The sequence below is a fragment of the Daucus carota genome, chromosome 9 (genome assembly GCF_001625215.2).
Source record: "Daucus carota subsp. sativus chromosome 9, DH1 v3.0, whole genome shotgun sequence".
NCBI lineage: Eukaryota > Viridiplantae > Streptophyta > Magnoliopsida > Apiales > Apiaceae > Daucus > Daucus carota.
The window spans coordinates 15,859,602-15,931,690 of NC_030389.2; the positions used below are offsets into that span (position 1 = coordinate 15,859,602).

The 72,089-nt window shown below is 34.2% G+C and overlaps 6 protein-coding genes across 8 annotated transcripts; 3 read left to right on the forward strand and 3 right to left on the reverse strand.

Moving 5' to 3' along the window:
- Nucleotides 1–15,819: 15,819 nt before the first annotated feature.
- Nucleotides 15,820–17,364, reverse strand: LOC135149436 (uncharacterized). Its single transcript, XM_064085161.1, has one exon. The coding sequence runs from the start codon at nucleotides 17,362–17,364 to the stop codon at nucleotides 15,820–15,822; it is 1,545 nt and encodes a 514-aa protein (XP_063941231.1).
- Nucleotides 17,365–19,826: 2,462 nt separating this feature from the next.
- Nucleotides 19,827–21,128, forward strand: LOC108202035 (cyclin-U2-1). 2 transcript variants are annotated; one of them, XM_017370402.2, is made up of 3 exons: nucleotides 19,827–20,279; nucleotides 20,385–20,432; nucleotides 20,773–21,128. In XM_017370402.2, the coding sequence occupies exons 1-3, from the start codon at nucleotides 20,041–20,043 to the stop codon at nucleotides 21,035–21,037; spliced, it is 552 nt and encodes a 183-aa protein (XP_017225891.1). In that variant the 5' UTR covers nucleotides 19,827–20,040; the 3' UTR covers nucleotides 21,038–21,128. The 2 variants fall into 2 exon arrangements, with proteins under 2 accessions (XP_017225891.1, XP_017225890.1); XM_017370401.2 differs by having other exon boundaries at nucleotides 19,835–20,432.
- A 4,531-nt stretch (nucleotides 21,129–25,659) lies between these two features.
- On the forward strand, nucleotides 25,660–27,155 carry LOC108202322 (zinc finger protein ZAT9). Its single transcript, XM_064084934.1, has one exon. The coding sequence runs from the start codon at nucleotides 25,683–25,685 to the stop codon at nucleotides 27,102–27,104; it is 1,422 nt and encodes a 473-aa protein (XP_063941004.1). The 5' UTR covers nucleotides 25,660–25,682; the 3' UTR covers nucleotides 27,105–27,155.
- A 5,380-nt stretch (nucleotides 27,156–32,535) lies between these two features.
- LOC108200433 (uncharacterized) lies at nucleotides 32,536–35,693 on the forward strand. Of its 2 annotated transcripts, XM_017368579.2 has the most exons (6): nucleotides 32,540–32,791; nucleotides 32,870–32,929; nucleotides 33,061–33,173; nucleotides 33,959–34,027; nucleotides 35,182–35,233; nucleotides 35,408–35,693. In XM_017368579.2, the coding sequence occupies exons 1-6, from the start codon at nucleotides 32,579–32,581 to the stop codon at nucleotides 35,561–35,563; spliced, it is 663 nt and encodes a 220-aa protein (XP_017224068.1). In that variant the 5' UTR covers nucleotides 32,540–32,578; the 3' UTR covers nucleotides 35,564–35,693. The 2 variants fall into 2 exon arrangements, with proteins under 2 accessions (XP_017224069.1, XP_017224068.1); XM_017368580.2 differs by lacking the exon at nucleotides 33,959–34,027 and having other exon boundaries at nucleotides 32,536–32,791.
- A 7,314-nt stretch (nucleotides 35,694–43,007) lies between these two features.
- LOC135149437 (uncharacterized) lies at nucleotides 43,008–45,783 on the reverse strand. Its single transcript, XM_064085162.1, has 4 exons — nucleotides 45,756–45,783; nucleotides 44,581–44,765; nucleotides 44,057–44,409; nucleotides 43,008–43,068 (listed from the first exon to the last, which is right to left on the reverse strand). Exons 1-4 carry the CDS (start codon nucleotides 45,781–45,783, stop codon nucleotides 43,008–43,010), a joined length of 627 nt encoding a protein of 208 aa, XP_063941232.1.
- A 19,102-nt stretch (nucleotides 45,784–64,885) lies between these two features.
- Nucleotides 64,886–66,490, reverse strand: LOC135149438 (uncharacterized). Its single transcript, XM_064085163.1, has one exon. The coding sequence runs from the start codon at nucleotides 66,488–66,490 to the stop codon at nucleotides 64,886–64,888; it is 1,605 nt and encodes a 534-aa protein (XP_063941233.1).
- Nucleotides 66,491–72,089: the final 5,599 nt, after the last annotated feature.

Sequence of the window (72,089 nt, forward strand, 5' to 3'; positions counted from 1 at the left end):
TGTGACTCCATGTGTGACACTTGTGTTCTTTAGTGGAAATGAGGCATCTCCACTTAGGGTATTGACTCCAAACCAATTTCTAAAGGTTGACACAATCTTAAACTAATATTATGAAGTGGTGTGACTCAAAGGCTTTGCTTATATAGGTCCTTAAAAACTAGTGTACCTAAAGTGACCATTCTGCCTTGGCAGTTTGGCACCTCTTGGGGGTTTTGACAAAAACAAGTGTTTCCACTATGTGCCTTGGTGAAATTGTGACTCTACTGGATACTTAAGACTTAAATCTAAGTTGTGCACTTGGAATGACACTAAGGCCTTGCTCAGGCCTCCTTGGGCCTCTAAACAAAGTTGGCACAGAGCACCCTGCCCTGCTGTGGGGACTGCCATGAACTTACCAACTTGAGACTCACTAATCTCACTCACTACACCAATAAAATGACTCAAATAGCTTCCTAATACTTCCCTAAGCTCATCTAAATCAAGGCCCCATGAGGGCCTCATCATTGACAAGGTTTTTAACACTCAAAAGTGCAAATGACACAATTGTGCCCTGTTCTGGGGTGTACTCTGAAATGTGTGTGTGCATCTATGTAAATGATGGTTTTTGTGACTTCTAAAGCTACTGGAGACTTGTATACATCAAGTCCTACCTCCAGGAGACTTGGGCCTATGAGGGCCTAAGCATGACACCTCCATTTCACTAGTTTTCTAGGGTGTAAAAATCTGCCATGGTGTGTGTGTGACTCCTTCCACCTTAACACCCTCCAAAACTCCATGAACCAACAAACCAAGCCACAAATCCTACTCTACCATGTACATATACCTACTGACTAGTCACCCAAGGCAAGATATCTCAACATTTAACCATTTAAAAGCACAAAACCGAGGCATTTATAGAGGTAAAACAGAGCAGAATTTCAGGGGCATATATATATGCATAATTTCGAATGTAACATCATGGTATCCACACAATGGCTACTGATTACTACTAGATATCATCATACACACCATAAACTATCATTTTAACACTTAGAACATGGCATGCATCACTCAAAAATCACATACAAAACTCAAATTCATAGCTTTATATTCGGTTTTTACATAACTCAACATGCATTACTATAATCTCTCAAATATAGCTCTAAATCACATTGTAATATCAAGAGAATAGACATGCAAGGGCTGATTATTCACCAAAATCTCATCCCAACCAAATACCCTTCGAAAATTCAAGAAACAACTCCCAAAACCATGAAATTTTCGAGTGACCACATACATACATTCGGCTCTTCCTTAGAGTCATGGCCGAATGTGATGAAACATGAGTATGACTTGGTCAAATAGAGGTGTAAACCCATCCAAAATCATCTCAAGTTCATCTTTAGGAGCCACCAAAATAGAGACCCTAAGCTCATAGGAACCAAGGCCCTATTTCGGCTCCAAACTCAACATGCAAAGCTAAACTAACCTTGAACTTGAAAGTGCTCACAAGATATTGCTAGAGGAGAGTGATCCTTGCTTGGTTTTGTGAAGAAATGAAGAAAAAATGGTGGAAGGGGGATGGGGGTGAGCTTCGGCCGAATAGAAAGAGAGGGAGAGAAGAGAGGAGAGTGGAGAGAGTTTGTGTGGGTTTGTGTGTGTTAAAGTGTGAGTTTTGTTTGGTTTATGTGGCTTGACTTGACCAAAAGAGTGAGTGGGTTTGAGAGATTACAAGACTATCCTTTTGACAAGTATAGGTGGATTTGCATGCAAGGGTTTATTGGTAACTTATATGGTCAAGTGAGGTGATTGTACGGTCTTACCCTTGGTCATAATGCTAGTCAAAGTTGCATGCAAGGTCACACTAGTCATTTGCTAATTAATAAAAGTGTGATTAAAAGAGTATTAAAAGAAAGAGTTTTAATAAATAAAGTACAAGTCTATAAATCATGAAATTAATATCACAAATAATATGAGATTTTAGAAGTTTAGTAAAATAGTTTTCACAAATTTTGGACAAGAAATGAATTTTAAAAGAAATATTACAAGTAGAGCTCTAATAGTCACATTTCACATAAATATAAAACACAAATATAATTCACGTAAAATCTCGAGAAGAATATATATACTAAACGCTATTTTACAAGTTAAAGTTTATCGGCTACTCGCAATTTATCAAATATCACTGAGTCGCATATATCTTTACTATTATTTAATCGGGTAACGGCAACGATCGCATTTATTAATATAAAGTCAAAACCGTCGCAACTAGCAATATTATTTAATCGCGTAGCGAGAATTATCCACCAAAAGTCGTACAAGTACATTTAAACGATATACGAAAGTCACGTAACGACAAAAGAGTCAAATTCACATAATTTGGCAATTAAAACACGAAATTTCATATATCACCAAAATGAAATACTGTAATATATATATGAGTCAAATATTACAGGCGTTACAGATACCATTTTTCCGTATCAGATCCTATACACACTCTATAACGTTCAAATATTTTTTATTCGAATTAATTTTATTCCAAAAATTAATTCTGATTTAAAATATTTTTCTTTTAAAAATCCAAATCTCATCCAAACACTATTCACTTTAAATCCTTAAACATGAGTACACAAAAGATCAGTAGCATCAAAATCCCACCGTTCAGCAAGGAACACTTTAGCCTATGGAAGAGGCACATGTTATTATTCCTCCGCACAGCCAACAGAAAATATATCGGGATATTAAACAAGGGTGTTTCTATTCCGATGAAAGTCATATTAGCACACGAAGAAGAAGGTGTGTTAATACCTCATCAGACCATTCTGAAAGAACTTCATGAGTACACAGATGAAGAGGGTGAACAGATGAACTTAGATGACGCTCTTCAACTGATTTTGGTAGAATCTCTAGATCCAGTAATGTACAATGCTGTTGTTAATTGTACGAACGCCAAGCAAATCTGGGATACGTTAGAGATTATCAATGAAGGCTCAGATGAAGTCAGAGAAAACAAGAAAGAGATACTGATGGCTCAGTATGAACAGTTTGGTTCCAATCCCGGAGAAGGGATTTCAGAAGTGTTTATCAGACTTAATAATCTGATTAATAATCTAAATTTAAATGGGAAATACTACGACAAGAAAGAGGTCAACATGAAATTTCCCTTAACACTTCCTGAACATCTGGAACACAGAATCACTGCCATCAGGGAAAGCAGAGATCTGAATGAGATATCTATGGAGAGACTCTACGGAGTGTTGAAAACTTATGAACTTGAACAAGTTCAAAGTAAACAGATATATGGCTGGGGTAAAACACTGAACCATTCGAGAGCTCTAGTTGTTGAGTAACCTGTATCGGAAGAGAAGAAGGATGTTGTTGTTCCTTCTAAAACCACTCAGGAATTTGTTGTAACTGAGATGGGTCAGACTGCTTCTTCCAGTGGTGACGAAGAGTTCTATACAATGGAAGAGCTAGAACAATTAGAAGATCAATCTTTATCTCTGTTTGCCAAGAAGTTTGGAAACATGAGATTCAGAAAGAACCCCTCCTACAAGTACAAACCTACTGTCAACAGGTTTCAAAAAGGAGGTTATTCATCTTCTACGACCAAAGGAGGATACAAGACTGGGATGGTGGATCGAAGAAAGTTCAAATGCTTTAACTGTGGTGAACCAGGACACTTTGCAACTGAATGCAAACAGCCCAAGGTTCAAGGAAAGAGAAAAGATTCCTACGACGAGCTGAAGCAGAAGTATGATGCACTAGTGAGAAAGCATCAGGGTACTTCTGGAAATCAAAATTTCAAAAGCAAGTCTTATCTGGCAGAAGGGAAAAGCTGGGATTATATAGATAGTGATGAAGAGGAGCAGCTAGGGAATGTTGCTCTTATGGCTAATGCTGGATCATCTTCACCTCCTCATGCTGGAAGCTTTCAGGTAGATCCTACATGCCCTAAACTTTTTATGCAATTAGGACTTGAAAGAGATGATGCTATTAAAAAGTTGAAAGCTGCCAATCTTAAAATTGATACACTAGTCTTAGATATTCATGCTTACAAAATGAATGAGATGAACGTATTAAAACCTAAAACTGAACAACTGACATTGGATTTAGGATTACAATGTGCTAAAGTCAGAGTTCTAGAGAAAGGTGAGATTGCTTTAAGACTTCAGCTAGACGAAGAGAAAGTGAAATGTAAAGCCTTTAAGGATGCCTCCACTATAGTCAAAGAGCTTAATGATAAACAAGAGATCAAGAGAACTGTTGGAATAGGTTTTGACTATAACAAATCTGTAGGTAAGGCTAGTAACATTACTCCCTTTAAGAAGAGTGCTAAGGAGAGAGGAATTCCTTTTGTTTTGAAGGATTCCCCTCAACCCTTGTTCAAATCCTCAGAAGCTGAACCTCTTTTAGAAACTCCTGTTGTCATTAAATATGAACTCAAACAGGAAGACCTTAAAATGAAAGAGAGTAATGAGAAGAGAGATGAGATCCTGACATCACTGAAACCAATCAAAGTGAAAGGCAATGTTAGGTTGCCTAAAGCTGGTTTAGGTGTCAACTCTGAGAGAACTAAATTCAACAAGCCTAATAATTTTGTGAATAGTAAGAACAAGGACAATAGATGTCATTCTACTGAGAACTTTAAATCTGTTAACAAGGTTAGAGTAGAATCTATTGATGTTCCTACTTCTGTGACTGATATTCCTGTTGTTCCTGTTTTTGATGCATGTCATAAATGTTATGGTGTTGATAATTGCATGACTTGTGCTTTCAATATGATGTCTGCTTATTTTAGAAATTTGCATGCTAAAAATGAAAACACATCTCCTAGACAACACACAAACAATAAGCATGCTAGATCAAAGACTGCTAGTCCTCCTCGTGTTAGGAAGGAGACTTATGTTCCAAAGCCTAAAACCAAGGTTTATAAGGCTGTTGTTAAGGAAGTAAGTTCAGTCAAGTCAGAGCCAAGTATCAGTCCAAGAGGCTCTGTTGTATTACCTGATAGAAATCAATTCTTTAACTTTGCTGGACCCAATCAAGTGTGGGTCCCAAAGAAGGTTTAATCAAGTTGTCTTTTGCAGGGTGCCAGTGGAATTGTACGAGTTACCTGGGTGCTTGACAGTGGAGCGTCAATGCACATGACTGGCAATAGATCCCTGCTGGAAGACATAAGAGAAGGAGCTGGCCCAACAGTCAGTTTTGCTGATAATAGCAAAGGTCGTACTGTGGGATATGTCAAGTACAAAATTGGAAGAATCATCATAGAAGATATTGCAGTAGTTGAAGGACTTCAACATAATCTCCTGAGTGTCAGTCAATTCTGTGACAAAGGATATTATGTTCATTTTGAAAAGGAGATATGTATCATTAAACATATCAAGGATAAGCGTCCTTCACTATGTGGCATAAGGAAAGGCAATATATTCGTAGCTGATTTGTCTTCAGGACCAGGAAACGAAGTTCACTGTTTCTACGCCAAAGCGTCTGCTGAAGATAGTTGGTTATGGCATAAGAAGCTCTCACACCTCAACTTCAAAACCATGAACTCTCTAGTCAAGAGAGATCTAGTGAAAGGGTTGCCTTCCCTGGAATTCTCAACTGATGATCTCTGTGAAGCTTGTCAGAAAGGAAAAGCGAAGAGAGCATCTCACAAAGGCAAGACCATCAATACCATTACAAATCCACTTCACTTACTGTATATGGATTTGTTTGGCCCCGTGAATGTTGCATCAATTGATGGAGGAAGATATGCCTTAGTCATTGTGGATGACTTCTCGAAATTTACTTGGGTTTACTTCCTGGCCTCTAAGGATGAAACCCCGATGACAGTTATTGATCATATAAAGTTAGTTGAATTGTATAAAGGTGTGCCAGTGAAAGCTGTAAGATCAGACAATGGCACGGAATTCAAGAATCAAACTTTAACCAACTTTTACTCTGAAAAGGGAATTAGAAGGCAGTATTCAGCACCAAGGACTCCTCAGCAGAATGGAGTCGTCGAAAGAAAGAATCGAACACTGATTGAAGCTTCCACTGTACTTTTGGGCTGAAGCTGTGTCTACTGCCTGCTATACCCAGAATAGAACTTTGATCAATAAGGATCATATGAAAACTCCATTTCATCTGTATGACAACAAGAAACCTTATGTCAAACATCTTCATGTCTTTGGAGCCAAGTGTTATGTTCTCAAGGATGGAGAAGAGAACTTGAACAAGTTTGAGCCAAAGGCATCTGAAGGAATTTTTGTTGGTTATACTAATAATGCTTATAGAGTTTTTGTAATTGATACTCTGTCAGTGAAAGTTAGTGTCAATGTTACATTTGATGACACTAAACTCCCAAGTTTACAATCTGCTGATCCATCTGAATCTCTGAAGTTTGACAACTATCCAGATTCTGATTCAGATGATGATGTGCCACCTGAGGTTGCAACAGGTGATGACAACAATGATAATGATCCAGGCAATGGTGGAGGAAATGGCAATAATGCTGGAGATTCCACTGATGCTAGTGGTGGATCATCAAGTCAACCGGGCAACAGCTCAGGGGGAGCTGGTGGATCAACTAGTCATACACATCAGCCTAATGATAATACTGCTGAATCATCAAGGACACAACTTCCAAGGGAAAGGATTTGGAGCAGAGATCATCCCTTTGATCTGATTATTGGTGATCCTGATGTTGGTGTAAGGACTAGAAGTGCTACATCTAACGAATGTTTATTTTCTGGATTTCTATCTCAACTACAACCAAAGAAAATAGATGAAGCACTTGCTGATCCTGATTGGGTTCTTGCCATGCAAGAAGAACTCAATCAATTTGAGAGACAAGAAGTCTGGGCCCTGGTTCCAAGACCAAAAGGAAAATCTACAATTGGACCTAGATGGGTCTTCCGTAACAAGTTAGATGGTGATGGCATTGTTGTGAGAAACAAAGCCAGACTGGTTGCAAAAGGTTATTCTCAGGAAGAAGGAATTGATTATGATGAAACCTATGCTCCAGTTGCTCGTCTTGAAGCCATCAGAATATTTCTTGCATTTGCTGCACACTCCAACTTCAAAGTTTATCAGATGGATGTGAAAAGTGCATTTCTGAATGGAAAGTTGGAAGAAGAAGTATATCTGGAACAGCCCCTGGCTTTGAAAATCCAGAATTTGCTGATTTTGTGGACTTCCGATTCAAAGCTGTCTATGGGCTCAAGTAGTCACCAAGGACATGGTATGACACCCTCTCTGAATTTTTAATTGAAAATAAATTTACTAGAGGTGTCATAGACAAAACTCTCTTTTACAAATTGCATGATAATGATATGATATTTGTTCAAATATATGTTGATGATATTATATTTGGTTCTACTAACGATAACTTGTGCAAGAGATTTGCTAAGTTAATGCAGAGTAATTATGAAATGAGTATGATGGGTGAGCTATCCTACTTTCTTGGTCTTCAAGTAAGCCAAAAGGAAGATGGGATCTTTATTTGCCAGTCTAAGTATGTCAGAGATCTTCTAAGAAAGTACAATCTAGAAGACTGTTCACCGGCAAAGACACCCATGGCCACTGCCACTAAGCTTGACCAGGATAAATCTGGTAATAAAGTTGATATCTCAAGCTATCGAGGTATGATTGGCTCATTACTCTATATCACTGCTAGTAGACCAGATATTATGATTGGAACATGTTTGTGTGCTAGGTTTCAGGCTGATCCTAAAGAATCACATCTTATAGCCGTCAAAAGAATCTTTAGATATCTTAAGGGTACACCTGGTTTAGGTATTTGGTACCCTAAGAATACTGGTTTTGACTTAACCAGCTATACAGATTCTGATTATGCAGGTTGCAGGATTGATAGAAAGAGTACGCCTGCAAGCTGTCAATTTCTAGGACGTCGGTTGGTTTCCTGGTACAGCAAGAAGCAACACTCAGTGTCCACTTCTACTGCTGAAGCTGAGTACATAGCTGCTGGAAGTTGCTGTGCTCAGATTCTCTGGATCAGGAATCAATTAAATGATTATGGTATTTTTGTCGACAAAATTCCAATATTTTGTGACAACACCAGTGCCATAGCCATTTCAAACAATCCAGTGCAACACTCCAGGACCAAGCACATAGATATCAGGTATCATTTCATTCGAGAACATGTCATGAATGGTACTGTGGTGTTACATTTCGTACCCACGGCTGATCAGATTGCAGACATCTTCACGAAACCACTTGATGAATCCACTTTCTCTAAGTTGGTTTGTGAGCTAGGGATGTTAAATATGTCATGATTCTCTTTGTATATATTTAATATGTATTTTACATATTATTATATATTTTTGTGAATTTTCTGTGTAATTATATCTATGTTATTAGATTTTATATAATTGTTTGTATATTATCTGATAATTTTTGTATAATTATGCATGTTCATATATTTCTCTATAATTTTCTAAGTGCTACATACTCCCCTGTAATATTCTCTATGCATTTAGATAATTATATGTATTTATTTTGTATTTTTCAAAATTAATTAAGCATAAATATTTGATTTTAAGTTAATTCATTTTAATGAATTAAAGTTAACTTCATAAGTATTTGTATTTAATTAAAGTTGAATTTTACAAAATATATGTGTAATATAGTATATATTATGTGTATTAGATTTTTGATTAAATGTGCAAAAGGTTTTATTGTTTTTTTTATTTAATCAAAAATCATATAATTATGCTTTATTTTATTAAGAAAAACTGGTTTTGAGCGCGGTATGACTTTATTTGATAAAGTCATACCGACTCTAGCTCGCAGCACACACCTCATTACGGCATGACTTTCCAAAAGAAAGTCATACCGTAGTCTACACCAGCCTCTACTCAAAAACTCGGTATGACATTCATATGAAATGTCATACCGCATCAAATATTAACCCGTTCTCAGCTTCTCGGTATGACTTTCCTTAAGAAAGTCATACCGACCACACATAAGTCCATATGATTTTGTTTTAAAATCTCATACCTGTTTCATTCATCTCCTACACAACACCGACATACACACACACACTGCCATTGTTGCTTGCATTCGGTTTTCAAGTTTTCTCCATAAAACTTGCTGGTTTCGTTTAATCAAGCTGAATGCTTGCTGGTTACTACTATAAATCACGATCTTAGCCGAATTGCTGCCCAATTTTTCACCGATTTCAACCGAGTCGACCGAGTTGCACGAGTCTTCATCGATTCGAAAGAGTATGACAGAGTTCTCACCGGTTCTGTGATCATTTGGCCTTGTTTTATCAGTATAGGACGATTTGTGGTGGTGTTGTTTGAACTGATTTCAAAACCCTTGTTTTTGGATTTCGAATTTAGGGTTTTTAAAGTCTAATTGGGGATTTTTGGACTAAGTGGAGCTTAAGACCGCGTTTGGGACTTTAATTGGGCCATTTTAAGATTAATTAAATTTTAATTCGATTTTATCCAATTAAATCGAATTATTAATTAATTAATTAATTGATATTTGATTATTAATTGAAATTTGTGAGAAATTTGAGAATTAATATTTTATTTGAAAAATTCTCACTTAATTCAATTTTTAATTTTAAAAATGGCCGGTCGCTTTGTTATCGAGGAGACTAACTTGAATGGATTTTTCGACCGGGAAGCTAGTTTGGCACGTTTTAGACCGTGGGTCCATTTTCTGAATGGTTAGTCGCTCGTCAGCACTGCTATTACAGCTTCTGCAGAACTCCAGATTCAATCGATATAGGATTTCTACTCTTCAGCATTAAATACTACGTTGTTGGATAATTATCGAATGTCTGGAGAAGTACATGGAGGACGTACCATTCACATCAACACTGATGATGTGAATAGGGTACTTGGATTTCCGAGGGAGAATTTTGCTGAACTCCCTACTGAAGCTGAACTCACCCAATTCTTTGAGACAATCTTATATCAGGGAGAGATCAATTTGCCTAGGATGTTGAAAGGCAATCTGAAGCCTGAGTGGGACCTCTTCTTCGACACTTTGGCTAAAGTGTTTGCTCCGACCACTCGCAAGAACTTTAATGTCATAACTTCTTTGCTTCAGAAGATTGGGTTCACTATTGTCTATAATCGTCCAATCAACTTTGGTAAGCTTATACTGCAAGCCATTATTTCCAAGTTGGGACCGCTAAGGAACAGATCTGTTGAACAGAACGCGAAGGTTGCATGCTTTTATCCTCGCTTTATCATGTTATTTCTCAATGATAAAATGACTGACGCTGAGAAAGAACACTACTCCAACTCTCCCGTGGCACCAGTTCCTCGTGCCTGCACCAAATTAATGACTCAGTTGGATAACAAGAACAAATTTGCAGCTATTCCCCTTGTCACCACTCTTTACATGCTACAAATGTCCAATGCTCCTCTTCAGTTGTATCAACTTCAAGTGGCTCCTCCACCTCAACCTCAGCAGCAACCTCAAGAACCTCAACCCCTGCAGATTCAACAACCTGCACAACACCATCAACAACAACTTCTACAACAACAACAACAACAGCATTCACCTCAACAATCTCAAGAAGCACAGTTTTCACACCATTCATCCAATCAATCATCATATCACTCCCCTATCCATCAACAACAACAATCTATCCCTTTCATTTGAAGATCAAACTTTGGATTATGATCTCTTTGAGAATCAACCATCTTCATCTGAACCTCTCCCATACCAAACACAATCCCAAATCATACCACAAACACAATCTACCTCACAACCCCTTCACTCTGACTCTCCTATCAACCAGGAGCTGCAATCCTTCCGTCAGGACCTACAGGTAGCTCAGGTACTTTCTAACTTCTCATCTAATTTTAATGTTGATACGTCAGATTATGGTTGTGATCTTGTTTGTGACCTTGATTTTGTTTTCCAGCCTACCAGCAATGAACCTGAAAACACACAGGTTCATAACCTAGCTGATGATTCACTTCAACAAACTCTCGTTTCTCCAAACACATCAACCAACACTTCAATGCAACCTGTTCGTAAAGTTGCAAGGAAACGGAGTACGAGTAATTTAATGAGTCAACCCACAGCTCTGTCTCCCTCCAAGAAGCAAAGGGTGGATGCCATGGAGACACCTGTAGCCTCATCTTTGCCTTCCCAACAAGGCTCAGATTTTGAAATGGCAGATAAACAGTCTCTGGACCCATTCTCTCTACAGGATGAGGCCATTGAAATTGACTGTCCGGCCGCGGTAACTTGTACAGAGTCAAGCACTGTGCTAGCACTCACGCTAGTGCAAGCCCAAACAGATACACAGGTTACTATGTTTACTGAGTGCACAGATTTTCAAAATCAATGTATTATATATGAAAACTTTGCTGATCACACTTTCTTTTCTGATCAGGCGGAACTTGGCAGCGTGCAAGTTAATCTGCCCTCACAGGCGTCCGGAGGACAATTTGTTCCTCCACTACCTTTGAACCCATCTCAGGGGACATTGGTGGTATATACAGGTACAGCAGGCAGAGTGAATGAACAGAGTGATGTAAAGCAAACACCGAGCGATACACATGCACGTGAGGCTAGTGAAACAGCTTTGAGTGTACGTGAGGTGAGTGCACACACTGACCCTGCTCTGTTTGAGGAACAAATGGCAAAGCTAAGAGCTGAGCTTGCCAGAATGATAGCTGAGAATGAAAAGTTGAAGGGTGCACAATTGGTGACCCTATCAGAAAAAGCTGAGGAAAGGCCATCCAGTTCTTACAGGGATGAGCTTAAAGAGGAAATCCATGAGTTAGCTGTTGAGATGAGATCTAATCATGAGCTTTACATGTCTAAATTTGAGACCATCGACAACAAATTAGATCAACTCCTCAGAAACTCCAACAAGTCTGATGATCAACCCTCCGGAGAGGATCCCTCAACTAAGGGGGAGAATAGAGAAGACAAAGGTGACAGGGATGATAGAGGCAATAGCTCAAATCAAAGCAACAAGGGAAATACTACTTCTGGATCTGCCCCTGACAAAGAATCTGATAAATCTAAAGGCAAAGAACCGTTACATCAATCCGACAATGTCTTCAACTCTGATAGTTATGATGACTATCCAAATGATATGGATGATGATGACATCTTCGATGCTACCTATCGTCAAGCAGAAGAAGAAGGTAAATTTGATGAGAGTTATTTGTTTCAGGATTAAGAACCTGTTGACCTAGAGCATGAGGAGAATGTCCGGAAGTTCAAAGCTGAAAATGAAGCTAGGAAGCGTAAGCTTCGTGATTTCCAAAAACTTCTAGAGGACAAGTTGATCACAGAAGAGCAAATCAGGATCGAGAAACAGAAAATCTATGATGCTGCGTGCAAGCAGAAGAATCTTGATATTCAAAAGAAAGTTGGAAAAAGCTGGGACATTGCAAAAAGGATATTCAATGGACCTCAAAGGGAACCTTTCAACGACAAGAAGTTCTTATCTCTGATCTATGATCTTCGAGAGGTAAACCCTGACGAGGATGTCTTTATGCATGCCTTTGCTTTGGAATTGAATTATTTGACTGTGGGAGTCAACAATCTGTTAGAAGAATGGGAGCTAATTGTCTATACACAGAGAAATGGTTCTTTCAGACTATCTGTCGAATCTCTGAAATCATTCTCTGTATCTGAGCTCTGGGTGCTTCGGAATAAGGTAAAGCGCAGCTCCAACCTGAACGAACTCCTTCGTGACAAACTACTGGAATGTGCTGTATTCAACAGTCCTCAGGTTGTCAGGAATCCGTACTGTGTTAAGTTCGTTCACAAGGAGATCTTCAGCACTGTCTATCTCAACGAAGAAGCCTTGCCAAAGTATCCCGCTAAACAACTTGCTCTTGCCTCCACTCTTTTAAGAACCAAGGGCTTCGCTTCTAAAGCTAAGTCTGATGCTGATGATGTGATTCTTGCTCACTGCACTCGAAAGAATGTTGCTCAGTACTTTCGAAGGATGAAAAATGTTACAAAATCTCAGCCATCAGACTTCCGCGAAGACCCTGTGGATTTGGAAGTGCTACATCAACTGGCTCTGGCAAAGGAACGAAAGAAGCGTGGTGAATCCACTACATCTGAAGTGCCAACCAGGGAAGAACCGTCAACTCCTATCCTTCACACTTCTGATATCGAAGAAGGAGAAGTTGATCTTTAGATTCATTAGGGATTTGTAATATATGTTCAATAAGAACATCCTTTTGTAATCTAATGTAATCTTTTGAATTCTGGTGAATGTTTAATGAAATACCAGAAACTTTTTACTATTTACAATTCATGTTTAATCCTTTGTCTTATCAGTTAGTTGAGTTATCCTCTCGATAATTTGCATGTTATGTTAACAAACAAATAGGGGGAGATTGAAAGGCATATGTTTAGCCTATTTGTAATTAAAGAGGTACCAACTCAACTCTGATAAGAAAGCAAGGTAAATAGCAAATACTGTTGAAGGAATCCGTACGAAGAACGTCAAGTGATTTATTGAAATTATATGTCTGAAGAATTTCAGGATGCTGCTGCACACCACTGGAAGAAGTTCATTAATATGTTCAAGCCTCAGTGTACAAATAATCTTTTGTAGCACGTCCAGAAGTCCAGAAGGTATAAAGTTTTAATACTTTATTTATTCAGAAAATTCCATACTATTGTTGCTAATGAAGAAGAACTACGAAGACAAAGAATCGACGAACAAGCCACGACTCAAATGTTTATTTGATAAAGGATATTTAATTCAGCTAGATACAGATGAACCAGACAGTACATTTGTGTGTCAGCTACTCAGATTAAGTGTTCTGCATCAACTATAAGTGGCCGTTCAATCAAGACGAAGATATACAACGTTTAAACATGTCTGGAGTCCCTGCTGCTTGAAGAAAAGAATTATATAAATATTTCTTTAATCACTTCACTTATCAAAATAATTAAATTAGTTGTATAATTTATTTATTAAATTGATTCACCTTCGAATTAATTTAATTTAAGAATTTCTATGATTAATATAATTAATTAAGTGATTATTGAATATTTATTTAATTAAATACAAGTGTTTATATACATATAGAAGTCGGTATGACATTATTCAATAATTTCATACCGTGTCACTCATCATGGCTTTCCTCCCATGTCTTTAAAATGTCATTCTGATGAGCTTAGCATGGTTTAATCAGTTGATATGACTTTCTGATAGAAAGTCATACCGTTTGCTTGCTTCTGACATTCGGTTGTATGACTTAAGAAAGTCATACCGTGTCAATCAGTATGACATTCTTAGTAAATGTGTATGACTTGTGTTGTATGACTTAGAATGTCATACCCTTTGATGCTCTATGTCTTATTAAGTCATACCTCTTGATTCCTTATGACTTTGGCTAGTTATGTCATGCCAAATGACCCTTGAGGGCCAAGGAATTAATATCATACCGTGTATGGCAGTATGACATTCCTTTTAAATGTCATTCCTTCCTTCCTTTTGGCATGGCTTTGCTTTGTAATGTCATTCCTAAGCTACTAAGTCATTTCTTTCAATGTCATACCTAGTTCCAAGTGATTTGCTTATATATATGGCTTCACTTCTTCATTTCAAAGTTGTTCAAGCATTGTAAAAGCTTTCAAGTTGTTTGTAACTTGCAATTGTTATATTCACAGTTTTCTGTGCTTTGATCACTCGATTGTTTTAATCACTAAGTTAGAATACATCATGTCGAATTTATTCTACGAACTTTAGTGGACATTAAAACGAACCTTATTAATTATATAACGACTTAAAACATTGTTATATTAATTAATTAAAATCTGATTAAAAATTTTAATTCAAATCAGATTATTCCGCCGCGATTTTTTAGTGACGATTGTATTCAACCCCCCCCCCCCCTTCTACAATCGTTTCAGGACCTAATAGCCAGCTCTTTCCTCAAACCTGCTGAGAATGGTAGAATCTCTAGTCATGTGCCTTGAACACCCACTATCAAGGTACCAAAGATTCCTTCTTCCTCCCTGCACAGATCAAACATCATTTAAGTTGACTTTGATACCCAAGCCGTCTTGGGTCCATTTTTGTTAGAAGCCACCTTTGGCTTAGAAACATTAACTTCTTTAGACTCAGAGGGTTTTGACACAACCTCATCCTCAGAGTTAAGCTTCTTAGTTTCAGGTAGCACAAAAGAATTAGATGAACCAATATTAGCAGAGTTTACAGAAAATTGATTAGCATAAGCATGATTCATACCAGTGTTATTAAATGGCATAACAGGCATGTTAAATGCACCAAAATATGGATTAGGCATGAATGGCATGTTAGCATATTGAACAGGAGTATTGGAAAACATAGACATGTAAGGCATATGAGCATTCATCATAGGATTAAGCATGCATGGATCAGATAAGACAGTTTTGCAGTTATTAGCAAGATGATTAACACTATCACAGTTAGATCAAGTTTTTCTAACAACATTTTTATCAGGTGTATAGTCATTCTTTTTATTGATCCCAACTTTGCCATTCCTAGAGCTCTTCTTCTTTCCTTTGATAGTCTCTCCAGAATTAGAACTATGACCAATGCCTCCTTTTTAAATCTTTAACAAAATTTTTATTGATGGGCCCAAATTTCTTGTTAAGCTTCTCAAGCTTTTCTTCATCAACTGCTGTCTGATTCTTCGATGGATGATTCCCATCCTTTAATTTAGAGTCTATCAATGGATGATCATTATCCAAGGAATTGTCGGTTCCATCAAGAATCTTTTTGTTCTTCTTCCAAGAGTTCTTGCTATTTTTCTCAAGAGTTTGAGTGGAGCACATATTTTCAAGAACATTCCACGATTCCTTCCACTTAGCAATGATCTCTTGTTCCCTTTACAATTTCTTTTTGAAAATTTTTTCTCTTTTCATAACAGCCAACAACTCATCCTTGGCAAGCTCTGTAGACTTTTTGAATCTATCCATCTGGATTAATTCAGTCTCAAGCTTCCCATTTCTCTCAGTAAGCAAATCATTAGTCCCCTTAATTCTAACATTTTCTTTTGTTAAAGATTTTAGAGAGACTCTAAGATTATAGATTTCATTGGACATGTCATCAATGATTTGTTTGCATTCAGTCTTAGTAAGATCAGTTGTGTTGGTGGTTTTTACCCGTCCATTGCTGGTTGGAATAGAATCAGCTTCATCTCCAATTGCCATCAGGGCCAAGTTGACATGTTCTTCATTATCAGAGTCACCTTCATCAGCAGCCCAGTCACCATCCTCAGTTATGAATGCCCTCGCATTGTTCTGTTTAAGTAGATCAAAATATTTCTTTCTGTAATCTACACTTTCAGATGAAGAACCCTTCTTCTCAGCAGGGGGTCTTCTGCATTCATTATAGAAATGCCCAGGTAGGCCACAGTTGAAGCATTTGAACTTTGATCTATCAACCATACCAGATGGTTTAGATTGATTTCCTCTTTTGAAGGCTTTAAAGCTAACTACATTTCTTTTAAACTTGAGTTTGGAGAATTTTCTAGCAAGAAAAGCTAGATGTTCATCAAGATCATCAAGCTCATCTTGAGTTAGGGATTCCTCATTTTCTTCAATAATTTTGGCTTTGTTCTTTCCAGCTTCATTCTTTCCTTCACAAGCATTGTTACTTGAAGCTTTACCAATAACCACAGATTTTAATGCCTTCTCCTCTTCATCTTCTTTCTCAGCTACAAGAGCCACAATCTTTTCCTTCTTGGAGCTCTTTTCAAGTTCCCCATCTTGTTGAATCTCAAGCTCATAGGTTTTAAGAATACCATAAAGTTTGTCAAGAGAATATTCATTAAAATTTTGAGCTTGCCTTAAAGCAACGGTCATAGGTTTCCAATCCTTAGGCAAGGCTCTTAGAAATTTGAGATTTGAATCTTTAACAAGATATATCCTCCCATAAAGTTTTAATCCATTTAACAGTTTTTGAAATATGTTAAACAAATCATTTAAACATTCACCGGATTTGGAATAAAAACTTTCATATTGTTGCACAAACAACTGCATCTTATTTTCTCTGACTTGGTCAGTGCCTTCACAGAGAGTCTGAATAGTGTCCCATACTTCTTTAGCAGTAGTACAGTTGATAACACTATCAAACATTTCATCATCAATACCATTAAACAGAATGTTCATGGCTTTGTTATCTTTGTGCACTTCCTTTTCATCTTCTTCAGTAAACTCAAAGACAGACTTGGGGACTTCAATGTCTGCAGCTTCATGGCCATCAACTCCAATAGAAGTGTTGATCTTTACTGGTACATGAGGTCCTTTCTCAATGTAGTTGATGTAGCTAGAATCAAGAGGGAGAAGATGCATCCTCATTTTCACTTTCCAGTGAAAGTAGTGTTCCTTAATCAACATTGGAATTTTGACTCCTTCATCTCTTCTTCCCATTGTTGATTGTCTTTTAGATCTTTGACTTCTTGTATGTTAGAAGACCAGCTCTGATACCAATTGTTATTCACACAATGCAAACAATAAGTTAGATTTAGAAGGGGAGTTGAATACAATCTACAAAAATTTCAACCAATTTTTGCTTAACAGATTATATTCAAAGCTACAAGAGAATATTAGAACTAAAGCAGAAATTTAAAGAACAAGGATCTTAAAAATTTCAGGTGGATTGTTTGATCCACCTGAGAGATTTTTATATTAAGAACCTTCCAAGTAAGAATTACTTGGCTGCTTACAAAAGAATGAAGAGCAGAAGTTTACAATTTCTTGCTTGTTATCTCTACTGATTTGCTCTTTAGTTCTTAGTATTTGGATACATTGAAATGAAAATTGCAATGTGAATATATACTACTACAAACAAAACTAGACTGCAAAAGTATTTAAGTACTCAGTTTCTAGTTATTACAAATGTAGAATTTCTTGGACTTAATAGAACATTTGGCAGCTTGAAATTCTTGTTGCTTTGCCAAAAATGGTAGGCTTTGAGTTTCTCAATATTTGACTAAACTGCTTTTGGTTTAGCTTCCAAAACTGGTGAAGTATTTGTCACATCAACCCATGTGCTTTCTGATCTTTACTTGACTTGTTGTTCTCAACTGCTAACCATCAATTTGCTAAAACAATTAGCGATTGATAGCATTCCAGATTTAGCGATTGATGGAATTAATATAACGATTGATAGAATGATAAGTTAGCCATTGATGCTTCTTGACTGGCGATCGATCTTTACTTCACTTGGATAGATTACATGACTTCAAGTATTTACAATTATGTCACCCTATCTACTTATTAATTGATAGATCAACCGCTAATTTTAAAAGTATACAATATTTAACCTATCAATCGCTAAGATGATCCAGCTTTGTTACAGTACCACATCAGTCGTTGATTGGTGAATCTGATCAATTGCTACTGCCTTAACCATTGATCAGCTACATATAATTTTATTCTAGAACAAAATGACTTTGTGTCATCGAGTATCACATATTTCTAACAGTGTCATAAAATAGAATAATGGGACTTTTATCTCTCTAATTTATAAGCCTATATTGTAAAAAAAAAAAAAAAAAAAACTTACTAGATTTTTTTTCCCAGCTCTTTCGACTTTATCCATTTCTTTATCTCTTTCTCACAATTGACATTAACATCATTGTGACTGTATCTGATTTAATAGTTATCGGTTGATTTTATATATATTTTTTTATCTCTGTCACATCGGAGCATCCGACTTATGTCCCAACAGGCATGCTAGTACAATAACTAATCTGAAGTTTGACGGTAGAGGATGTGAGTGCACGTGTAAGTTGCTTCAACCTATCACTGTTAACACAAATCTTCAGGCAGTTACTACTGGGTCTCCTTAAATGCCGTCTGCGATGCGGACCGAATCCATGACCCACCCTCTTTTAATGCATCCCACCTCTCTAGTCTCTTCTTCTGTACATGATTCACCCCATTGTCGGCAGTCAAATAAATACTCTTTATTTTCAGGCACAGTCATAACTCATAAGACACACATGTTCGGTTTCGAAGATACTTTCTTACTCCCTCCGTCCCCTGAGTTGTATATATTGGGGTGACGGAGACGCGAATATAATTTTATAATTTATTTTTAAATTTTTTTTAATAAAGATTTGACTGTTATATTTTTATTAGAAAAAAAAAATTAAATTAAGTTATGGAACTATATTATATTTTATAAGAGCATTGAAGTGCGTGTCGAGAGTGAAAAAAAAATGTATAAAATTAAATGGGATAGAGGAAGTATGTTTTACTAGTAGTTTTCTTTCTAAATTCGACTTAAATAATATTGAATATGTTAATTTAATTTTAATTTTATCTATTATAGCTATATTACCTAGAAAATGATATAATTAAAATTCTTTAGACATTAACTATAAGAATTGGCTTATAATTTATTTATGGTATAATTTACTTTCGCCATAATATAAAGTCATGTGATCCACTAAATTCACTTTACATTCGATTTTTATTTTAAATTTATTTTGAACAATATTGAAATTATAAGTATAAAAATAAAATTCAAAAAATATTACATTGTCCGTAACGTTGATTTTAATTTGTGTAAAAGTTAGAATTACAAAATATATCAAATTTTGTAATAACATATCCATCAACAACCCTCGTTTAATACTCACCACCTCTTTTTATATGATTAAAATTAAATCAAATATTTATTTATTAAAATCATTCTAATCAAAATAGATCATACGAAACGGAGGGGATACTAGTTGGGCTGATATATATAACTTTGTTTATCACTAAAAGTTAAAGTACTAATTGTATAAATACCGCTAATTAATAAGCTAGCACTTCCAAGTATATAATGATCATCTTTTCTATTTTAATGTCACCTTATGATTATTTAATTCAGAACATTAGCTGTCTTTATGTACTTTGGCTTTACATTGAGGAGGCAAATATCTTATAATTTGATTGTTTTCCTCCTTTTCCTCCCACCTTCCAAATGTCTAGTTGAAGAGTTTGTTTAATCACCCTCACTACCAAACCCTTTAATGCCTTTCCATCAATCCTCCAATATATATTAATTACCCTTCTCATCTCATTTTTTCCAAATTAAACCACCGACTTGAGATGGCGATATCTCCCAGAAAGCTTAGAAATGATGTGTATTCTTATTCATACCAACAAGACTCAAACATTCCACTAGTCATTTCTGTTCTCGCATCTTTGATAGAAAGAAGCATGGCAAGAAATGAGAGAATTACTAGAAACTGTACATGGGCATTGTCGAAATGCGCGAAAACTCGCGTTTTCGACTGCCGTGAGATGCCGGACATGACGGTTCAGGCATATCTGGAGAGGATTTTTAGGTATACAAGAGCAGGACCATCAGTATATGTGGTTGCATATGTGTATATTGATAGGTTTTGCAAGAATTATCCGCAGTTTCTAATTAGTGCAAGAAATGTACACAGGCTTCTCATTACAACTATCATGGTGGCTTCCAAATATGTTGAGGATAGGTGAGTTCTTCATCATCTCTGCACTTGTAAAATGCTTAAAACTTGCTAAATATACTCCCTCTGTCATTTTGATTATATACATTTTTTTTCGCTGCTAGATACGCATTTCAATATTCTTAAAAAATATAGTTCTTTAATTAATTATTTTTAAGATTTTTTCTTTTTCTAAATAAAATTTTAGAAGATATTAAATTTCTATTCAGAAAAACATCTTAGAATTAAATTATACGATTAAACTTTAGTGCGCGTCCCGCCCTTTAATATATACTATTCAGGAGGCAGAAAGGGATATGTCTTTCATTTACATCTGCTTTTCCTAATAATCGTAATCATTATGCAGGAATTATAGAAATGCATACTTTGCCAGAGTTGGGGGTTTAACAACGAAAGAAATGAACGACTTGGAATTTGAATTTATATTCTTGATGGGGTTCAAATTCCACGTAAATGTAAGTGTTTTCGAGAGCTATTGTTGCCATTTGGAGAGAGAAGTGAGCATTGGAGGAGGCTACCAAATAGAGAAAACTTTAAGGTGTGCTGAAGATATTAAATCAAGGGAAAGACAAAAGAGATATAACAATCAAAATGCCAGAGTTGCTTTGTAGACTACTGTCTATATAGATTGTAGAGTGCTCTGTAAATGTTGAAATTTTTTGCCTTATAAGCTTACGTGGTAAATACTTTCTTTGACGAGAATCCTGTTTGGCCGAACTCATGACTTAGTGTGATTTATGATTTAACGTAACTTATATGATAAACGGAGATGTTAAAATATCTGTTTGGATAAATTTAACTCATTAATGACTTATGAACTATTAAAATCTAATAATAGAAATAAAAGTGGTTTATAAATTATTTATTTCTTATGAGTAATTTTTTTTTAAAAAAAATTCAAATAAATCAGCTTACTTTAGTGATTATCCAGAGGAATCCTACTCCAACTAAACTGCTTGGAGGCTTCATAATGGATGTATATACGATTATACACATGATATACGTATATATGTAGTAATTTTCCTCAAAATAGGAGTATTTATCCTTTAATTTGTGGATAAAGGATGGCTAGGACACTCCTAATCACTTCCGATCCGTCTTCCTAAAAACAAGAATAGTCCTATTAAGAGTATGTCTGCCAACCTACCCAGGTGGTAGTAACCCCATAATGGAAGCTTTGGCAGTCGTAACCCAGGTTTCACTCAGTGGGAACCCCAATTGAAGGTAGCCCCTACGTATCCAAATAGCCTTCCGCCCCTGTAAAATCATTCCCAGAAGCTTCACAATCAACTCATAACTCCTCATAAGTGACCTTAACAGCCGTAACCTTGTTACATGCTAGCAGCCCTTGTAGAATCCTCAACAGGTATGCAGACCCTTGGAAGCCACCGTGGGGTCCAACCCTTCAAGGTTGAAGCCAGTAACTCTTGCTAAACAGTCCAAATAAGCCCAAGTAACCCAATAGGCTATAAAATAGGTCGGGGGATTTTATTGCACAACAATTTTATATGATAATTTTTAATTGATTTCGTCCCACATATAATAACGAGCCTCCTACATGCACACTAATTTTCTAATTAAAATCAGCCTTTTAATTAAAATCAGCCAATTTTATATTTAATAATAAATTTATAATTTTAAATATTTTTGATATTATTAAAAATATAATAATTAAAATTATAATACAATACATGAGCAAACAAAATAACACTAATATTTAACCTCTAAATCACAAACTACTGACATTAAAAAATAATTATGTTAAAATAAATATTTCATAGGAAATAAATATAACTCACTAGCTATATTTATGAAAATATTTGATACTTTTATATAAATGAATATAAATATGTATATATACAAAAATTAAGTTAGAGACAACAAGCGGCAAGTACAATTTAATATAATAAAAATACTCCAATTAATTATCAGTAAAATAATATTTACCAGTCATCATATATGACACCAAAATATCTCTTAAAGGAACAATTATGCCATCAATTATAGCCCCCAGAATTGGTACTCAAGACTACTAAAAAGTCACTAAACAAGCCCCAAGACTTGACCGTCAAGAAATGGCACACAATTATTCATCAATCTCCACTAAAACAAAACATCTAAAATCATGAATTATATTTATATTAAAATTATTTATGAATAATAAAAGAAAATTATATAGTATTTATAATACATTTGAACTATATAAATTTGTTATAAGATATATAGCTATAAATAATTAACAACATTTATTTAAAAATTTTAAAATTTGAATCTTCAAAACTTAATAAAAGTAATCAATTTTCAGAAAGTAATTGATTATAGTAAATAATCCTAATTTAAGAATAGTTGACCAAGTTCTTTAAAATATAAAGAACACATTTAAAGACAATTAAAGACATCTTTAAGACATATTAATCAAATAATTTCTTGCCTAAAGTATAGTTATTAGCATAAATGGAAAAAAATTCTATTTTTTTTTAAAACATAAAGGTAAGAAAGTTGGAAAAAGATATTCATGAACCTTAATAATCTAATCTGAAAAGTACGATAAACAAAATTCGAATAGAGATACAAATCCGGAAATCATGAAAACACAACAACTAATATATTTTGTGAACTCGATCAATATAAAATACTGTGACTTGTCACAAAAGAACAAGAAATTCAATGTAAATATTCCGAACAAAGACTAAAACGAAATCACGAGCAAAATGATCATACATCTCAAATTCAATAAATTCATAAAAATACACCTCCATACACACCAAATCAAGAAGATATACACCAAAACGAAGAAACGATCCAAAACTAATTTAGCAACAAAACAGATTCACAAGAATTTAAAAAAAAAATGATTCGTAACAAAAATGATACATACTAAATCATGAACAAAGATAAGAAAAACATACAAGTTTGATGATAAACTAATAACAAATTTATCACTAAAATAGATTTTAATATATAAGGATATAAATTTCACGAAGGATAAAACTAACCTGACAAAATTCTCTTGATTTCGTGATTTTACACCTTTTTGAAAAGTAACTTACCAAAGACCGTATATGAAGACGTCGTCTTAATCTCAAATCTGTTGGAATTTGAGAGCCGCCTCTTGTTTGATTACAAATAGAGCAATTACGAACCCAGCCGCTGCTCCCGTTATTTGAATCGCACATAATCTATGATGAAGGAGAAGGTGATCCAGCCTCCTTGATTGGCCATATAATAGTAAAACGAAGTTTTAAACTCAGATCGGGAGAAACAGCAAAGATAGGTGGGAGTTGGGGAGATCCAAATATCAAATTTATTTGATAAATGTAAACATTTGAATTCCGCTGGTAATTAAGGCATTGTCTACGACAATAGTGTATTATCTACCAAAAACTAAATATAGTAAATACTCTTATTAGCTATCAACAATAATCGAGGTGTATTAAATACACGTTGCCCCAGGGCGCATGTTAGCCAACCCGATATTAATATAGATTTTATCACCATTTCTTCTGCAATAATGCTCTCTTGCTCTCTTCGTTTTGGAGTAAAGTTTGGAAGGGAAGGTAAAATACAAGAAATTTAGAGGTGAAAAAAAGGATGAATATGGCAAGGAAGGACTGCAATTTAAACATAATCAAGCTGAGTTCATACATGTCAAGCTCAAGATCGAGCATTTTCTTATCAAATTAGGTAAACTTTCAAAATTGAAAATGAGAAAAAATTTAGCCTAAATATATTAACAAAATCCAGCAAATAGTTTAATTTTCATGTCATTCCCACCTCATTACATTACTTCCAGGGATCAATAATTACGCATTCCCGCTTCATCTACAAAGTATCAAGCGGAAATGCTATAAGAAAATCTTCACTCATTGTGTTTAGTCCTAATATTTATCTTAGGTAAAGACTGATTGTGTACCACGGTCTAGATAGAGAAGAAATAGCTGAATTTATCATAAAAAATAAGTCTAAACTTTAAAAGTTTGCAGCTAATAAAGCATATACCTTGCACCAGCATATTTATAAGCTGTATACCTCCGGAGAGAGACCAAAGTAAAAAAGCACGATGAAGATACAATAGTATGCAACTTTGAAAGTTAGTTAAATGATGTCCTGTCTACAGCAATGTTACCTGTACTTAGCTGGAAACATTTTGTGTTTTGGCCTAAAATAAAATTCAAGTGTCCATGCTATTATTTGAATGTCAAGTGTCCAACACAAAAATGGATGTAAAATCAAAAAGTTGGCTAAAGGAGGTTCACACAAACCTGACTTAAGATGCAGCTACCTTTATCAATATTCAGTGACTAGCTTAAACTAACAACTGAAAGTTGTCATCTTAACCTTCTATCGAAAGGTTGCAGAAGCACCATTTTCGTATCTTTTAGCTTAAAATGATGGGCATGCAAAATATTACGACATTGATGCACAAGGCGCAACAGATTAGACGACCAAATAGAAAATCTCCCGACAAAAATGCAAGCCCATTTCCTAGAAATCATACATTCAACGACTTGGAATTATTGGTCCATTAAACCTTAACCACACAACCATCACAAGTAGAAAGAGATTACCTGAAAGCAGGGAATGATATATCAAATCCCTGAAATAGTCTCAATATTTCAAATCCAATTCTTCCTCTTGTTCTGCCTAGGCCATCTCCTTTTTGCTCCCAATGATTTTAATTTTTGTTTGTAATCTGAGGGGACTAAATTTCTTTAGGGTGTAGTTTCTTTCTGTTAGATGGATCAATCCTTACGGTATAGACTTACATGCATGTGAGTTACATGATGAATCATATAGACTTGGTTCTTAATATCATGACAGTCATATGACGAAATTTCAGTCATAGGATGAGAGCACCCTTGCTCTGGTTTAGTCTGCTGGATGGTCCAACGAAAAAAACTCCTAACTCTTTTACAAATCACTCAGCAAAGATGCGCACACATTTGCATATTTATTTCTAGTGTTGTGTTTATAGTTTATATGTTGATCTTTCTGAGCCGTCCGGTGGGACTAGAAAGAAAAAGTCTCTTAACTTAATTAAGACACTCCTTCCACTTGTCATACACTCATGTCCTTTCTCTTTATCTTTGCAAACCATTACTCCAACTGAAAACTAGGACCAACATTTTGTGCACCATACAAACTTATAACCACTTCCACCTTATAATTCTTCCTCCATTTTTTCTTTCTTTATAAATCTTTTCCCTTTTCTTTTATGTAATATTCATGTATATAATTTACTTGTGTATATAGATCATGGCTGCTTGTACTGAAGACCAACAATCAAATTATAAGCATTTTTGTAGGGTATGTAAGAAAGGTTTTATGTGTGGAAGAGCTCTTGGAGGACACATGCGAGCTCATGGTATAGGAGATGAGATTGGCAACATTGAAGATGAAGATCCTGGAAGCGATTGGGAAGATAAAATAGGGACCAGTGATCGCAATAGTAATAAGAGAATGTACGCATTAAGAACAAATCCTAATCGGTTAAAGAGTTGCAGGGTTTGTGAAAATTGTGGGAAAGAGTTCTTGTCTTGGAAATCATTTCTTGAGCATGGGAAATGTAGCTCAGAAGATGCAGAGTCCCTCGTCTCCTCTCCAAGTTCGGTGAATGAGGAAGATGATGGTGGACAGAGAGGGTGTGGGTGGTCTAAAAGGAAAAGATCATTTCGGGCTAATGTGGGTAGCTATAGTTCAACATACCCATCTAGCGAGGACGAAGATGTTGTACTTGCAAAATGTCTAATGGCATTATCAAATGCTAGGGTTGACCCTGTTGACATGGAGCAAGAGGAATCATGTGAATCAGCAAGTAAAGATGAGGAAAGGAGGAATGCTGTCACTGCATTCTTAGCTCCTCTGACAAAGCCTAATTACGCATCATTTGACAAAGCCAAGGCGGCGTCCAAGGGAATGTTTGAATGTAAAGCGTGCAAGAAAGTATTCACCTCTCACCAAGCACTAGGAGGACACAGAGCAAGTCACAAAAAGGTTAAAGGTTGTTTTGCTGCGCGAGACAATCAATTTGATGATAGTCTAGCCACTGAAGATGTGATCACACATGAAGAATTTTTCTCTCTAAAAGCACCTTCATCGCTACAATATGATCATAGCCCAAGTGCTCCATTAGTCGGAGCTTCCAGAAGGAAATCAGGCGTCCACGAATGCTCGATTTGTCACAGGGTATTTTCCACAGGACAAGCATTAGGAGGGCACAAAAGATGCCATTGGCTCACTTCAAACACACCTGACTCAACTTCTTCACTTAAGTACCATCAACATCCCCATCACTTTCAAGACCATAACACTTACGAAAGACCTCCACTTACACAACATAAAGCTGACCCCCTAGACCTCAACCTTCCGCCAACTGCCCCCGACATCGTTGGAATCAGGCGGGACCCACACAATCCCCTGAGCTTCGAGGTATCCACTGAGATCAACTTACATTCATGGGCAAACAATCAGCAGCATAAGTACGAGAATGAAGACGAAAATGATCACACTAAAAAGACTAGTAATGTCGTGTCACTGCAAAATGTGGATGATGAAGCGGACAGTAAAGGGAAGTTTGCAAAGCTAAGTGAGCTGAATGGCTTGAACGTGACTGGAACTTCTTCCCAATGGTTGCAAGTTGGGATCGGTTCTGCAACTGATGCGGCTGCTAACCCGTAAATACATACTTATATGTTTTCTGTTTTAATTTTTAGAGCAAGCAGTATACATTGAAAACACCCTGAGTATATATTATAATATACAGATTGTAATTAAACAACATCCCAGAGAGGATATGATATAAAATCATCTGCACAGTGGTTGATCATGTTTCCAAGATTACTAACTATTGTATTGTAAATATATTTTCTCCCTACACTTATATGTGACTCTTAATCATATTCAAGAGACTATAATAATAATATTATGCATATTACATGCTTCCTTTTGTTTTGTGTTGTTTCCAATCAAGGATGGCATTCCTTGATAATAATTTATTTGTATATGGATCACTATAATTTCGGTTGTAGTTGTCGAACTTTTTCAAGGTTAATTGATGCATGTAGTATTAAGTTACTCATATTTAATTCTTCAAAACGAAAGTTATAATTTCAGTCTAAGACACAATCTATAATTTCAGTGATTTTTAATATTATATGTTTATTTTAATTTGGTTCAAAATTCATATCTTTGCTTCGCTACTGAATTGTTTTAAAAATCAATGTCTACAATTTCAGAATCAAATTATCAATAAGATTCCTACGAAGACCAGGGCCGTGTCTGGGAAAATATTAATTAAATTAATATTCTCGGATGATAACCTATTGTCAAAGAATCTCTTATACTTGGTGATAAATACATATGATCCTAGTGTTCAAACTATTTCGTAGTCAGGAACATCTGCCGCAGTTTGTTCTACGTCAACCGTCAGGAATGTAAATGAAACGACAAAAGAAATTAAATTAGAAGAAAGTAATGCTTCTTTAATAATTTGTATTCGTATTGCGTCGAAGTCTTGAAATCATTTTTTTTCAAAAAAATTTGATTGATTTGTCAGTTATTCATGACATTCCATGTTCCGCTAATTCCACTGGAAAACATAAAACTGGTTGATCTATAATTAATTCGGTCCATTCTAATCAAATTTTCATTTAATTATTTTTTTGGATATTATTTAATCTTATTTTGATTTCTTTCTAATATTAAATAAGAAAATTGAATCCTTTTCAAAGTTGGTTAAACGACGGTTTTATCACTTTTATAAAGAAATGGATGAAAGTTTTCTCATCTACATATTCAGTTTCATTTCTAATAATTGATGTATCTAGGTATGCACATTTACATGGTTGGCATCGTTATTAATATTCGTCTTATGATGCTCTCGCCTTTGTTTGACATTCGTATAAAATGTTCAATGATTTTTATGACTATAATCTAGTGCATGATGATAACAGACATAAATTTTGCATGTTAATTTTAATAAGTTATATATCATAAAATTTGATCATGGTTTTGTAAACGGAAACTGTACAGGTTAACTCAATAAAAAACAAACAATCACTAACCGTGGGCAAATATAGCTAGTTTAGATTTAAGAACTTATTAACAAGTTAAATAAGAATATTTATTTGTTAGATTTAATAAAATATTAATCAAAATAAATCTATTAATTATTAAAAAGCTATTTTAACAAAAAGATGCATGTTATTTCGACATAAATTTATTTTCCAAATAAAAGTATATATTAAAATATCCAATAAATAATATATATTATAAGTCACCTGTGCTGCTGTGCATGAAATGAGTTATAAGTTAGTTAATATAAAAGTCCAACTGAGCATAAGTTAAATAACTTTAATTTAAAACTAATTTGTTATCAATTTGTTTAGCTATGTCCAAGGCCGTTCCATATCTTTTGAGGGCTCAAGGACGAAACGAAAAAATGGACCCTCATTTTTATAAAAATTAGAAACAAATACTTCGATTATATAATTTTTGGACCCTAAATTTTTTGAGCCCTGGGCAGTCGACCTGGGTGTCCCCCCTCTGGGCCAGGCCTGGCTATGTCTTATGTTTCAGTATTTTTTATTATATGCTACAACAATGACAATAATTGCGATGGTAGTAGTGGTTGACATCATTCTTGGCGGAGTTTGTGTTTCTTTATTAGTGTGTTCTTCGTAGCAATCTTGTGAAGAACAAGGACTAATACAATATGAATTTGGCTAATAATATCAATTGAACTTTTATTTATTGAATTCTAAAATATAATAGATATATTATAAAATTATTTCATAAATTAAACTTAAAAAAAAAATTAAATAGATGATTTGTTGACGATCTAATCTTGTTGGTGGGACAATGATTATATTACAAAATTTGAAATACGGAAGTCTTTTAATAACAATGTAATAATAATCATTATCAAATGATTAAGTTATTTTTTTTTTCAAGTAGCAAATGGGGAGGGGGTCAGGGACAACAATCAGAAGGCTTGATCTTTTAGATAATTGCCATATTAGCTGAATGAAACTGAACTCAGGTACAAGCAAGATGCAACTGCATTCATATATCATGACATGAACCATCTGAGTTTGGGTGGACTATGATTATATAAAATTACTAAATTCATACCTTTAACATCTGAACCCCTTCGTCAAATGTAAGGTAAGGTTTCTAGCATATACTATCGAATTCTTTTATATAATACAATAAATTATGTTATGTAGAATACTCTACCGTAAACTTGGAAATAGCTTATAGAAGACTAGATGGATCAAAAAGCCACATACACTTACCAGAATCAAAATGTATGACAAATTAAGTGTGTTATTGCAAAATTACATCAATCCACAAGTACAATATGCTACCACAAACTCTGAGTTATCGGCAAGTCAAATATATTACGACAAATTGGAGTTGTTAATATCTTATATACATAGTGAAGTAGTTTTCACCATGAGTCCTGAGTATAATATCAAATTCTAATTCAGACAATTATGGAAGAGACAAATCAAACGACCAATACTTTTGTTAGAGATTTGAAGACAGGTTGCAGGCCTAAATTTGAAACTTGGAGTTTTCTCGGAGATCAACAAACATGATGAAAGATATACAAGACAAAATGATAGTGAAGATGTTGTGGTCCATATTGCAAGGATTTCTAAATCAAGTAAGAAACAAAACTGATGTGTATTTTCTGATTAGCTTGTTTAGGAATTTTTTTGACGAGTACATGTGCTAGTCTATAAATCCATCACTCTCATATTTTATCATGTAACTGTTGAAGTATTGTTAAAGAATATGTTTTCTATAATTTCAAGAAAAAGAGTTGTGATTTTCACAAATAAAAAAACTTAAGTTGCGGCAGAATTCATATGAAATAAAATTTAGTTTTGAGTTCATTTGTTGTGCAATTTATTATTATACATTCTTGCATGCCTGTTAACTGCTATATCTTCTAACGATGCCTCACCGATTTACAAGTTCTTATCTTATGATTTTGTTTGCAGAGCTTAAGATCAACAAAAATTTAAAAAGTACTTAAACACACACATTCACCCACCTATATTTGTTCGACTCAAAACTAACAAGTGGTATCAAAGTAGAGGCTGAACATATATAGTGAAAGATCCTAGAAAAATGAGTTCACATAATTTTAGAAGTATCAAAATTCTACCATTTGACAAAGAAAACTACACCCTGTGAAAATAGAAGATGATCTTGTTCATAAAGAAAGCAAAGCCTCTTTATCCTGAAATCTTGAAGAATAGACCCTTCATATTAAGTACACAACATGAGAAAGGACATGACACGAAATTACATGACCGTGATTTGGTGACATGTTTAGATTTATTCTTTGGATATATGACACGATAAAAAAAATACAAGACACATAAATTTATATTTAAATTACATTATTTATAATATATGCATATTTATTTGTATAATTATATATGTTTTTATATTTTTATGTATAAATATAATGTCAGTATGTGTTTAGTGTATATTATTACAAATATACCTCAAGATATAATACTTTACACATATTTTTATTTAATTATTCATTTTTATATAGTGTTAAATGATAACATAACAAGAAAAATACAAAACACAAAAACAGAGAACACAAGAAGTACACGAAAAAGTATAAGAACTCTAAGTGATAGGCTTGTAAACGGATCAGATATATTTGAATCCATATCCTGATTTATTTAATTTTATCGGATTCAGATCAGATCGGATCAAGAGTCGAATAATTTACATGTTGATCCATATCCGGTCCATTCGGATCGTGGATAATCGGATCGGAGATCCGATCCACCAAAAATTACACCAAGATTTGAATTGAGGAAAAAGGATTTGCAGTCCCCCGCCTTACCACTCGGCCATATCGCCTAAGTAGATCAAATCGTGAAAGACCTATTACTGGATAATTCACGGGTAGAGTCAAAGAATGTGAACTATACAAGTTATCAATAACATTGATTGAATGTGTATTAACCTTCAATGAAGAAAAAAAAAGATATTTTTTATCTATATTATTTTTGATCACACATGATTGAAGTTCTTTAAGTGAATTTCGACGAAGAGTGAAAAGAGAATTGTTTATGGAAGAGTGACGGTCATGTCTGGACTTAGAACTTAAAAGTTAGGAGCGGTGGAGCCCGATCAGTCTAGTTATAAGAAATTATCATTTAGGGTTTGTCTTGTATTTAGAAAAAAATTATTTTTTATGTAATATATTAATATAATATAATATATTAGATTCTAATATAATATAATATTAAAATATATAATATAGCTAAGTGTGGATCAGATCGTTAACAGATCGGATTTGACCATCCATATCAATTATTTATCGGACCGGATTATTATCGGATCAGATTATTAGCATATCGTTTTTTTTAATAAATATCGATATCCATTTTTTTAGCCACGGATCGGATCAGATATCCGATCCATTTACAGGCCTACTAAGTGAGTCATATTTATAAATTTCATTTAATACACAAAATATGAAAATATAATACAAATATGAAAAACACAAACCTTAAGAATAGATAACACGATAAGTACACAAACTCTATATGATTCTTATTTGGATTTGTTATTTAATACAACGTTACCCTTCTAATATTGAAATCCGATCAATTCGTAAAAAATTGGTTCCAAATACGATCAATATTGAAATCTAACAACCCTAATATTGTGATAATTAATATTACTTGTAAAAAGATTTAGTATTAAATATGGATCCTAAATATTACATAAAATGATATACATGTTTTTTAAATATATTTTGTGATTATAATTTTTTAATATTAGTTTGCTCAATTTTTTTCTTAGTGGTATCACATGTATTTCCTTTCAAATTATTTTTAATACGTTTTACAAAAAAATTCATCAATTTATTGAATATTATCAAATTTTTATATGCCATTTTGAACTTCAAAATTTTGATACACCTAAATGTGAGCACATTATTTTAAAAATTCAAAACAATATATTTTATATTTAATATGCAGAAAAACAATTTTATACGTATATCTAAATTAATAAATTTCTTCCGTTTAAAATAAACACGAGGCCTAATTAATTGAAAACATATTACACCAATTTAAAGAAAAAGTAAGCAGCAGCGTTGAAACAAAATGTATGGAGTTGCAACCGCAGCTACGAGTCCCCTGCGCTTCTTTTGCAATGCTGATAAAGTGAACAAGCTGAGCTTGCAAGAACTTCCCCCAAATGCCCTCTTGAGGAAACGCAATTCCAGTTGGAGGGGTGGGTTTAGTCTAGGGGTAGATTTGGGAATGTCTCGCACTGGACTTGCTCTCAGTAAAGGCTTCTCTATTCGTCCCCTCAAGGTGTTTGATGAAATTACACGCTGCAATTCTTGCTTATATCTGCTTTTATGTCATGGGCTTTTATACATATGTTATTAGGTGCTGGAGCTGAGGGGTCAAAAACTTGAGCTTCAACTACTTAAAATTGCAGAAAAAGAGGTATATGTCGTGTCACAGATTCTGTTGATTTATTTGTAGGAAGAGTAGGGAATTTGCGTGTAATTATGCAGATTAGATGAGCACCTTTTTTGTATTGTAATTAGGTAATGGATAATTGGGTTTTTGTATAGGAGGTGGATGAGTTTATAATTGGGCTTCCTATATCTTCTGATGGGAAGGAGACCAAGCAGTCCAATATAGTTCGCAGTATTGCTGGAAGGTTTGCAGTCCGTGCTGCTGAGAGGTGAGTTGCCATATTTACTATGGTTTGCTTGTGTGATTTGTCGGGTTTATGGATTTGAAAGGGTTGCTTGTTTTGTAGATATATCCGTAATGGCCTTAGATTTTTGAGTATTTTAGCTTTTCCTGTACCCAAGCTGCACTATGATTATAATGTGTGATTAAGAAAGGAAATGTGGACTACTGAGGGCAACCTAAAAGCTTTAAAGAACAGTGACAACACTGGGATATGATGGGGAAAAAAAAATGATCATTGTGATTATTTTAACATTCCTGAATGTGTAGTTCGGGTTCATTGATCTTTTATTGCTAGAATTTTGGTTTCTTAAACATTCATTTGATTCTTGATATATGATAATAAATCAATATATATTCCACAATCATAAACCTAAAAACAATTTTGAAGTAAATAATATCTGGAGAAAGTCCGCCAAAGAGTTGAGGTATCGTTCATAGAAACATCTCTGATCTCTTCTAATACTATGTACCTCACCAGTTTTCACTCCAAATATTAAATTATGAGCCCATAGATAGCCTTCTAGTTATAGCAAAAACCTTTTTTGGTTTAGGTTGGGTTGAGTTTTACACATTTAAAATTATATATCTGTAACTGAGCTCCCACTATGTTGCTTCTGGTTCCTTTTCAGTCCACATACTATATATGTTCTTTAAATTTATTTATTTGCAAATATATCTTTTTATGGAACCTCATTTACTTAGGCTTAGCTCTCTTACTGTCATTGGAGACACCGTTAAGCTTACATAATTACCGAACATTTCATAGTACAGGGGATGGAGGGTCTACCTACAGGATGAAAATGGGACATCAGCTGATGCCATGGACCTTATGATCGATATGTATTCTTTTTCACTCTTTAATTTGCTTTACTACATTTTGGGCCACTATCCATGTTTGCAAAATCAAGGGCGAGCGTCAAAGTTAGGTTTTTGTTTATATTTTTTTTCTTGACATTGTAGTTTAATGAAATACAATCCTTATATTTTGGACATTTTTTTTGAAAATTAATCTTCAAAACTCTCTTTATCAAGTTAAGGAGAATGGTTGGTAGTGACTAATGAGTAAAATATCAAACACATAATATTGAATTTTGTTGATGTTAAACCTTGGAGAGAGAACGTGGTAACAAAATAAAGTCTCACAAGAAAACATCTAACTCAAGTTAATCTATATCCACTGTAATAAACATTAGGTTGACGTAGGGTGCTGTGAACACGAAGGAGAATGGTTGGTAGTGACTAATGAGTAAAATATCAAACACATAATATTGAATCTCGTTCATGTTAAACCTTGGAGAGAGAACGTGGTAACAAAATAAAGTCTCACAAGTAAACATCTAACTCAAGTTAGTCTATATCCACTGTAATAAACATTACGTTGACGTAGGGTGCTGTGAGCACGAAGGAGAAATCAGGGAGTTGGTGGCTTTCTTTTACTTGTTAGCATAATAATCACATTTGCATGTTTACATGTTTATTGGTCTATACGACTTCCACACAGGGACGGAGCTAGTTCTTAAATAACGAGGGGGAGAATTTTTTTAGCTACATACATAGCATATATATAACTTTTTATGAATATTTTTATATAAATTTATTATTTTAAAAACTTAAAACTCAAAAAAATTGAATATAATCTAATTTTTATAGTTAAATTCACAAAATTGCAAAAAAAATAAAATAACATTGATTTTTAACACTTTTGTTCATAATATATTCATAATAATATGTATTTTTTGAGGGGGCGAAGTTAAAGTATTCGATTAAATTTACTCTTATATTTACTAAATTTTTAATAATAACTATAAATTTATAAAACTAATTTTATGTTAAATTCGGACTTTGGGGTGGTGGCCGCACCTGCCGGCCACCCCCTGCCTCCATCCCTGCTTCCACATCGGTTGTATAGGAAGAGGATTAAGAAGCTTATACATGTATATTTCTGTGTTCATATATATATGTGTGCGCGCGCTAATTTATCACAATCTTTTCAGTGGCCTGAGCAAGACTGCGCGCCAGGATAGTATTGATGCTTATGCAGCCATGGTAGGCTTGCAGAGTCCCAGTTTGAATATAAAGTTGTTCGCTCAATGTTTCTAAGCCATCACATCACATTACTATTTATTACAGTCCTATAAACTTATATTAAGCACAGGTACCAACCTCCGGATAATATTTTTAAAATTTTAAAATCCTTGCACTACTTTCTTTCCATCTCAGATGGTCCTGGAAAGATATTTTTCCTTGTCGGGTGAAGGAATAGAACTTGTTCTTCCCAAGCAGTTGGAACTGCAGGAAAAGCTTCGGAAGGGTCCAACACTTGATTCAGACTTTTTCCCAGAAGAAGATTTTGGATTTTCATCCCTAAATGTGTAATAGAGTTCTCATGTGAACTTTTGGTGTCATACAAACATGGTGTCGCGTGTCGGTACTTCAATTAGGATCGAATGAATTGTTACCAATCGACATTATAAGATAGTAGATAATTTATAAAGTTCTTAATTCACTTCTTGTTTTGCAACCATTGAGCAGGTGCTAGAACTAGAATAAGATGAGATGGTCAGCTGAAATATTCACTTCTTTTAGTACAACGGTGGCGTCTATCTTATCAAGATTCAGTCATTTGTTATTTATCTATTGTATCCGTAATATCACAACTCACAACAGAGTTCCTTGAAACGTGTTATTCAGATTGAAATATCTGTTGTACCCTTTTGTGACCCTATACACACACACACAAATATATATATACTCCCATATATATATATATATATATATATATATATATATATATATATATATATATATATATATATATATATATATATATATATATATATATATATATATATATATATATATATATATATATATGATCAGGTTCCAGACAGAACCACATTATACTTAGAACTTAGAGCATCTCCAAGAGGCTCTTCATTTAGGCTCCTAACTTGAGATTTGAGGAGGGAGAAGCAAAATGTTGCTCCAAGAGACTCTTAAGTGGCTCTTAAATCTTAAGAGCCTCTTGTTTCTCTCTCCTCTCTCCTCAAAGTTAAGAGCCACCACATGGCTCCTAACTTATTTTTTTACAATAAAAAAATCCTTCCCTCCAATCAACCTCCATCTTTCCCTCTCTTTTGTTATAGTGGAGCACAATGTATGAATAAAATATGAAATAGAGAAGAGATGTAGAGAGTATTGTTGGAGTTTACACTCTTAACTTTGTCCTAAATTACTAAGAGCCACATTTTTTATATTATATTTAGGAGCCAACAAGGAGGCTTTTGGAGATGCTCTTAGACCCTGTGAATTACGATTAGATGTAAATAGGATGTGTGGTTAAGATTATCACTAGTATTAATCACATGTCATATATTTATGTGACATTTATGTGTGTGCATATTTAAAACAACAATAAATGAGAGTTAATGATCAGATTTATTACTTTTCATGATTAATACAATTCCCAATTAAATTTCAAGTATATAAATCAGTATAATAAAATAAAAAATATCAAATATTTTGTTTTCATACATGTAAATACATAACCGATTTGCGTGATTTGATTCTATAAATGTAAACGTATAACAAATTTACGTGATACCGTTGCAGCACTTGTACTAATATAAAAGAAGATGGTATTACAATACAATATTTTTTAAAAAAAATAAAAATACTGCTAAAGTACGTCAAATATCATACTTATTATTTAATAAATATACCGATACCATTGCAGTACATATAGTTTTTAAAAAAATTAGAAATACTGCTATAGTAAGTCAAATATCACACTTATATTATTTAATAATTATACTGATACTACTGCAGAACATTGAAAATATTGTATCAATCAATATACCAGCCATTTAATTATAGAAGGTAATTTAAAATTTTTCTATATATAATTATTGAAGTTAATGCATGCATTAATTACCTACAATCATATATATAAATAATAGTAAATAGCCAATTTTAAATGTAATATTTGATCTTGACCATTAGTTTAATCAAAATCTAATGACTTTATATGAGTTCTAAGTTTTAACTTTGGGAAAATAGATTTTTTTGCCACTCAACTTATAGTGTTTTTGGAAACTTGCCACCCAACTAATTTTTTTTTCGTTTTACTCACTTATGTTAGGTTTGGATCTTTTTTTAGCCACCAACTTAGGTTTGGATTTGATCACTAGCATTATGATAATCTTTGTAGCATCATTTATACATAGTGATAGTTTGTAATATTTTGATGATGTGTCGTATGTTTATATCTTTATATATAACAATAATAATATAAAATGAGCCGATGAAAAATTAAAACCAGGAAAAATCGTAATTAGAATTCTAAAAATTCAATAAATCATGAATATGAAATCAATGACTTCAAACAATTCACCCTCCCTGATAAGATAAAGTGTAATTGAGTGATATGATGCATCATCTTTCGCTATTAAAGTTTCAATCGACTAGCTAGTCTAAAATCTCTCTCAAATTTATCTTCATAAATTTTAATAACTTTATCTTATTACAATTTTCAAGATAAATAAATAGAGAGGTTAACTTAATTTTCGATGATTGCCCTATATAATGCATCATTTTATTATTATTACTCCCTCCGTCATTCTCATTAGTTTACAATTTTTTCTACTGCTTAGTACGTATTTTAAGAATCCTATAAAATATAGTTTCATAACTTATTTCTGTGATTTTTTTATGTGTGTAAAAATTCAAACGCTGAATTTTTATTCAGAAGAAAAAAGTAAAATTATTTATGAAAGTAGTCTTTTAAAAGTCATCAAATGCGTGTAAAATTCTTATCGCCCAAGGTAAACGACGTTGGAGACATAAAAAGTACTATATATAAAGATACAGACATATACTAAATCATCAAAGTATTATTACAGACTACCACTGTATTTTAATAATACTAGACAGAATTAATGTAATGCTAATAATCAAATCCAAACCTAACTTCAGTGACAAAAAAAAAAGAACCTAACATTAGTGAGTAAAAAAAAAAAAAAATAGTTGAGTGGTTAATTTCTAAAGAAGCAATAAGTTTAGTGACAAATATAATTAATATAATGCTAGTAATGAAATCCGAACCTAAGCTGGTGGTTAAAAAAAGATCCAAACCTAACATTAGTGAGTAAAAGGAAACAAAATATAGTTGGGTGGCAAGTTTCTAAAAACACTATAAGTTAAGTGGCAAAAAAATATATTTTCCCTTTTAACTTTAAATCTAGTTCTAATTTGAACCTCACCATATATATATATGTATGTAAATATGTATGTAGGCAAGTGATCAAATAGAAACCAATGTTATTCTGGAAACTAGAAACCATTCCTTGAATCACTGTTTATAACCACAAACATCACTAGTTTCTATGCTGTTAATCTCTATTTTATACTGTATATTTATCAATTTTTATTTTTAATAATTAAGAAAATTTACTTATTGTTAGGTCCGATACGAGGTTAATTAAGCTAGAAGGGGGGGTTGAATAGCTTAACCACCAATTTAAAAATTTATGCGGTGTAATAAAAAGTTTATCCCCTTTTTAAAACTTGTATCGAGAGTATGAGCAGTAAATATGTGCGGAAGCAAAGAGCAAAGAAAGTAAAGTACCACACACAAGGATTTATCCTGGTTCGCGGTGGCTAACTCAACCTTTGGAGTCCACTCACCCCTACTCCAGTCCCTGAGCTCCTCCCCGGACTCGAGATTTTCTCTACTATAAAGATACTCCTTTACAGTAGGCGGAGAAGCCTTTACAAATATATATCTTGGAGCGTAACTTCCCGTTACCTCCTCACTATAAATGTAAACTTACAAGACTCGTCTTGGAGCGTAACTCCCCGTCACCTCCTCAAAGTCGTTGTACCCCGGGTGTAGTCTTTGAACTTCTAAACTTTTGCGGGTCTTGGACAAAGGTCTTAGATCTTGGGTCTTTCCTCTTCCTCACGGTGCGAAGACGACTAACTCCCCGTTAGCACGCCTAGGACTTGGGTTTTGAAACGAAGATCACCTCACTTCACTTTTCCTCACTACAAAATTCAGAAAACAATATCTACGACAAATAACTTGGGTTTTATAAAAAGGGTTTTGGACTAGAAATGTCTAGGCCGAGTGTAATAATGTTCAATAAAGAATATTTATAACTTGTATACTTTTCGAATGATTAATATTAAATCGAAGTATACGATATGTCTTACTCCAAATAAATAATATATGGGTGGAGTAAAAGTATTCTTTCTTTGATAAATACGATCTTGAAAAATCAAAGAATACTTGTATTTGTAAACTCCGTGTAGATCGAATAAATTATATTCGGAGTTTTGAGTCTATTTAGGCTCGACGGCACAAGACTTATATTATTACTTTGTTATATGAAAATACGTCTATTTTCAAAGTAATATAATCGAGAAGTCTTTGCTTCTTTTCAATATAACTCTTCTCTTTTATGTAGTCTTTCGAGACTAAATTAAATCAATTAAAGTTCGTAGAGAGAGAGTCGAGAGTTTCTTTAACTTTAGCACAAGCCAATAATATTTCCAATATTTATACACTTATAATAATAACAACTATAAAGTGCAGAAAGTATATAAATACGTATAGTAGGCCTATCCGGTTATTGTTCCCACGGAGCGCTAAAGGGGCTAGTAGGATGTTAACCAGGCAACAATAACAAGTTAAGTTAATCGCGGAAGGTTAGATTAGATTAGTTGGCAAGATAAGTGCTAAATAAATGTTAAAGAAATAAATAACTTTTTAGATCGTTTCCTTCCCAACGGAACACAAGGTGCTAGTAGGGAATTAGATCAAGCTGTACTAAATCGATTTGACCGTCGTCAAATATAATCCTCTTTTTCGAGGTGTATAACGAAACTTTAGTTTGTATACAAAACAGTACGAATCGATGTTCGTTTATATTATATATTTGAGAGAATATTAGATCGTACGATATAAAAGTTGTTCTTGTATAATAAATCTCAAATATATCACGAAACTTTAGTTCGTGTTAGTGTATTTCGAATACAACGAATCTTTAGTTCGTGTATGTAATTTGTTCGAAATAATAAATCTTTTTTTATTAGAGATATGAGATGAAGAGTTTTTGTAGAGAGTAGATCGATGATAATAACGAGCTCTTGTATAAATAAAATGGTCGGTTAAGACACGGATTAATGAAGCTAAAATTATAACCACTTACGAGAACAATCGGAAAGTTCACCGGAAAAATTCGTCGGAGGTTTGGTAGGACTATAAGCACACGGACGAATTTGGGCAGCCCTTCGGGAGGCAAGATGGTAGTGGTTAAAGAGCTAAAGTGGTGAGACAAAGCTTGGTTGGATAAACAAAAGCTTGTATAACTAAAACCTTGTGTATATATGTATATATATATATATATATATATATATAAGAATGGAGGTTTTAGAGAAGAAGTATTGGTAGAGAGTGTTTGTAGATGAAAGAGAGAGTGTATACTTCAAAAATCTCAGCACTTCTATGACTTTTAGATTGAGATAAATGGGTGGGGGTGGGTGTTTATTTATAGGAGGGGTTAGGTAGAATGGAGGGTTTAGATTAAATGTAAGTGTATGGTGAGATTGAGAGAGATGTGGCCAATTGTGAACCAAGTTTGTTGGTTGGTGGGGAATTCAAGCATGTGCCAAAATTCTCATCAGATTTGAATATATATTAAACAATAGAAACGCTTTGGTTTTGCAATTAAATACGTATCACGTATCGTTTAATAAATATGACGAATTTCCGAAAGTCTTCAATAAATTCAACCAAAAATATGATAAATCTCCAAATATTGGAAAATGAAATTCTGTGAAGTTTGGTGATTTTTGGTCAAAGTTTGCTAGGTCAAACGCTCACTCGAAGTTCGAGACGACAGACAGAAAAACGCTACGAAACGAAAGTTCTCGAAAAATTACGAAACTTTTACCTAACATGCCTATACATATAGAAATGACATCCCCAAAGTTTCAAGTCATTCTAGCAAGTGGAAGTATTTTATCCGGATTTAAAATGATAAAAACCGATTTTCGGAATACGATAAAATACGAAAATTCTTTTGACGATTTGTAAAAGGATTTAGACAAAAGTTTTGACTTGAATAAATACTATAAATATATTCTGTTAGGTCCTATAAACTCACTATATTAACTTATATAGTGAACACAATCAATAACACAATATGATTATATAAGAGATTGAAAGCAGTAAACTCTTATTCATAAAGCTTGAATGGTTACAAAAACTCTCTCAGTGATTTATATATTATCACTAAGAGCTGCTAGGGTTCTGTAAAATATACTCGATAACTTAACTCTTATAGAGTAACCCTAATCTGTGTTTATATAGACACAGTTACAAAATCAATCTCTGATTTGATATCCTATAAATCAGCTATGTATTCTATCAATCAAAGATTGCTACTGTTTTCTGTTTAGTTTCCATAGTCAGCAAATCACTCCTCCGCTTCTATCCTTCCTTGAAGTATATCCGCTTCTGAGCTCTTTCCACGTGTAAACTCTGACGAGTCTTGACTATGTAAACTCTGATCAGACTTTATCAAACTCTGGTCAGCCTTTATTAAACTCTGATCAGCTTCCAGCTTAAACTCTGATCACTCCTGTTCTAAAACAAACTTTAAGAACATTAGTAATCATCAATTATATCTAACAATCTCCCCCAACTTGTGCATAAATATTTTATGTGCAAGTTAACAGATAATTGATGATGTCAAAACAAATAAGTCAAATGCAACAGAGTTTAGCTATATAACAGAAAACTTTTAAAACTTACAGATACTTTACTCCTTAGCTTCATAGACACCATTGGCTGTCTTTAAGTATTCTCTGAGGAGTTCTCTTTCAGCTTCTGTAAGTGCTGTGATCATCTGTCTCTTGATCTCTCTTAGCTCTGGATCTGAAACTCCAGTTTGATAGATTGCAGCTCTGAGATCATAGATCTTGTTTCTTCTCATGTCTTTATCCAGCCTGATGTAATAACCTTTGTCAGACTCTTCATTGAAACTAAGAGTACTGATTCCAGCTATTGTTTCTATTTTTGCTGAATTCTTCTTCATCTCAACTAGCTGTCCTTGATGATTGAAGTACTTAGGAATAAAAGGTCCAGCATTCTTGTTTCCTGTTATACCCATCTTCCTTCTGATTTGATCTTTGAGTAGATTTGAGATGTGTTGACATGACTTGTTCTTCACTTGAAATATGTGTGAGACATATCTCAATTCCTTCCAGTGTTTAGCATAGAGATCAGCTTCAATAACCCTAAACACTGTTCCATCAGACATGAAGTAGATAAGAATGTTATCACCTCTGTCATTCTTCACCAGTTGGACTGAATCCAGTTTGTCCATTCTTTCTTGCAATGCTCCAGTCTTGGGTGCACAGAGAGATGAGGGGTCTGTTGACATTGATCCTATACTCTGATCAAATTTTTCATATTTAGATCCTAGTCCTCCTTTATCTCTTCCTGCTTTTCGATGAGAGATTGGTTGAATTGAGCCTTTGTCAAAATTTATCTCAGTCATCAGACTTGGCTTTGCAAATCCTGGCAATGGAGTTGTTGTTGGTTTAAACACAGCTTGAGCCTTGTCAGAGGTTGTGTCTTTCTTTGCTTCCTTATTAACTTGAGCTGTGTCAGAGGTTAATTTTTCTTCTTGTGATTCTGCAATATGAGCTTTGTCAGAGATTGCAGCTTCTGATTTCTTTCCCTTTACAACTTGATCTTTGTCAGAGGTTGTAGGCTTCTTCTGAGTCCAGCCTTTCTTAAGGCTATCATCTACTATGCTTTTGCCTTTGCTTGTATATTCATCTTCAGAGTATACCTTTTTGATTGGTAAACTCTGATCAACAACAGTAGTTTCTTTGATCAGTATTCCTTTTTCCTTTGGTCTGTTAGTTGATTTTGCAGGTTTCTGGATTTTGCCTGAGGTTATAGCTTGCTCATATTCTTTCTTTAGCTCAGCTTCCTCTGCAGCAATCAACTCCAAATCCAATTTGGCTTCTGGATTTTCTTGTTCAAATAACAATCTAGCATACTCTTCATCAGTCATTGGTTTATCTGATCCAGCCACTGGTCTTTGCTTTGATCCAGATGTGACATTGTGTGTTGGAACTGGAGCAGACTTTGAGCTTTGCTTAGACTGTTTTTGACTGTCAGAGTTTGAAACTCTTCCACCAGTGGCAGCTTGAAATCTTTTGTTCTTGGTGAAGTCATCCACATCATCATCATCATCATTTTTCTTTCTCTTCAGAGTTTGAGAAGTAGTCTTGCATTTGACATTAGCTACTCTCTCCCCCTTTTTGACATCATCCTCATCAGGAATCAGTACTGAAGTAATCAGAGAAAGTGAAGATTGGATGGCTTCAAGCTGTTTGGACATTGCCTCTTGAGTAGACTCAATGTTTGACATCCTCTGTTCCAGAGATTGATTGGCAGACACCAGCTTCTTCATGTCTTCCTTCAGAGGTAGCAAGTGCCTTTTCTTGTCCATATTCTGAGTTTCCTTAAAATTGGCTACCTCTGTTCTGAGACCATCTACTGACTTAGATGTCTGAGCATGAGCAGTATGAAATGTCTTCAGATATAGAACTGTGGCTTTGAGGCTTGACATAACATCAGAGTTTGTAATCTTATTCTCTGCCATGGATAAGAATTCTTCAGCCTTTGCTGGCTCCAGAGAATGCTGGTGGCTCAGCCAGAGTTTATCCCATACTTCATTTGGTGGATCAACCTGAAGATCCCTGGGAAGAGGCTCAGAGTTTGGCTTCAGAGTTTGCAGCCTGGCATTATATTGGCTGGTAGACTCCCATTTCTGTTGTTGAAGAGACATGGGGACTTCATCCTCATTGTCATCATCTTCACTTTCATCATCCTCATCATCATCAGATGCAGGATCAACAGCATTTTTAACAACATCTGGAACATATTTTTCTTGATCTTCAGATTTTGAGTTGCTAGGCTCTTCACCAGCCTTAGCAAGGGACTGCAATGCTTCCAATGCTACCTTGTCAGATTCTTCAATTACAGCAGCTGACTTGTAGTTTTCTGGAGCTGTATCATGAATAATGGCACCCTCAGGAAATTTCAATGGAGAATGAGGAATTGGAGTGGAGGGTCCATGATCAGATATTGGAATGTGAGAATCACACACTGTTGTCTCAGCTTCAGCTGTAGCTTGTTCCTTGCAAATTATTTCCTCATCTACTTCAGATGAAGTAGAAGATGCTGTAGCAGTTGAGAGTGGAACAACTTGAAGAGGATGCACCATCAGAGCTTGAGATAAATCAGTAAGTGAAGTGGATGGTGCTTGCTCTTCCTCAAGAGTGAAATCTGTGATTTCAGTAATTGGTACCTTTGCCCTCTTAGGCTTGTTTGCCCTTGCTTTAAATCTTACTGTTTTTGACTTTGGGCTAGCCTGAGTAGGTTCAGAGTTTGTTGCAGGAGGGGCTTCCAGATCTTCATAATCATAAGCTGCAACAAGTCTCCTTCTTTTCTGCTTTGGTGGAGAAGCAGCTTCAGAGTTTAAATTCTTAGAGACTGTCTCAGAGTTTACAGTAGGAACTGTATCAGAGTTTGTTGGCCTATCAGACTTTGTCTTCAGAACTTGTGTAGCAACAGAGGTTCTGGTCTTCACAGTGGAAGGGGCTGCATCAGACTTTGTAGCCCTTGATGTTTTTGGTGTTGATGATCTGGGTTGTCTGGTGGCTGTAGGAGAGACTGGATGTTGTGGTTGGTTTTGAGGCTGTTGTTGTGGTGCTTGAGGCAGATTCAGCCTAGCTCTTAATGGAGCTGGAATTTGTAATGGCCTGAGAACTGGTCTCTTCTCATCTTTAGATATGAGATCTTTGAAAACCCTTTTATGAAGTTTAAAAGGTTTGATCTCATCTGCAGCATCAAAAGCCACTTCTCCAACAGTGGCATTAAACAGCAATTGGCAAAATCGTGAAAAATATATAATCTGACGATTTTCATGCATTCTTTCACCAATATTTCTAATAACTAATCTACCAAAATCGAAATTAGTAGAATAGATCAGAGAATACCCAATTTGCAGCATATCCATGGGTATGGCATCCCAGTTTGTGCATTTCTTCTGGAAGGCCCTGGTAATGCAGTCGAAGAAAAAGCTCCACTCCTTCCTGAGTCCTGGACGCTTTAATTGACCCAATTTATCAAGAGATTCGTAGTAGCCCAAATCAGTCATCATTGTTCTGAGGTTGGCATCTCCATTTGTAATGTAAGCAGCATGCTCTGGCAGGTTGAATGCTGCTCGGACGGTGGCTGGAGTGACAGCATACTCCGCTCCGTCATACTCAAATACAATGGATGGTGATCCAGCTGCACCACCATTGTCATAATGCCCTGTTCTCCAAAAAGTGATGATTTGGCTTCCAGAGAGTCTGGCAGGAGCTGTAAGGGCAGTGGCCAGGGCACTCTGTGCCAAGAATTGCTGGATGGGATGATAATCCCTTGGAACATCAGTGGTGTCAAGAATGGCTGCGTGGTTGTTTGGTACAAATTTCACACCTGCATAGGTAAACGCTGAAGTGGCCATTGGAGCAGAGTTTGTAAAGGAAGGAAGGTGTTTGAGAAAGTGTGTACGAGAAGATTTGAATTGCAGAGAGAAAAGCGTAAGAGTTTGTTGAGAGAGTATGTGTAAAGATGAAGTGTATAAGTGAATAATAAGCAATAAAATCTGATGTGATAAACTCTTCAGATTTTGTTTAGCTGTACACGCTTGGGCTTTTTGTTCAGCTGGACACCTGTCAGATTTTAACTGGTAGATGAATGTTAGTGGCATGGAGAAAGGAAAATAGTAATCATGAGCGCAGTAAAACTTGTGCAGTTATAAATGCTGATTACACGTTCTCCTATGAAAATGTTTGACATGTAAACCCACTAACAATACAGCCGTTTGGTACACTCTCTTCACATTCTCTGAATATTTAAACTCCTGAAATGTACAAGATTTTAAAAATCAAGATCAAATCCCTCGTATTTTAAACTCTGAGATTTAAAACAAAGAAAATAAATTTCTAAGTACCTCAGAATAAGACATAATGTTTAGAACATTCATCAAAAAATCAGAGTTTGTCATAAAATCCATAGCTCAATAATGTGCTTGTGAAATAATGTGTGTGATTTAACATATTAAATCAGAGACTAAAGAATTTCACAATTTCGTAATTATAAGGTAGACAAAAATAATTTATTTAAACTCTCAAGACATAGACAACAGACATACTCTGATGAAGAAATATATAAAATAAACTAACCCCCTTTTTTTTTTTTTCAGGACGCTTTTCAGTGTAAATGAATCACGACCTTTCAAATATAATTTTGCAACAGTATTTCTCCAGTAATCAGAGATTGTGACTGGTCACCATAGATTATAAAATCTTGGCAATTACTTAATACCAACAAATGTTTGGGTCTTCCCAGTCACTGTCATATAGACATCTAAGATCTCAAAGGAGTACCATGCTTATTTTCAGGGGTGTGTATAGCATCAGAGTTTATAATCACTGTCTAATTTACTGAGAGAAAATGCAAATTAATCAGTCTCACTTATAATTAAGATATGTGAAGTAATAGAGTCTCAATGATATCAACATGCATATAGTGTAAAATAGTAGCACAAAATTGAGATCAAGATTAAGGAACTTAACTGAGATTCAGGATTACTAATTCATATCATGCTTCATAGTATCTTCACAGGTTATTTGTCTCAGAGAAATAAAATGAGATCATTTATCAAGATTCAGAGTTTACAAACATCAGAGAATATTGTCAGAGAATGACAATCAGAGTATAACAAACAGAGTATATCATCAGAGAATGTCATCAGAGTTTAACAATCAGAGTATATCATGGCAAGTTTGTGAGCAATACATATGGTAATTTGACAATTTAAACTTGAAAGATCTGACCATTATGTTTACTCAGTTCCTGATATCATTCCTAGCTCATTCACCAGCCTAGTAAAGGTTGCTTCACTTAGTGGTTTGGTGAATATGTCTGCTAGCTGCTGTTCTGTGGGAACAAAGTGAAGTTCAATGGTTCCTTCCAGCACATGCTCCCTTATAAAATGATATCTTATACTGATGTGCTTTGTCAGAGAATGTTGATCTGGGTTTCCTGTCATAGCAATAGCACTTTGGTTATCACAATAAATAGGAATTTTAGAAAAGGATAACCCATAGTCCAACAATTGATTCTTCATCCAAAGAATTTGAGCACAGCAGCTGCCTGCAGCTATATACTCTGACTCTGCTGTTGATGTTGAAATTGACTTTTGCTTCTTGCTGTACCAAGAAACAAGTCTTCCACCCAGAAATTGACAACTCCCACTTGTGCTTTTCCTGTCAATTTTGCAACCTGCAAAATCTGCATCAGAGTATCCAATTAGACTAAAATCTGATTCTCTAGGATACCATAATCCCAATGATGTGGTTCCCTTGAGATATCTGAATATCCTCTTTACTGCAATCAGACGAGGCTCTCTTGGATCTGCCTGAAATCTTGCACATAGGCATGTGGCATACATTATGTCTGGTCTACTTGCAGTCAGATAAAGCAAAGATCCAATCATTCCTCTATAGTTTGTGATATCCACTGATGCACCAGTATCTTTGTCTAGCTTGGTTGCTGTTGCCATAAGAGTAGTTGCAGCTGAACTGTCTTGCATACCAAATTTCTTCAAGAGATTTCTGGTATACTTGGCTTGATTGATAAAAATCCCATCTTCAGTCTGTTTAACTTGTAAACCCAGAAAATAACTGAGTTCCCCCATCATGCTCATTTGGTACCTAGACTGCATGAGCTTGGCAAATCTTTGACAGAGTTTAGCATTAGTGGAACCAAAAATGATATCATCAACATAGATTTGAACTAAAAGCAGATCATTACCATGATTCAAATAAAACAGGGTTTTATCTATGGTACCTCTAGTAAATCCACTTTCAAGAAGAAATTGAGCCAGAGTTTCATACCATGCTCTTGGAGCCTGCTTTAGTCCATAAAGTGCTTTGTCCAATCTATAAACATAGTCTGGATGCTTTGGATCCACAAAGCCTGGAGGTTGTTCAACATATACCTCTTCATCCAGTTTCCCATTTAGAAAAGCACTCTTGACATCCATCTGGAATACTTTGAACTTCTTGTGAGCAGCATAGGCCAGAAAGATTCTAATTGCCTCCAATCTTGCAACTGGAGCAAATGTCTCATCATAATCAATACCTTCCTGTTGTGAATACCCTTTTGCCACAAGTCTTGCTTTATTCCTTGTAATGACACCTTCACTATCAGTTTTGTTTCTGAAAACCCATTTTGTACCAACTATGGATCTATCTTTTGGTCTTGGTACTAGGGTCCAGACTTTATTTCTCTCAAACTCATTTAGCTCTTCTTGCATTGCTTGAATCCAGTCAGCATCTTGAAGAGCTTCCTCCACCTTTTTAGGTTCTGTTTGTGACAGAAAGCAATGATGTAAACACTCATTTGCTGTAGCTGTCCTTGTTTGCACACCTGCTTCTGGATTTCCAATTATCAAATCAGGTGTATGAGATTTTGTCCACTTCCTAGTATGTGGAAGTTGGCCATTTTCATCATTGGATCCTCCCCCTTGATCCATGCTCTCTTGATTCTGTTGTTCATTCTCTGTAGCTCCCCCTAAATTTGTGCTATCAGAGTTTGAATCAGTATTCTCTGATGAGTTTGAGTCAGCATTCTCTGATGAGTTTGAGTCTTGGGTAGAGTCTGAAACATTCTGATGCTCCCCCTCAACATTTGCTTCATCATCATGAACTTGTAAATTTTCACCAGAGTTTGCTGTATTTTGCTCACAGTCAGAGTTTGACTGTTCATCAGAGTTTGTCGAATCAGAGAATATTTCTTCATTTTCAAAATGCAGTTCTTCATGATCATCCATGTCTGCTAAACCCATAATTCTCTTGTCATCAAATGACACATGTATGGATTCCATGATCACTTTGGTTCTTAGATTATAGACTCTGAAGGCCTTTGTTGTCAGAGGATAACCTACAAAAATGCCTTCATCAGCTTTTAGATCAAACTTGGTAAGCTGTTCTGGATGAGTCTTCAATACAAAGCATTTGCACCCAAATATATGAAAGTACTTCAGATTTGGCTTCTTTTTCTTCACCATCTCATATGGGGTCTTGCCATGCTTATTAATCAGTGTTGCATTTTGAGTGAAACAAGCTGTTTGAACAGCTTCCGCCTAGAAATAAGTAGGTAATTTAGCCTCATCAAGCATAGTTCTGGCAGCTTCTATTAGAGTCCTGTTTTTCCTTTCAACTACACCATATTGCTGTGGTGTTCCAGGTGCAGAAAATTGTTGCACTACACCTCTTTCTTTGCAGAATTCTTCCATTGTTGAATTTCTGAACTCAGTTCCATTATCACTTCTAATGATCTTTACTTTGTCTTCAGATCCATGGTCCAGTTGCTTCACATGATCCATCAGATGCAAAGCTGTTTCATCTTTAGAGTGAAGAAAATATACCCAAGTGTAGTATACTCATCAACAATGACAAGAGCATATTTCTTCCTTGCAATGGATGGTACATTAACTGGTCCAAATAGATCAACATGTAGAAGATGATATTGCTTCTTTATTGAGAATTCAGTCTTACTCTTGAAGGATGTCTTTCTCTGCTTGGCCTTTTGACATGAATCACATAAACCATCTGAAGTGAGTAGTGATTCAGGGAGTCCTCTCACAAGCTTTTTCTTTATAAGCTCATTTATGGAGTTGAAATTGAGATGTGAGAGCTTCTTGTGCCACTTCCAACTTTCTTCTGCAGAGATTCTTGTAGATAAGCAAATTGCTTTTCCTTCAGAGTTTGTAGGCAAGTGGATTTCATAAATATTTCCATGTTTGTGAGCAATCACTGCCACCTTGCCTGTTGACTTGCTTACTATCTCACTGTGTTCTTCATAGAAATCAACATGATATCCTCTGTCACAGATCTGACTGACAGAGAGTAAATTGTGTTTTAGCCCTTGAACAAGAGCTACATTTGAGATGATGACATTTCCAAGATTGATGTTGCCATATCCCAGAGTCCTTCCTATGTTGCCATCTCCATAAGAAACACTTGGGCCAGCTTTCTCCACAAACTCTGACAGCAGGGCCTTATTTCCAGTCATGTGTCCTGAACATCCACTGTCCAAGACTAAGATATTCTTCCTGTTGCCCTGCAATCACAAAGACCACTAATTGTTAGTTTTAAGGACCCAGACTTGCTTGGATCCCTTGGCCTTATCAAGTTTGTTAGCTTTTGCAGCGGAGTTATTATTATCAGAGTTTGAGCTAACAGACCTTGGAACAGAGTTTGTACTAGAAACAGATTTTGTACTTGCAGAGTTTTTATTAACCTTTTTCAAAGAAGGTTTCAATTGATAATAATCATAATACAAACTATGATATTCTTTGCAAGTATAAATAGAATGCCATAAACTACCACAATGAAAGCATGGATCTTGTGGTTTATATCTAATACTACTTTTTCTAACTCCAAACTTTGTAGGTAAGGAGTTAATGTCCTTGTTCTTCCTGCAAAAATTAGCAAGATGATTAGTATTTCCACAGTTATGGCATGTCTTCCTAGGTGCATTTGGAATAGGCATGTAGTTATTACTCTTGTCTACTCCAACCTTGCCATTTCTATTTTTCCTAGGCTCCTTGTCTTTGTTATCAGACTTTACCTCTTTAAGCTTATGCTTAAGCTGTTTCTGAGTCATCAGTCCTATGTTAACCTGTTTGGGCTTATCAGATTTTAAATTGTTGTTAATCTCTGATTCTGGTCTACTCTGTTTAGACTTAGAGGATTCAGCAACAAATTTAACAGGTTTAACCTTAGGTTTTTGAGTTTTAACAAACTCTGTTTTTGATGACTCAGCTTCTGAGTTATCAGTGTAACCTAGTCCCTTCTTCCAGTTTCCCCTACCTAAGATATCCTGAGTAGTTTTGCCTGAATTAGTCCATGTCTTAATAATATCCCTTTCCTTAGCAAGTTCTGATTGAAGAGATGCATACCTCTTTAATAGTTCATCTTTGACAATGACAGCATCATCTCTTTCCTTCTGAACTTCTAACATCTGAACTAATTCTTTTTCTAGATAATCATTCCTTTTCTTTACACTTAGAGTTTCAGATTTTAATCTTTCATTCTCTAAAGTCTGATCTCTAAAGCTGATATGCAAAGTTTTAAGAAACAATCTTAACTCAGTTATATCTTCAGTATCAAAGGCAAGAGTAGAATGAGGTACCTTAGCAGTAGATTCAGAGTTGTTGTCAGTGTTTGCCATCAGAGCATAATTGACTTCTTCCTCTGAATCAGATGTATCTGTCGAGTTTCCTTTCTTGGTGATAAAGGCTTTTTCCTTTTCTTTCTTGGCTTTCTTGCATTCAGATGCAAAGTGACCCTTTTCACCACAGTTGAAACAGGTATACTTGTCATCTTTTCCAGCTTTTCCTTCCTTGCCCTCATTCTTCCTGAAGTTCTTCTTATCATAAACTCTGTCAGAGTTTCTGTCTTTCCTTGAAAAACTTTTGCCTTTGTTGAACTTTTTGTAAGCCAACTTCTTGAAGCTTTTCACCATCAATGCTGCTAACTGCATCATCTCATCATCACTTTCTTCAGAGTCTGAGGGAACATCAGAGTTTGAGTCATCAGAGTTTGATGACTCAATGTCAGACTTTGTGACATGAGCTTTTCCTTTGCTCTTAGCAGCTTCCTCTTGAACTTTTAGAGCAACAGACTTTGATTTGCTTCCATGACGTTTGCTCCTCTGCTCCATCTCAAGTTCATGAGTCTTCAGTCTTCCAAAAACATCATCAAGAGACATTTCTCCAAGATCAAGATTGTCTCTTATTGTAGTGACTTTCAAATCCCATTTTTCAGGAAGAGCCAGAAGGAATTTGTTAGGTCCTGAAACGATTGTAGAAGGGGGGGGGGTTGAATACAATCGTCACTAAAAATCGCGGCGGAATAATCTGATTTGAATTAAACTTGTTAATCAGATTTTAATTAATTAATATAACAATGTTTTAAGTCGTTATATAATTAATAAAGTTCGTTTTAATGTCCACTAAAGTTCGTAGAATAAATTCGACCGGATGTATTCTAACTTAGTGATTAAAACAATCGAGTGATCAAAGCACAGAAAACTGTGGATATAACAATTGCAAGTTACAAACAACTTGAAAGCTTTTACAATGCTTGAACACTTGAGAAATGAAGAAGTGAAGCCATATTTATAGGCAAACCACTTAGATCTAGGTATGACATTGAAAGGAATGACTTTCTAGCTTAGGAATGACTTAAAACAACAAAGCCATGCCAAACAAGAAGAAGGAATGACATTTTAAGAGAAAGCCATACTGAAAAACTCGGTATGACTTAATCTGACTTGGCCACTAAGTCATTCGGTATGACTTTTAACACAAAAGTCATTCTGATTACTTCGGTATGACTTTTTCAAGTCATTTAAATGCAAGTCATACACATAAAGCAACAAAGCCTGATCACAGGACACGGTATGACTTTTTAAGTCATACCAGTGAATGTCTGATACCAACACACGGTATGACATTCAATAACTCATACAACAGTACTCGGTATGACTTGTTAAAGTCATGACAACAATGTCTGTTGCACAGACACGGTATGACTTTATTAAGTCATGCTGTAGGAAGCCTAAATACATGACACGGTATGACATTCTCTGAGAATGTCATGCCGAGTCATTTAATCAATAAAACCTTTATATTTAATTGAATAAATACTCAATAATTACTCACTTAATTATATTAATTATATAAATTCATAAATTAAATTAATTCGAAGGTGAATCAATTTAATAAATAAATTATACAACTAATTTAATTATTTTGATAAGTGAAATAATTAAAGAAATATTTATTAAATTATATTTCTTCAACAGCAGGGACTCCAGGCTTTGATGAACGTTGTAGATCTTAGTCTTGATTGAACGGCCACTTATAGTTGATGCAGAACACTTAATTTGAGTAGCTGACACACAAATGTACTGTCTGGTTCATCTGTATCTAGCTGAATTAAATATTCTTTATCAAATAAACATTTGAGACGTGGCTTGTTCGTCGATTCTTTGTCTTCGTAGTTCTTCTTCATTAGTAACAATAGTATGGAATCTTCTGAATAAATAAAGTATTAAAACTTTATACCTTCTGGAGTTCTGGACGTGCTACAAAAGATTATTTGTACACTGAGGCTTGAACATATTAATGAACTTCTTCCAGTGGTGTGCAGCAGCATCCTGAAATTCTTCAGACATATAATTTCAATAAATCACTTGACGTTCTTCGTACGGATTCCTTCAATAGTACTTGCTATTTACCTTGCTTTCTTATCAGAGTTGAGTTGGTACCTCTTTAATTACAAATAGGCTAAACATATGCCTTTCAGAATTTGAGGTTTGAGTCTTCAAGATCATATTCCTTGTTCACCAGAGATAAGTCATTCAAGAGTTTGACAAATCTGTCATACAGATCTGTCAAGGACTCACCAGATTTTGAGTCAAAGTGCTCATACTCCTGTGTAAGGATGGTTTTTCTGTTCTTCTTGATGGCTTGAGTTCCTTGACATCTGGTTTCCTTAAGGACTGGAACTCTAAAAGACGAAGCTTGTGATTTTTCAGACATGATTGTTATTAAGATCTCACTGTAGTTATCTTAACAGAGCTGGCTCTGATACCACTTGTTAGGTCCTATAAACTCACTATATTAACTTATATAGTGAACACAATCAATAACACAATATGATTATATAAGAGATTGAAAGCAGTAAACTCTTATTCACAAAGCTTGAATGGTTACAAAAACTCTCTCAGTGATTTATATATTATCACTAAGAGCTGCTAGGGTTATGTAAAATATACTCGATAACTTAACTCTTATAGAGTAACCCTAATCTGTGTTTATATAGACACAGTTACAAAATCAATCTCTGATTTGATATCCTATAAATCAGCTATGTATTCTATCAATCAAAGATTGCTACTGTTTTCTGTTTAGTTTCCATAGTCAGCAAATCACTCCTCCGCTTCTATCCTTCCTTGAAGTATATCCGCTTCTGAGCTCTTTCCACGTGTAAACTCTGACGAGTCTTGACTATGTAAACTCTGATCAGACTTTATCAAACTCTGGTAAGCCTTTATTAAACTCTGATCAGCTTCCAGCTTAAACTCTGATCACTCCTGTTCTAAAACAAACTTTAAGAACATTAGTAATCATCAATTATATCTAACATATTCCCTCAAAGATAAAATGGTTTGGAGTGTTGGGAAGTATATTTGAGTATTTAAATTAATTTCCTTCGAAAAATAAGGAAATATATGAAAACCGGAAAAATTAGTATTTGGTCAAAACGAGTAGACCCTTGACTAATTTTTGAAACCATAATACTTAGAATATTGAGATTCATGATAAAACATGATTTTGATAATTTTGGAAAGCATTCTAAGTATTAAAATATTTTTCTCTGAAAAATGAATAATTAGAGAGACCGAAGAGAAAATATTTCACAAGGTTATAAAAATGAATATTAATATTTGTAAGGCCAAATATTAATGAGATGTAGGATTAAATCTTTCTTTTGGATGTAAAATGATTTTTGGATAGAAAGATTTATTTTTAAGTAATTAAGGTTAATTTATCCCGAAAAATAAGAAATTGATAAAATAGGGAATAAATCACTTTAAATACTAGATTTTGAAAATAATGTTACATGAAGCTTTTAAAGAATATCAACATGTGAATATCCTTTTTCCCATCTTCATGTCAATTTGATTTTGCAATAGTAAGAAAGAGAAAACCGTAGAGTAGCGATATTCCTCAGCATGGTTATTGCACAGCAAATCTTTTGAAAATATTTTTGACACGGAAATCATTTTTCAAATCACTTGCTAAAATTAACCTTTCACTTAGAAATAATCATTTAAATTTAAATGTCCTATTGGGAGGATCTAAGTGATTTAAATTTTACGTTAATTTAATAAATACCAAAATAAATCAATATCGAAGATACCCTTTCAATCTTCCCCTTTTTGGTATTTATCAAACAAACTTAAAATTTAAATTTTACAAGTGTGTGCTTCCCCTTGATGTATGCATGAATTAAAAAAATATTTTTCACATAGCGTATAAGAGTTTAGGAAGTATACTAGTAATCCTCGCAATAATTTCTTGATAGCGTATCGAGAAGTCCTTTGATCATTTTCTGAAATAAGAATGATTAGTAGAATTTGAAAATTTTGATGTCCTCTCATTTTTGTATGTGCACAGAAATTTTAATTTTGGTATGCACATTATTTCTTTTCATTATTATAAAGGGTAAATTTTAATTTTTTTGGATCGTGCAAAAATTTATATATATGGTACTTGCACGTCTTCTTCCCCTTTTGGTTGATAAAAACCAAAAATGAATGTAACTTCCCCTTAATTTAGTGCACTCCTTCTTAATTGACGAAGGATGAGTATAGGAGTTCTTAAATTTGGACCCATAGGTATATATGTCAAGTGGGAAGATACCAACTGGCTTGCCATATTTTAATTTAAAAGAAAATCCGACGCTTTTTGATCAAAATCGCTCAACTTTGATTGTTCTTTATGACCTTTTATTTGGTCTAATGGCATGAGTTGGATTTGTACAATACTTAACGTATTACTTCACTAAAATAATCGAGTTAAAGTATACTTCATATTCTCAATGAATTTCGCTGTAATAACAGAATTTTCTTTATATTCAGTGAAGTGAATTTATTGCAACTGAGTTTTTGTACTCTATTTTTTTTGCAAATAAATGATTTATGTCATCATATAATTTGTACAAAGAGTTCAAGTGCTTAAATTTGCACTGCTTGTACACAGAAGATCAAAAATGAATTGATTCTTGCGGCTGAAAACTCAGGACCTGCATCAAGATTGTTTACTATCTCCAAAAAAACTGTTAGCAGATAAAAATCACACCAGCATATACACAAAGGTTATTTTTAGAATACAGCTTGTATTACTGATTATCTATATATATATATATATATAGAATTCAATTTGGTAGCCAACATAATTATACGATTTCAAGTGTGGAGACTGTAAAGCAAGTGGTAAATGCAGGGTTATATAGTTTCTCCAGATATCTAGCTTGAACCCTACAGCAAGATAACAGGTTATTTCCAAGCTTAAGTACTGTATAAAAAAAACTCCCTGTAATGTATAAGCTACTGTCACAGAATATTTAAGCAATTAACTAATTATGTTAGCTTATACAGATTAAGAGTGTAGTGCAAAGAAATCAACCAAGTAAGCAATAGGCATGGAATGGCAGATTTTGTATTAACAGACAAAATTAGTTCATTTCAATCATTGTGGTTCAATGATTAATTTGAACTTTACATCTGCAAGTATTATTTGTTTACAAAAGGCCACTGGCCAACATGAAGTCCATACCAACAGGAAATAGCAAAATACAACAGGAACACAGACTAGTACAACAAGATTAAACCATCATCAAAACACAACATCAGCAAACTATTTTTGAAGCCATTCTCCAGCATGATCATAAGTAACCACAGACCAAACCTTTTCAGGTTCATCAACAGCAACAAACCCAAGATCTTCAGATAAATCAACCAAAACAGGTAACACATCTTTTTCAGGAACAGTAACACCAACAGAAACCATCTCATCAACCATTTCTTCATCAAACATCCTAGCAACCCTGTCATCTATCCCTTCCATTTTACCAATAGTTGAGTCATCCTTATCTTTATTCTCTAGCTGATCCAATCTAGCCAAAATACTAGTGTTGATTTCTTTTAACATCTTAACTTCATTCTTTAAGTTTTCAATATCATTTTTAACCAACTGACTAGTACCAGTTAACATAACAGCAGGAGCAATTAGCATAGGATTCACCTCACATGGCTTACAAATACTTAAGGGAACTTGGGGTTTTTCTAAGCTAGCAACATCACAGTAATCAATCCTTTGTGCTTCCATTCTAGGCATGGCAATGTGATACAATTCAAAAATAGAAGTGAGTAGTAATCCATAGGGTAGATACTCAACTTGATTTGTAACCAACTGGAACATGACTTTAAGATCAACAAAGTCAAAGAAATGTGCTTCTTTTGGTTTAGGTAAAATATTTGCCCTAATTATAATGGCAACTTGTTGGTAAATAGGTGTAAAGTGCCTAAAATCAATAGCACAATCTTCCTCAAACAAACCAACAGGAACATCAGAATTGCAAAAGAAGCCCACCAACAACTCAAACTCATTCTTTTGAAAAACAAAATTTTCATAGATGTTAATACAGGGCTGAAAAGGAGTTTGTAAACCAAGTTTTAATGCCCTAGCAAAAGTATTAACATCCACAAGCATATTTTTCCCATGTACCACAGTGTTGAGCAAAAAGACATCATCAAGACCTTTTTGAACAATCATATTTGCATAAAATTCACCCATCAAATAGATATGATAGTTTTGACCCCTGTAGAAAACCATATTATCCCATTTTCCAGCCATAAAAATACCATGAACTACCCCTTGTTGAGGAATTAGAGGCATCATCCCAGGTTGCACACTCTTTTTCATTTTCTCTAATTTTTCTAAGTTTATGGGGTTGACAAGAGTGCTCCTAGGGGGAGAGACAGTTGGCTTGGCTATGGGTGCACTCTGAGTGGTATATGGACCACCATATTGAGTGTTAGGGTTTCTAGGGTTTGAGTTTTTGTTTCCAGGGTGTTGGTACAGGGTCTGTGCATGGTTGTGTGCATGGTTAGGCTTTTGTTTCTTGTTAAAGGATTTGGAAAGGTGCACATTGTTTCTGTGAACTGGAGAGGAGGGTGCATTTTTGTAATATTTTCTCTCCATATTGTTTAGAAGAGGGAGTGTGTGCAGTGGTTTGTAACTAGGGTTTGGGAGCTTTTGGAAATCCATGCAAGAGTGAGTGCAGAGTAGGTTTAGAAAAAGATGTGAAGTTATAAAATATGCAATGCATGTGTGTGCTATTTATAGTATAAAGTAAGGTGTTGTTTGGATAAAATAGTGTAGTACCTTGAGTATAAATTGAATGAAGTGCACAGATTTGAGGAAGTGCATAAGTGTGTGAGTTTTAGAAAAGTTAAACGCATTAAATGTTTCCGAAGTGATGTCATGTTTCTAAAGGTGCAGGGGGACAAGTAGCACACATTTTTGTATAAAATACAACTTCCAAGGCTTAGGGTCATATCAAGTAAAGAAATGAGCATGTACTTATACTCAGAGAGTTGAAAAAAAAACTCTATATGAATGATTGACAAGGGTCTGGTCAGCTCAAATGCCAAGGGGGAGTTTCCATTAATACATATCACATACACCAGCCAAGTAAGCATACATATACAAGCATATATACACCATAAAGCATTCATTTTATATCCTAAAACTAAGTGGCCGTGGCATATCAGTGATCCAGATACCAAGGAACTCAAGGGGTTCCCGGGCCAGGTCTTAATATGAGGGCTTTGTGTGTGTATGTGTCTTATTTCTAAATAAAGACAAGTTGCACATGTATACATACACATATATATAAACTAATGGTGCACATGAATACACATAAAGGCCACGTCACTGCCAAGTATCACATACCAGACAACAATTCAACAACTGCAATAAAATATTCATGGCAACTGACTTAGCATATAAGCAAATATACATATATATATCAGTCAAGACAGCCATAAACACATCACATTTCACCAACATTCAACATCCATCAGTCAAAATAATAAAAAAATCGAGGGTTTTAGAGATTACCAGTGCCCAAGGCTTCGGTGTCTTCTTGGGACTTACCTAATCCACACAATTTCGAACTGATTTTTAAACTTCAAAAATCCAAGGCGCCAAAATCCAATTCATCTCCACAATCTTTTCGCCAAATAGCCACGCAAGTCTTCATACCTGCAAAGACACTTAATAATCGTGTCAGCAATACAAAAAAACAATTAAAAATTAGGGTTTTAAAATATACCTGAGCTCGAGGTCGAAATCCACTCGAGACTTACCTACAAATACAGATCGGAGTCGAGTGTTCAACATACTCGAATATGAGCGATAGAGGGAGAGAGTACAGTCGCCATGGATTTGAGTCGATTAAGCCTCAATGCGTTAACACTCCATCGATTTCGGCAAAACAACTCAAGAAAATTATCAATTCGAGTTTAAATCTCATAGAAGAAATTAGGGTTTTGAAATCGATTAATTAAAAATTGGGGGTTTTGAAAAATAGCACTGAAACCACAAAATCATCAGTGTATAAAGTGAATTTAAGGCGAAAAACCCTCAATTTATAAGTAGAAATCAAATCGGCGCATAAGCTCAAACACCGAAATTAGGGTTTTTGAAATTTAATCTTAAAAACGTGTTTTGCAAACATTTTTAGGCTTAAAAACGCTGTAGATTCCATCATTAACCTCAGACATCAATTGATCGATGTCGAGAATGAGTGATGAACTCGCTTTCTTGTACCAAACCCAACATGCAAGTCGATTCGAACTCAAAAACGATGAGATAAACCGAGAGAGAGTAGTATCTGAAGAGAAATCGAGTTTCCGATGAAGAAATTTATCGAAAATGATCGGAAACATTTTAGGGTTTTCAGAGAGAACGAGAGAGACGACTCGAGCTGCGAGAGGAGAGGGAGAGAAATGATGTAAGCACCGACATTTTCGTTTATATATTTATGAAACCGACGGCTTAGATCAAATCCCTAATATGAATGGACAGCTGAGATTAAACCAGAGGAATTGGGTCGGGTTTGACTCATATAAATGGGTATTGACCCGATTTTAAAACAGATTTTTGTGTTAAAAATATTTTTCGAAAATATTTTATAAATACACAAATAATTTTGACAATCGAAAATAATTTTTCCAGTATTCGAAAAATATTTAAAATAATAACTGGATTATTTTTGGAAATTTAGGAATATAAAAGAATTGCCAAAAATAGATTATTTTAGTGAGTTGGACAATATTTCGTATTTTTGAGACTATTTCAGTTAGACTTTCGAAATAGCTTAAATATGAAAATATTAATTCAAGACTTTTCTTTGAATATTTTAACATTATTTTGTCCATTACAAGGTGTAAAAGTTGTGAGAATAAATGAACAAGTGATAGATTCACAAATATTCGAGATTTGTGATTAATTCTCTTAAATTAAATTCTCGAAATATTTGAATATCCATAAATCATAAATTGTCCTCAAGATTTGATTACTTGAATAAATTGGACAATATATAAACAAATATTTGATTTAGATTTATTTTCACTAAATTATGTATGTGAATATAATTTATTGACTTAAGATATAAGTTTGTCCGTGAATAATATATTATTGGAGTGTGAGGACAAAAGTATATTTATATTCACACAGAAACATATTTTCTCTTTTAAAGAGATTTTGTCCACATAAATGAAATTTATAGTAGTGTTGATGGACAAAATATTAATATTATACATATAATTAATTTTGGCATAATATTTCATGAATAATTCTCATATTTAGATATTTCACGAATATTACTATTTGCTTGTACAATGAATATAATTATAATTATGAACTCCCAAATTTTGACTCAGAAAAATCCGATCAATAAATTTCTTTATTGACAAATCTGAATTTTTAGAGTATACTTGAGAGATCCGAATTAATAACCATATTTAAAGTACATGAAATATCTGGAATAATGAGCATTACTCATTTATCATTTTATAATAAATTTTGCCAAAATATTATTTAGCCGGTTCCAACATTCCTAAATCCAATCGTAATTTAGCGAATCTCTCGGAACTTAATGGCTTAGTGAAAATGTCAGCGATATTAAACTCAGTTTCAACATGAGTCATTTTTATGTCGCCTTTATTGACATGATCACGTAAAAAGTGATGTCGGATCTCTATGTGCTTTGACCTTGAGTGCAGTACAGGATTTTTACTTAAATCAATAGCACTTGTATTGTCACATAGAATTGACACAACATCAAATTTAATATTATAATCTGCCAAAGTTTGTTTCATCCATAATATTTGAGCACAACACTTTGCGGCAGCAATATATTCAGCTTCCGTAGTGGATATAGATATGGAATTTTGTTTTTTTGAAAACCACGAAACTAAGCATCCACCAAGGAACTGACACGTACCACTAGTACTTTTTCTGTCTACCAAATGTCCGGCATAATCTGAATCAGAAAAACATACTAGGTTAAATGGTACACCTTTTGGATACCAAAGGCCAAGGTCAACGGTGCCTTTTAAATATCGCAAAATTCTTTTTACGGCGGATAAATGAGATTCCTTAGGGGCAACTTGGAATCTTGCACATTTACAAACACTATATTGAATATCGGGTCGGCTAGCAGTTATATATAATAAACTTCCAATCATTCCACGATATTTTTTAGTGTCAACGGGTATTCCTTTAGGATCTTCTGTTAATTTATCCGATGAAGACATAGGAGTAGAAATGGGTTTAGCATTTTCCATTTCAAATTTCTTGAGCATTTCTTTACAATACTTTGATTGTGAAATATGAATGCCCTCGTTGGATTGCTTAATTTGCAGGCCCAAAAAGAAATTTAATTCTCCCATCATACTCATTTCGAATTCCTTACTCATATTTTCAGAGAATTCCTTACAGAGATTATCATTTGTTGATCCAAAAATGATATCGTCTACGTATATTTGGACAAGTAATATATCATCTTTTTCTTGTCTCGTAAATAAGGTTTTATCGGCAGTTCCCATTTTAAAATTATTATCTAATAGGAATTTGCTTAACCTTTCATACCAAGCTCTTGGAGCTTGTTTTAATCCATATAGAGCCTTGTATAATTTATATACATACTCTGGATTAACCGAATCTTCAAAACCGGGAGGTTGTTTTACATAGACTTCTTGTTCAAGAATCCCGTTTAAGAAGGCGGATTTAACATCCATTTGATATACTTTGAAACCTTTATGACACGCAAATGCTAAAAGCATTCGAATTGATTCTATTCGTGCCACAGGGGCATAGGTTTCATCGAAGTCTATACCTTCCATTTGAGTATATCCTTGAGCGACTAATCTCGCTTTATTACGAACTACCGTTCCATTTTCATCAAGTTTATTTCTAAATACCCATTTTGTTCCAATGATGGAAGTATCTTCGGGTTTTGGAACGAGTTCCCACACTTTACTTCGAGTAAATTGGTTTAATTCATCTTGCATTGCAGAAATCCAATCCTCGTCAAGTAAAGCCTCTTTAGCAGTCTTAGGTTCTATTTGAGATAGAAAACTAAGATGATTCACAACGTTTTGAACTTGTGAACGCGTTTGAACTCTTTTACTTAAATCACCCAAAACATTATCTAATGGATGACTCCTTATAATAGGAATTTCTTTAGGGAGTTCTTCATCTTGATTTAACAATTCTAATGGATTATTAGGAGGGGAAATCCCAACGTCCAAATTTTCGAATTGTCGAATAACATCTTCAATCCCTTCTTGTTGTGCATCTTCTTTATCAACAAGATCAATATACTTTGCGGGTGGTTTTGCTTCATCGAAAGCAACATTCATAGATTTTTCCACCACAAGAGTTTTGAGATTGAATACTCGGTATGCTTTACTATTAGTTGAATAACCGAGAAATATACCTTCGCTTGATTTAGGATCAAACTTTGTAAGGTAATCTTTAGAGTTTAGAATAAAGCATTTACATCCAAAAACTCTAAAATAACTAAGTTTAGGAGTTTTGCCAAAATAAAGCTCGTATGGAGTCTTTTGAGTTATAGGGCGTAACAAAACTCTATTTAGTATATGACAAGCAGTAGACATAGCTTCGGCCCAAAAATATTTAGGACGACGATATTCATTAAGCATAGTACTTGCCATTTCTTGTAATGTTCTATTTTTCCTTTCAACAACTCCATTTGATTGAGGAGTATAGGGAGCGGAAAAATTATGAGTAATTCCATTTTCTTCATAAAATTCAGTGAAGCTAGAATTTTCAAATTCTTTACCATGATCAGTTCTTATATAGACTATGGTATTGTTTTGTTGATTTTGAATCTTTTTGCATAGAGATGAGAAAGAATCGAAAGCATCACTCTTGGCTTTGAGAAATTCCGTCCACGTATATCGTGAAAAATCATCAACAATAACCAAAGTATAAGAACATCCTCCGAGACTTTGTACGGGTACAGGACCAACTAAGTCCATATGTAATAGCTCGAGAGGTCTAGAGGTAGATACCATGAATTTAGCTTTGTGAGATGCCCTTATTTGCTTGCTAATTTCACAAGCCTCACAAGTATGATCTTTTTGATAATTCAACTTTGGTATACCTCGAACATGATCATTTGTTGATATATTCTTAATCAACTTCATATTAGCATGTCCTAATCTTCGATGCCATAACCAAGGATCATCTTGAGTAGTGATTAGACATACATTATTGTGCTTGCTTATATCACAAGTATACACATTTTTACTACGAGGACAAGTAAGGACTAATTTTCCATTCTTATTTAGAATCGAACAGTGAGTTGGATAGAAAATTATCTTATAACCATTATCGCACAATTGACTTATCGAAAGTAGGTTATACTTAAGTCCCGTAACTAGTTGCACATTGGTAATCTTAAAATGTTCATTTCCAATATCCTCAATGCCAATAATATTACCTTTGCTGCTATCTCCAAACGTGACAACTCCAGCATTTACCTTTTTAATGTCTTTCAAAAGAGATTTGTTTCCGGTCATGTGCCTTGAACAACCACTATCGAGGTACCACATGTTTTGCTTAGCAACAAGGCATTCCTACAAAATAAATCAATTAAATTTATAGGTACCCTTTTGTCTTGAGGGTCCTGGGGTTAGTACTTCATAATAAAGATAGGGGTTTGAAGTAGGAAGAACATTTCTTGTAGCATATTCATTTTTAGGTGCATTGTTCCTAACTTGATATCTTGAGTTATCATAGTACCGTGTATCTCTCGAATCATATTTATGAGAATTTGCATATTGATACACATGATTTCTATTATTTGAATAACGCATTGTATTTTGAGAATAGAAATCATAACTTGGTACATGATGATTCCTAAAGGATTGACCATTTGGAAATATGTTATTCCTTGTATCTTTATATTGAAATGGTATAGGCTTTTGATGATAATTAAATCTTGGTTGCCTTTGCTCATTAGGAACATTTTTGTATGGTACATATTTTTCAACCTTGGGATTTTGTTTTGTTCCTTTACGAACCCATATATGCTTCCCCTTAAATTCACCATTCTTGGATTTGCAATTTTGAATGTCATGTCCATTTTTATTGCAATATGAACATTTTAGTATAGGTGAACTAGAAGCTTTTTGAAAAATTCGTTCCTTTGGTTGAATATTGCTCTTTCTTTGAGCATTTTTATCATATCCCAATCCTTCATGATTATAGGATATTTTAGAATGTACCATTCTATCCAACATTTCATTGCCTTTTGTAAATCGTTGAATCGTCCGTTCAAGATCATTTTATCATTGATTAAGGCATAAATCTTAGCGTTTCAAATTCTTTCTTGTTCTTTGCAATGTGCTAAGATGTTGGAATGTTCATCCTTGATTTTGCAAGTTTCTATTTTGAACTCTTTTTCTTTTTCTTCAAGGATTCGAGCAATTTCAGTTTCGAGACTATCTTTTAGATAACTCGTAGTTGATCTTTCTTGAGTTAGCGACTCATTTTGGATTTTCAAATTTAATAGATCAACATGAAGCTTTTGAATATTTTCATTTAATTGAAGCTTCTCATCTTTTATTTCTTCCGTTTCTAATATCAAGGAAACGTTCTCAATTTCCAATTTTGTAATTGCATCCTTGGATTTTATAAAGGAATCTTGAAAATTTACCATTTCTTCTTCAAGTTTAATTTTTGATTCCTTTATCCGAGAAAACTCTTTTTGTTGAGTTTGATATATATCTTCAAGCTTTTCTTTCTCGGACCAAGTAGTGAGGAACAATTGATCAAGATAATCATAACGAGTATTTACTTCCACTAATAGCTTGATCAACTCACCTTTTTCCATATTTAATAAATTTAAACTAGAGAGTTTAAGAAAAGGAATATCAACTAAAGTTGGTGAAGAAGAACTTACCTCTTGGTTAGTAGTGGAGATATCCGTTGATGTAGAAGCATCCTCGATTGCCATCAAACACAGATTAACCACTTCTTCACTTGCTTCGGGAGAATCCTCATCTTCACTTAAATCCCAACCGTTTTCGGCCACGAGAATTCGACCCTTAGAGAGTTTAGGACATTCTCGTTTATAGTGACCCAGTTGTTTACACTCGAAACATACATCTTGTGTTTCCTCCGGATTTTGTTCTTTTGGTTTTGTAGGAGTGTAAATATTATTGTTGCTCGTGTTGGCATTATTATAGCCATTCGGACTTTGATTATTTTTGCCTTTATAGCCCGAGTTGGTAGGAAAATTACTCTTATAGTTAGGAGAATAATTTTGAGAGTAATTAGGCCTTCCATTAGAGTTAAAAACTCTTTGTTGATTATTTGATTTAAGAAAGCCTTTTCCGTACCTTTGAGCTTTGCTTTGAAGCACACGACGAAGTTGTCTCGTTAGTAAAGCAATTTCGCTTTCATCGAGATTTTGAATTTCCTCGTTTAAATCTTCGTCATTTTCATCTTCATCGATTAATATGGATTTTAATGCCATATTTTTCTTCTTGTCTTCCACCTTAGGAACGACAATATCCGGAACATTATCTTCCTCGTAAGCACGAAGGTTTCCGAAAAGATTATCGATGTGATAGTCATTGAGATTATGCATCTCTTTAATAGTAGTGACTTTAACTTTCCAACTCGGAGGGAGAGATTTAAGAACTCGACGATTCTTTTCATTTTGAGTATAAATCTTCCCGAGTTGAGATAATTCATCGATTATACGAGTAAATCTTGTTTCCATATCGATGATATTTTCTCCATCTTGGAGTTTAAAGTTCTCGTATTCTTGGATCAAAGTATCCATTTGAGAGTCTTTTATATCCGTAGTACCTTCATAGGTTACTACTAATTTGTTCCACATTTCTTGTGCCGACTTGCAATTGTTTACTCGTTTATATTCTTTTTCTGCAAGTGCACTTGTAAGAACCACAAACATCACTAGTTTCTATGCTGTTAATCTCTATTTTATACTGTATATTTATCAATTTTTATTTTTAATAATTAAGAAAATTTACTTATTGTTAGGTCCGATACGAGGTTAATTAAGCTAGAAGGGGGGGTTGAATAGCTTAATCACCAATTTAAAAATTTATGCGGTGTAATAAAAAGTTTATCCCCTTTTTAAAACTTGTATCGAGAGTATGAGCAGTAAATATGTGCGGAAGCAAAGAGCAAAGAAAGTAAAGTACCACACACAAGGATTTATCCTGGTTCGCGGTGGCTAACTCAACCTTTGGAGTCCACTCACCCCTACTCCAGTCCCTGAGCTCCTCCCCGGACTCGAGATTTTCTCTACTATAAAGATACTCCTTTACAGTAGGCGGAGAAGCCTTTACAAATATATATCTTGGAGCGTAACTTCCCGTTACCTCCTCACTATAAATGTAAACTTACAAGACTCGTCTTGGAGCGTAACTCCCCGTCACCTCCTCAAAGTCGTTGTACCCCGGGTGTAGTCTTTGAACTTCTAAACTTTTGCGGGTCTTGGACAAAGGTCTTAGATCTTGGGTCTTTCCTCTTCCTCACGGTGCGAAGACGACTAACTCCCCGTTAGCACGCCTAGGACTTGCGTCTTGAAACGAAGATCACCTCACTTCACTTTTCCTCACTACGAAATTCAGAAAACAATATCTACGACAAATAACTTGGGTTTTATAAAAAGGGTTTTGGACTAGAAATGTCTAGGCCGAGTGTAATAATGTTCAATAAAGAATATTTATAACTTGTATACTTTTCGAATGATTAATATTAAATCGAAGTATACGATATGTCTTACTCCAAATAAATAATATATGGGTGGAGTAAAAGTATTCTTTCTTTGATAAATACGATCTTGAAAAATCAAAGAATACTTGTATTTGTAAACTCCGTGTAGATCGAATAAATTATATTCGGAGTTTTAAGTCTATTTAGGCTCGACGGCACAAGATTTATATTATTACTTCGTTATATGAAAATACGTCTATTTTCAAAGTAATATAATCGAGAAGTCTTTGCTTCTTTTCAATATAACTCTTCTCTTTTATGTAGTCTTTCGAGACTAAATTAAATCAATTAAAGTTCGTAGAGAGAGAGTCGAGAGTTTCTTTAACTTTAGCACAAGCCAATAATATTTCCGCAAAACCAACAATACAATATTTATACACATATAATAATAACAACTATAAAGTGCAGAAAGTATATAAATACGTATAGTAGGCCTATCCGGTTATTGTTCCCACGGAGCGCTAAAGGGGCTAGTAGGATGTTAACCAGGCAACAATAACAAGTTAAGTTAATCGCGGAAGGTTAGATTAGATTAGTTGGCAAGATAAGTGCTAAATAAATGTTAAAGAAATAAATAACTTTTTAGATCGTTTCCTTCCCAACGGAACACAAGGTGCTAGTAGGGAATTAGATCAAGCTGTACTAAATCGATTTGACCGTCGTCAAATATAATCTTCTTTTTCGAGGTGTATAACGAAACTTTAGTTTGTATACAAAATAGTACGAATCGATGTTCGTTTATATTATATATTTGAGAGAATATTAGATCGTACGATATAAAAGTTGTTCTTGTATAATAAATATCAAATATATCACGAAACTTTAGTTCGTGTTAGTGTATTTCGAATACAACGAATCTTTAGTTCGTGTATGTAATTTGTTCGAAATAATAAATCTTTTTTTATTAGAGATATGAGATGAAGAGTTTTTGTAGAGAGTAGATCGATGATAATAACGAGCTCTTGTATAAATAAAATGGTTGGTTAAGACACGGATTAATGAAGCTAAAATTATAACCACTTACGAAAACAATCGGAAAGTTCGCCGGAAAAATTCGTCGGAGGTTTGGTAGGACTATAAGCACACGGACGAATTTGGGCAGCCCTTCGGGAGGCAAGATGGTAGTGGTTAAAGAGCTAAAGTGGTGAGACAAAGCTTGGTTGGATAAACAAAAGCTTGTATAACTAAAACCTTGTGTATATATGTATATATATATATATAAGAATGGAGGTTTTAGAGAAGAAGTATTTGTAGAGAGTGTTTGTAGATGAAAGAGAGAGTGTATACTTCAAAAATCTCAGCACTTCTATGACTTTTAGATTGAGATAAATGGGTGGGGGTGGGTGTTTATTTATAGGAGGGGTTAGGTAGAATGGAGGGTTTAGATTAAATGTAAGTGTATGGTGAGATTGAGAGAGATGTGGCCAATTGTGAACCAAGTTTGTTGGTTGGTGGGGAATTCAAGCATGTGCCACAATTCTCATCAGATTTGAATATATATTAAACAATAGAAACGCTTTGGTTTTGCAATTAAATGCGTATCACGTATCGTTTAATAAATATGACGAATTTCCGAAAGTCTTCAATAAATTCAACTAAAAATATGATAAATCTCCAAATATTGGAAAATGAAATTCTGTGAAGTTTGGTGATTTTTGGTCAAAGTTTGCTAGGTCAAACGCTCACTCGAAGTTCGAGACGACAGATAGAAAAACGCTACGAAACGAAAGTTCTGAAAAAATTACGAAACTTTTACCTAACATGCCTATACATATAGAAATGACATACCCAAAGTTTCAAGTCATTCTAGCAAGTGGAAGTATTTTATCCGGATTTAAAATGATAAAAACCGCTTTTCGGAATACGATAAAATACGAAAATTCTTTTGACGATTTGTAAAAGGATTTAGACAAAAGTTTTGACTTGAATAAATACTATAAATATATTCCCTCAAAGATAAAATGGTTTGGAGTGTTGGGAAGTATATTTGAGTATTTAAATTAATTTCCTTCGAAAAATAAGGAAATATATGAAAACCGGAAAAATTAGTATTTGGTCAAAACGAGTAGACCCTTGACTAATTTTTGAAACCATAATACTTAGAATATTGAGATTTATGATAAAACATGATTTTGATAATTTTGGAAAGCATTCTAAGTATTAAAATATTTTTCTCTGAAAAATGAATAATTTGAGAGACCGAAGAGAAAATATTTCACAAGGTTATAAAAATGAATATTAATATTTGTAAGGCCAAATATTAATGAGATGTAGGAGTAAATCTTTCTTTTGGATAGAAAATGATTTTTGGATAGAAAGATTTATTTTTAAGTAATTAAGGTTAATTTATCCCGGAAAATAAGAAATTGATAAAATAGGGAATAAATCACTTTAAATACTAGATTTTGAAAATAATGTTACATGAAGCTTTTAAAGAATATCAACATGTTAAAATCCTTTTTCCCATCTTCATGTCAATTTGATTTTGCAATAGTAAGAAAGAGAAAATCGTAGAGTAGCGATATTCCTCAGCATGGTTATTGCACAGAAAATCTTTTGAAAATATTTTTGACACGGAAATCATTTTTCAAATCACTTGCTAAAATTAACCTTTCACTTAGAAATAATCATTTAAATTTAAATGTCCTATTGAGAGGATCTAAGTGATTTAAATTTTACGTTTATTTAATAAATACCAAAATAAATCAATATCGAAGATATTCTTTCACTTATGATTGACATCGGTGGTCGATTATTGATGATCAATTATAGTTGTAGAAGGTTTATGATGGTAACAAATGACGGGATGAGGTGTGTGATGATGATAGATAGTCATTAGTGGTGGCAAGTTATGATGACAAACGGTATTAGGCAAATCATGGTTGTAAGTGAAGGCGGCAATAGTGGAAGGGGTTGATAATGATGTCGGGAGTTTCATCAATGTAGTATGATTGAAAATGATGATGATATACGTTGTATATACTATATTTGTCATATTTCGCATATATAAATTAGTGATTTCTGATATACAAATGAGTGATTTTTGTAGTTAAGAATAGTGATGAAAAATTGGTTAGGGACGAGTTTTTAGTTTCTAGGTTAATTTAGTTTCTAGTGGAGTAAGCCCCTATGTATGTATATGTATATGTATGGGCTTACTCCACGGGAAACTAAATTAGCCTAGAAACTAGAAACTAGTCCCTGGCCAGTTTATCATCACTGTTATTATTTACAAAAATCACTTATTTGTATATCAGAAATTACTATTTTATATATGCAAAATCTGTCAAATATAGATATATAAATACACATATATACAATGTATATCATCATCATCATTTTCAATCATACTACATTGATGAAACTCCTTGCATCATTGTTAACCCTTTCACTACTGCCGTGGTCACTTACAACCATGATTTGCCTATCATCGTTTGTCATCATAACTTGTCACTACTAATGACTATTTACCATCACCACACATCTCATCCCGTCATTTGCTATCATCATGGACCTCCTACAACTATAAGTAATCATCAATAATCGACCACCAATATCAATCATAAGTAAATTTTCTCAATGATTAAAAATAAAGGCTGATGAATTTACTGTATAAAATAGTGATTAACAGGATGAAAACTAGTGATTTTTTGAGTTATAAACAGTGATTGAATGAAGGAGTGATTTCTAGTTTATAGAATAACTATAGTTTCTATTGATCACTAGCCATACATTTTTTACCCATTTAAGGGCTGCAGATATTTGTCCTGCACATTCGTTTTCTCTCCCTATCCTGTCCTACAATTCTAAATCGGTGAACAACAAGCAGAACTTCTAAATCCTGCATAACATAAAATAATAATTCCATAATATTGGTGTTCAATCACCGAAATCCTGAAAAATAAAAATAATAATTGCATACAAAACAAAGATGTAGTTGGACATTGCTATGAGTGGCACTGAACTCATTGTCATTGTCCTGCAACGAATTGAATTTGTTGCAAGAAAAAATAACACTTAGATATATCACAAATATGTGGCACAAATTATTAATATTACATTACTAGAAATGCAGAACAAGAATAGTGTAAATTATAAAAATAGTTTTGAATTAAAACTAAAACGAGAAATGCAGGACAAGAATATCAATAATATATTACTAGAAATGTTGGGCAAAAATAGTGTAAATTATAAATATTATATTACTAGAAATGCAGGACAAAAAATATTTAATCATGTCCATTAATTGCCAGATTATTTTAACGGTATAATTTGTAGTCTCTAAGGACTCCAAAGTTTTTGGTCTCTATTGAGCCCAACTTTGTGTGTGTGTCTATATATATATATATATATATATATGAGTAAGGTTCGAGCGAGAACCTCACTATCAAGAGAACCGAGAGAACTCTTCTTAGAGCCATTGATTTTTGGATAACAAAAAAATCTATTGACCAAGGGCATTTTGGAACACAACAAAATTGTTATTATTTCGAAATCTTTTAAACATGGCATCTTGCATCTTTTTATCTGCCAATCAAATAATACCATTTATAGATCATTACAGAATCTGGAATCCAAATCTTATATTTTTAACATATATTCTATTTTTGGCATTTCTCACAACTCAATCTATCAATAAAAACGTAAGTTAATACAAATATTAGTTTAGTGTATATAAGAATAGTTGAATTTTAGAGTAGATCTCTTATATTTTTAAATTATTTTAAATTAAATTCCATATTGTTTAAAAATATATATAAGACAATCAT

Excerpts from the sequence above, each read along its gene's own strand:
- LOC135149437 (XM_064085162.1), bottom strand. The coding sequence starts at position 45,783 with ATGGCCACTTCAGCGTTTACCTATGCAG. Across the intron at positions 44,766-45,755 it reads TTCAGCGTTTACCTATGCAG|TCTCTAAGAATTTAAACTCT; the intron begins GTGTGAAATTTG and ends ACTCTGAGACAG. Across the intron at positions 43,069-44,056 it reads AATGAGGATGAAGTCCCCAT|AGTTTACCAATCAAAAAGGT; the intron begins GTCTCTTCAACA and ends GTTGTTGATCAG.
- LOC108202035 (XM_017370401.2), top strand. The coding sequence starts at position 20,041 with ATGGCGATATCTCCCAGAAAGCTTAGAAATGATGTGTATTCTTATTCA. Across the intron at positions 20,433-20,772 it reads TCCAAATATGTTGAGGATAG|GAATTATAGAAATGCATACT; the intron begins GTGAGTTCTTCA and ends ATCATTATGCAG.
- LOC108202322 (XM_064084934.1), top strand. The coding sequence starts at position 25,683 with ATGGCTGCTTGTACTGAAGACCAACAATCAAATTATAAGCATTTTTGT.
- LOC108200433 (XM_017368579.2), top strand. The coding sequence starts at position 32,579 with ATGTATGGAGTTGCAACCGCAGCTACGAGTCCCCTGCGCTTCTTTTGC. Across the intron at positions 32,792-32,869 it reads TCTCTATTCGTCCCCTCAAG|GTGCTGGAGCTGAGGGGTCA; the intron begins GTGTTTGATGAA and ends ATATGTTATTAG. Across the intron at positions 33,174-33,958 it reads GCAGTCCGTGCTGCTGAGAG|GGGATGGAGGGTCTACCTAC; the intron begins GTGAGTTGCCAT and ends TTCATAGTACAG.
- LOC135149436 (XM_064085161.1), bottom strand. The coding sequence starts at position 17,364 with ATGGGAAGAAGAGATGAAGGAGTCAAAATTCCAATGTTGATTAAGGAA.
- LOC135149438 (XM_064085163.1), bottom strand. The coding sequence starts at position 66,490 with ATGTTTGTGGTTCTTACAAGTGCACTTGCAGAAAAAGAATATAAACGA.